Consider the following 60948-nt stretch of genomic DNA (forward strand, 5'->3'; position numbering starts at 1 on the left):
CTCCTCCAAATCCAACAAATATCCCACAAAATTCCAAAAACATCCCACAAAATCTCCTCAATATCAGAGAAAATTCTGGAAAAGCCCCACAAAATTGCAGAAAAATGCAACAGAATTCCCTAATCTTCTGGAAACATTACAAAATTCCTAAGACATCTCACAAAACCTCCACAAATTTCCAAAAAATCTAAGAAAATTCCCTCAAAATTCTTCAAGTCTCCTCCAAAGCCTGCAAAATTCTGGAAAAGCCACACACAATTCCCCAAGACTTCTAAAATTTCTACCAAATTCCTGCAACATCCCAGAAAATCTCCACGAATGTCCACAAAATTCAAGAAAAATCCCACAAAAATCACTAAATTTCCTCAATATCCCACAAAATTCCAGAACCATCTCACAAAATCTCAACAAATTTCCACAAAATTCAAGAAAACTCCCACAAAATTCTTGAAAGCCTCTCAAAATTCCAGAAAAATCCCACACAATTCCTTAAATCATATCAAAACCCAACCAAATTCCAGACGCATCTCCCAAAATCTCCACCAATTTCCACAAAATCTAAGAAAAATCCCTCACAATCCTTCAACTCTCCTCGAAATCCCACAAAAATCCCACAAAATTCCAGGAAAATCTCACAAAATTCCTTAAATTTTCTCAAAACCCAACCAAATTCCTGCAATATCCCACAAAAACTCCACAAATGTCCACAAAATTCAAGAAAAATCCCACAAAATTGACTAAATTTCCTCAATATCTCACAAAATATCAGAACCATATCAAAAAATCTCCACCAATTTCCACAAAATCCAGGAAAAATCCCATTAAATTCTTGAAAGCCTCCCAAAATTCCAGAAAAATCCCACAAAATTCCCTAAATCTTCTCAAAACATTACAAAATTCCTGCAACATCTCACAAAATCTCCACCAATTTCCACAAAATCTATGAAAATTCCCTCAAAATTCCTCAAGTCTCCACCAAATCCCAAAAAATTCTGGAAAAGCCCCACACAACTCCTTCAATCTTCTCAAAACCCAACCCAATTCCTGCAACATCTCAAAAAAATCATGCCAAATCTCCACAAAATCCAGGCAAAATCCCTCAAAATTCCTCAAGTCTCCGCCAAATCCCACAAAAATCCCACAAAATTCCAGCAACATCCCACAAAATCTCCTCAATATCACAAAAAATTCTTGAAAAGCCCCGCAAAATTCCAGAAAAATGCCACAAAATCCCCAGAATCTTCTCAAAACATTTCAAAATCTCACAGACATCTCACAAAATCTCCACAAATGGCCACAAAAGACAAGAAAAATCCCTCAAAATTCTTCAGGTCTCTACCAAATCCCAAAAAATGCTAGAGAAATGACACAAAACTGCAGAAAAATGCAACAAAATTCCCTAAACCTTCTCAAAACCCTATGAAAATCTGGAAACATCCCACAAAATGTCCACAAATGTCCACAAAATACAAGAAAAATCCCTCAAAATTTTTCAAGTCTCCTCCAAATCCCACAAAAATTCCACAAATTTCCAGCAACATCCCACAAAATCTCCTCAATATCACAAAAAATTCTGGAAAAGCCCCACAAAATTCCAGGAAAATCCAACAAAATTCCCTAAATCATCTCAAAATATTACAAAATTCCAGAGACATCTCACAAAATCTCCACCCATTTCCACAAAATCTAGGAAAAATCCCTCAAAATTCTTCAAGTCTCCTCCAAATCCCACAAAATTCTGGAAAAGCCCCACACAATTCCCCAAATCTTCTCAAATTTCTACCAAATTCCTGCAACATCTCACAAAATCTCCACGAATGTCCACAAAATTCAAGAAAAATCCCACTAAAATCACTAAATTTCCTCAATATCCCACAAAATTCCAGAACCATCTCATAAAATCTCCACACATTTCCACAAAATTCAAGAAAACTCCCACAAAATTCTTTAAAAGCCCCTCAAAATTCCAGAAATTTCCAAAAAATTCCCAGTCTTCTCAAAACATTACAAAATTCCACAGACATCTCAAAAAATCTTCACCAATTTCCACCAAATCTAGGAAAAATTCCCTCAAAATTCTTCAAGTCTCCTCCAAATTCCAAGAAATTCAAGAGAAATCCTCAAAATTCCAGGAAAATGTTACAAAATTCCTTCAATCTTCTCAAAACCCTACCAGACTCCAAACACATCCCACAAAATCTCCACAAATGTCCACAAAATTCAAGAAAAATCCCACAAAATTCATTACATTTCCTCAATATCCCACAAAATTCCATAACCATCTCCCAAAATCTCAACAAATTTCCACAAAATTCAAGAAAACTCTCCAAAAAATTCTTGAAAAGCCCCTCAAAATTCCAGAAATATCCAACAAAATTCCCACAATCTTCTCAAAACATTACAAAATTCCACAGACATCTCCCAAAATCTCCACCAATTTCCACCAAATCTAGGAAAAATTCCCTCAAAATTCTTCAAGTCTCCTCCAAATTCCAAGGAATTCAAGAGAAAATTTCAAAATTCCAGGAAAATGTTACAAAATTCCTTCAATCTTCTCAAAACCCTACCAGACTCCAAACACATCCCACAAAATCTCCACAAATGTCCACAAAATTCAAGAAAAATCCCTCAAAAATTCATTAAATTTCCTCACTATCTCACAAAATTCCAGAACCAGCTCACAAAATCTCCACACATTTCCATAAAATTCAAGAAAACTCCCACAAAATTCTTTAAAAGCCCCTCAAAATTCCAGAAATTTCCAAAAAATTCCCACAATCTTCTCAAAACATTACAAAATTCCAGAGACATCTCACAAAATCTCCAACAATTTCCAGAAAAATCTAAGAAAAATCCCTCAAAATTCTTCAAGTCTCCTCCAAATCCCATAAAATTCTGGAAAAGCCCCACACAATTCCCTAAATCTTCTCAAATTTCTACCAAATTCCTGCAACATCCCACAAAATCTCCACAAATGTCCACAACGTTCAAGAAAAATCCCTCAAAAATTTATTAAATTTCCACAATATCCCACAAAATTCCAGAACCAGCTCACAAAATCTCAACAAATTTCCACAAAATTCAAGAAAACACCCACAAAATTCTTGAAAGCCTCTCAAAATTCTAGAAAAATCCCACACAATTCGCACAATCTTCTCAAAACATTACAAAATTCCAGACATCTCAAAAAATCTCCACACATTTCCACAAAATCTACGAAAATTCCCTCAAAATTCTTCAGGTCTCCACCAATTTCCACAAAATTCAAGAAAACTGCCACAAAATTCTTCAAAAGCTCCTCAAAATTCTAAAAAATCCCACAAAATTCCCTAAACCTTCTCAAAACATTACAAAATTCCACAGACATCTCACAAAATGTCCACAGATTTCCACAAAATCTAAGAAAATTGCCTCAAAATTCTTCAAGTCTCCTCCAAATTCCAAGAAATTCAAGAGAAATCCTCAAAATTCCAGGAAAATGTTACAAAATTCCTTCAATCTTCTCAAAACCCTACCAAACTCCAGCCACATCCCACAAAATGTCCACAAATGTCCACAAAATTCAAGAAAAATCCCACAAAATACTTCATGTCTCCTCAAAATTTCTACAAACATCCCACAACATCCCACAAAATTGCAGAAAAATCTCACAAAATTCCACAAATTTACTCAAAACCCAACCATATTCCTGCAATATCCCACAAAATCTCCACAAATGTCCAGAAAATCTAAAAAAATTCCCCCATAATTCTTCAAGTCTCCTCAAAATCCCACAAACATCCCACAAAATCCCACAAAATCTCCTCAATATCCCACAAAATTCTAGAGAAATTCCACAAAATTCCAGCAACATCCCACAAAATTCCCTAAATCTTCTCAAAACCCAACCAAATTCCTGCAACATCTCACAAAATCTCCACCAATTTCCACAAAATCTAGGAAAAATCCCGCAAAATTCTTCAAGTCTCCTCCAAACCCTAGAAAAATCCCACAAAATTCCAGAAACATCCCACAAAATCTCCTCAATATCAAAGAAAATTCTAGAGAAATTCCACAAAATTGCAGAAAAATGCCACAAAATTCCCTAAATCTTCTGGAAACATTACAAAATTCCAGAGACATCTCACAAAACCTCCACAAATTTCCAAAAAATCTAAGGAAATTCCCTCAAAATTCTTCAAGTCTCCTCCAAATCCTACAAAATTCTGAAAAGCCCCTCACAATTCCCTCAATCTTCTCAAATTTCTACCATATTCCTGCAACATCTCAAAAAATCTCCACAAATGTCCACAAAATTCAAGAAAAATCCCTCAAAATTCATTAAATTTCCTCAATATCCCACAAAATTCCAGGACCATCTCACAAAATGTCCACAAATTTCCACAAACTTCAAGAAAACTCCCACAAAATTCTTGAAAACCCCTCAAAATTCCAGAAAAAAATCCCACACAATTCCCTGAATCTTCTCAAAACATTACAAAATTCCACAGACATCTCAAAAAATCTCCACACATTTCCACAGAAGCTACGAAAATTCCATCAAAATTCTCCAGGTCTCCACCAAATCCCAAAATATTCTAGAAAAGCCCCACACAATTCCCTAAATCTTCTCAAAACCCAACCAAATTCCTGCAGCATCTCACAAAATCTCCAACAATTTCCAAAAAAAACTAAGAAAAATCCCCCAAAATGCTTCAAGTCTCCACAAAATCCCACAAACTTCCCACAAAATTCCAGAAAAATCCCACAAAATTCTCTAAATCTTCTCAAAACCCTACCAAATTCCTGTAACATCCCACAAAATGTCCACAAATGTCCACAAAATTCAAGAAAAATCCCACAAAATTAACTAAATTTCCTCAATATCCCACAAAATTCCAGAAACATCTCACAAAAATCTCAACAAATTTCCACAAAATTCAAGAAAACTCCCACAAAATTCTTGAAAGCCCCTCAAAATTCTGAAAAATCCCCACAAAATTCCCTAAATCTTCTCAAAACATTACAAAATTCCAAAGACATCTCACAAAATCCCCACAAATTTCCACAAAATCTAGGAAAATTCCCTCAAAATTCTTCAAGTTTCCTCCAAATTCCAAGAAATTCAAGAGAAATCCTCAAAATTCCAGGAAAATGTTACAAAATTCCTTCAATCTTCTCAAAACCCTACCAAACTCCAGCCACATCCCACAAAATGTCCACAAATGTCCACAAAATTCAAGAAAAATCCCACAAAATTCTTCAAGTCTCCTCAAAATCCCACAAACATCCCACAAAATCCCACAAAATTGCAGAAAAATCTCACAAAATTCCCCAAATTTACTCAAAACCCAACCATATTCCTGCAATATCCCACAAAATCTCCACAAATGTCCAGAAAATCTAAAAAAATTCCCCCATAATTCTTCAAGTCTCCTCAAAATCCCACAAACATCCCACAAAATCCCACAAAATCTCCTCAATATCCCACAAAATTCTAGAGAAATTCCACAAAATTCCAGCAACATCCCACAAAATTCCCTGAATCTTCTCAAAACCCAACCAAATTCCTGCAACATCTCACAAAATCTCCACCAATTTCCAAAAAATCTAGGAAAAATCCCACAAAATTCTTCAAGTCTCCTCCAAACCCTAGAAAAATCCCACAAAATTCCAGAAACATCCCACAAAATATCCTCAATATCACAGAAAATTCCAGAGAAATTCCAGAAAATTGCAGAAAAATGCCACAAAATTCCCTCAATCTTCTCCAAACATTACAAAATTCCAGAGACGTCTCAGAAAATCTCCACCAATTTTCACATTATCAAAGAAAAATCCCACAAAATTCTGGAAAAGCCCCACACAATTCCCTAAATCTTCTGAAAACCTAACCAAATTCCTGTAACATCCCACAAAATCTCCACGAATGTCCACATAATTCAAGAAAAATCCCACAAAATTAACTAAATTTCCTCAATATCCCACAAAATTCCAGAACCATCTCACAAAATCTAAACCAATTTCCACAAAATTCAAGAAAACTCCCACAAAATTCTTGAAAGTCCCTCAAAACACTGGAAAATCCTCACAAAATTCCCTAAATCTTCTCCAAACATTACAAAATTCCAAAGACATCTCACAAAATCCCCACAAATTTCCACCAAATCTAAGAAAATTCCCTCAAAATTCTTCAAGTCTCCTCCAGATTCCAAGAAATTCAAGAGAAATCCTCAAAATTCCAGGAAAATGTTGCAAAATTCCTTCAATCTTCTCAAAATCCTACAAAACTCCAGCAACATCCCACAAAATCTCCAACAATTTCCACAAAATCTAGGAAAAATCTCTCAAAATTCTTCAAGTCTCCTCAAAATCCCACAAACATCTCACAAAATCTCCTCAATATCCCACAAAATTCTAGAGAAATTCCACAAAATTCCAGGAAAAATCCCACAAAATTCCCTCAATCTTCTCAAAACACAACCAAATTCCTGCAACATCTCACAAAATCTCCAACAATTTCCAGAAAAATCTAAGAAAAATCCCTCAAAATTCTTCAAGTCTCCTCCAAATCGCACAAAATTCTGGAAAAGCCCCACACAATTCTCTAAATCTTCTCAAATTTCTACCAAATTCCTGTAACATCCCACAAAATCTCCACGAATGTCCACAAAATTCAAGAAAAATCCCACTAAAATCACTAAATTTCCTCAATATCCCACAAAATTCCAGAACCATCTCACAAAAATCTCAACAAATTTCCACAAAATTCAAGAAAACTCCCACAAAATTCTTGAAAGCCTCTCAAAATTCCAGAAAAATCCCACACAATTCCCACAATCTTCCCAAAACATTACAAAATACCAGACACCTCAAAAAATCTCCACACATTTCCACAAAATCTACGAAAATTCCCTCAAAATTCTTCAGGTCTCCACCAATTTCCACAAAATTCAAGAAAACTGCCACAAAATTCTTGAAAAGCTCCTCAAAATTCTAAAAAAATCCCACAAAATTCCCTAAACCTTCTCCAAACATGACAAAATTCCACAGACATCTCACAAAATGTCTACAAATTTCCACAAAATCTAAGAAAATTCCCACAAAATACTTCAAGTCTCCTCAAAATCCCACAAAATTCAAGAGAAATCCTCAAAATTCCAGGAAAATGTTACAAAATTCCTTCAATCTTCTCAAAACCCTACCAAACTCCAGCCACATCCCACAAAATGTCCACAAATGTCCACAAAATTCAAGAAAAATCCCACAAAATTCTTCAAGTCTCCTCAAAATCCCACAAACATCCCACAAAATTCCACAAAATTGCAGAAAAATCTCAAAAATTCCCCAAATTTACTCAAAACCCAACCATATTCTGCAATATCCCACAAAATCTCCACAAATGTCTAGAAAATCTAAAAAAATTCCCCCATAATTCTTCAAGTCTCCTCAAAATCCCACAAACATCCCACAAAGTCCCACAAAATCTCCTCAATATCCCACAAAATTCTAGAGAAATTCCACAAAATTCCAGCAACATCCCACAAAATTCCCTGAATCTTCTCAAAACCCAACCAAATTCCTGCAACATCTCACAAAATCTCCACCAATTTCCACAAAATCTAGGAAAAATCCCACAAAATTCTTCAAGTCTCCTCCAAACCCTAGAAAAATCCCACAAAATTCCAGAAACATCCCACAAAATCTCCTCAATATCACAGAAAATTCCAGAGAAATTCCACAAAATTCCAGGAAAAATCCCACAAAATTCCCTCAATCTTCTCAAAACACAACCAATTTCCTGCAACATCTCACAAAATCTCCAACAATTTCCAGAAAAATCTAAGAAAAATCCCAAAAATTCTTCATGTCTCGTACAAATCCCACAAAAATCCCACAAAATTCCAGAAACATCCCACAATATCTCCTCAATATCGCAAAAAATTCTGAGAAAGCCCCACAAAATTGCATAAAATGCAACAAACTTCCCTAAATCTTCTCAAAACATTACAAAATTGTAGAGACCTCGCAAAAAAATCTCCACAAATTTCCACATTATCTAGGAAAAATCCCTCAAAATTCTTCAAGTCTCCTCCAAATCCCACAAAATTCTGGAAAAGCCCCACACAATTCCCTAAATCTTCTCAAAACCCAACCAAATTCCTGAAACATCCCACAAAATCTCCATCAATTCACAGAAAATCTAAGAAAATTCCCTCAAAATTCTTCAAGTTACCTCAAAATCCCAGAAAATCTCACAAAAATCCCTAACTTTTTTCAAAACCCTACCAAATTCCAGCAACATCCTACAAAATATCCTCAAATATAAAAAAAATTCATGAAAAATCCCACAAAATTCCCTAAATCTCCTCAAAACCTTAACAAATTCCAGAAACATCCCACAAAATCTATACAAAGGTCCACAAAATTCCAGAAAAATCACACGAAATTCCATAAATCTCCTCAATTTCCCACAAAATTCCATTAAAATCCCACAAAATTCCCTAAATTGTCTCAAAACTCAAAACATTTAGCAAATGCCCCAATTTCTCATCTCCTATTGAATATTTTTGTTTTGGAGGCAAATTAAATTGAGATACATTAACTTTTAAAGATATCAATGCCATTGTTCTTTGCCCTTTTCGAGCAATCTGTCGAGCTGTCCAGTCTGCTTTTCCATTTTCTTCACAAATTTTGGAGTTTCCTGATTGGTGTCCTTTGCAGTGCATAATTGCTACTTGTTCAGGTTTTTGTATTGCTTTTATCAATTGCAGGACTGCATCTTGATGTTTAATGTGTGTACCTTGAGAAGACAGCAGTCTTCTTTCTTTCTGCAGCACTCATCCCCCTCATCCAGGGCTTTTGCAATTAGTCCATAGTCCATGATCCACAGGCAGCACCACCCTGTCATCCCAAGGAAGACTCGCAGCTCATGCAGGTGCTGGGGTTCTGGAATAGCACAAATAGCTTGAATACAATTAGTACCCAGCTTACATTGCCCTGGTGAGATTTCACATCCCAGGGAAATCACACTCTGCCAGGCAATTTCTGCCTTTTCTTTAGACTCCTTATATCCTCCCATTCCCAGCTGATTTCAAATTTCAATTGTTACCTTTATGCAGGTTGTTTTCTCTTCTGTAGCTATCAGTATATCCTCAACATACTGTAGCAGCAGGTATTGTTTTCTCAGTACTTGCCCGTTCTCGGTCCAAATCTCCAGCTCCTTCCCCAGCTGGCTTCCAAATAGGGTTGGACTGTTCTTGTATCCTTGTGGGAGTCGTGTCCAAGTGAGCTGAGTTTTCCTTCTGATTTCTGGATTTTCCCATTCAAAGGTAAACAGTTTCCTACTATTTTTGTCAAGGGGTGTGCAGAAAAAGGCATCTTTTAAATCAAGTACAGTAAACCATTTCTATTTCTCTTTTATAGATGTTAACAATGTGCAAGGATTAGCTACCACTGGGTAAATATCTTTAGTTATTCCATATATTGCTCTCAAATCCTGCACTAGTCTTTATTGGTCAACACAGAAATTTGGGCTCCAGTGTTAACTACAAAAGTAAAAAGTGGATGTATAGGACCCACTATTATTGAGAAACCGCTCAGACTATTCAGCCTAGTCTTCACAGAAGTATGGAGAACATAGTTTATTTCTATTTTTAGCACACTTTTATAGGGTTTTACAGGGTCCCCGGGCTAAGCAAGTTACTCTTGGTTAATCCACACTGGTTTACATTTTTTCTCTTATACGCAAGGATGTTGTTTTGCTTCATTCTCTCTGCTTCAGGAAAGTTTCAAGGACATGAGCCTTTAATACCACGACTTATACCAAAGGCTGGTTTGTGCAGACAGGCCTTTACTAAAATATCATGCCCACCTTCTGTTCAAATATTCTCTACACACTATTGCTGTAATCAGTATGTCTCCAGTTTTGTTATTTCTAGTGAGCATTTGAAATAAAAGCAACCTCTGCCTCTCTGCTCACCCAGGAGAGGCAGAGTTCCCAGTTTCCCTGATTCTGAGGCTCTTTGGGCTCCACTCCCAGAAGCTGAGAAGGAGACGGCTTTGGCTCTGTCGTGGTTTTAAACCACTAACTAAGAAAATTATTTACTTCTTGCTGTGAGATATGGATTAGAATAAGAGCAAAACAGGCATACAACTTAAAAGGGAAAAAAAAAGAAAGTTTATTGACAAACCACAATAATAAGAACACCAGAATAAACTTCCAGAAAAACCTTTCCATCTCCTATCTACCCACTATTCTCTTGTTCACATGACAACAGAGACAAAAACTCTGGAACTCTGATGGTTAAAACAGTCCCAATTCTTGCTAGTCTTTTTACCAATCTTTATAGAGAAACAGAAGTTTCTTCCTGTTAATTTATGGAGTTTCTCACAAGAAAACTATTTTTGTTATAGTTTTCTATTGCTCTAATGTTAGCTGTCTAGAGATGCTATTATTAGAGTTCACTCCTCCCATTCTCACATCACTCTGAGGTGTGTATGGGCTATGCGTCTAGAGATAGCATTTTTAAGGATAAGTTATTCAAAGGCAAAAAAAGAAAAAAAAGTCTTTTTCATCTGTTTCTGTGAGCTTCACCAGAAAACAGTTTTTCTCATGGCCTCTCAGGGCTTCAAATCTCTCAACAGTTTTCTCATGGCCTCTCAAGGCTTTTAATCTCTCAGTACTTCACTATACTATAATTACTCTTTACTCAAATTTACACTTTGAACACTATTCCTCTCTAGATCCTATATCATGAATTAAAGGAGTTCTTTTCAGGACTTCATTGTCCATCTCCATAGTTTTAACAGGGAGATATTTCAGCTTAATTAAAGCATCTTCTTAATTCTCTACCTTTCCTGAAGCTTCTTTTCTTTCTTGTCACTGGTGGTTTATAAAGTCTCTTTTCATGTTGATCTTTCTTTCTCTCTCTCTCTGGATAAAAAGATTAATCCGCAAGTCTCATCTGGGTAATGAAAGAGTTAAAATCTTGCCCAGGCTTTTGTAGATGGTTCGAGGATCTCTGCTGAACAAGAGCTGGAGCCGTCTGCGATGGAAGGTTCCTCATGGCTGCTCTGGAGCGTGTGGTCGCTGTTCTAACCTGCTGCAAGTCCAAGGCTTCCCTCTTCCTTCACTGGGCAGTTTCTAGTGAATGTAGTTACAGCAAAACCTGCAGCCGAGCCAGAGATCGGCTCGGCCCGGCCCGGGCCCGAGGAAAACCTTCCCCAGGCCCCCCCATCTCCCGGCCGGGAGACGGGGCAGGCCCAGCCCCATCCCCGCCCGGCCGCATGGCCTGGGCAGGGACGGGAGGCCTGGAGCTCTGCCACCCTCCACAGCCAGAAACAAAGAGAGCCCAGAGAGCTCTGCTTTTACATTTTAAGGTAGGGTTCACAAGTTGATCCCACTTTTCAATGGCCTAAACTGCTGTCAATTCCCAGCAATGACTGATAATTGGTCAGGAGAAAAGACTCCAAGCACTTCCCAGCAACTCTAACTCTCTTAAAGGTAAAGTAACTCCATGACATTCCACCCCTTCAACTTGTGAACCCTTACCTAAAAAATTATCAATTATATTTAATATACAACTTAACACAATAAATTGACAGAAAAGAAGAAACAGAACATTCACTACTTTCCACCCTTAGACTTTCATTATCACTGTTATATATAAACTTAAGACAATCATGCTTTGCTCTTAATTAACCTTTTATCTCACAGAAACACTATTAATGTAGTGGTCCAGATTTGTTAATTTGTTTGCCCGCATTCTCCACCAAAAAATGTCGTGGTTTTAAACCACTAACTAAGAAAATTATTTACTTCTTGCTGTGAGATATGGATTAGAATAAGAGCAAAACAGGCATACAACTTAAAAGGGGAAAAAAAAGAAAGTTTATTGACAAACCACAATAATAAGAACACCAGAATAAACTTCCAGAAAAACCTTTCCATCTCCTATCTACCCACTATTCTCTTGTTCACATGACAACAGAGACAAAAACTCTGGAACTCTGATGGTTAAAACAGTCCCAATTCTTGCTAGTCTTTTTACCAATCTTTATAGAGAAACAGAAGTTTCTTCCTGTTAATTTATGGAGTTTCTCACAAGAAAACTATTTTTGTTATAGTTTTCTATTGCTCTAATGTTAGCTGTCTAGAGATGCTATTATTAGAGTTCACTCCTCCCATTCTCACATCACTCTGAGGTGTGTATGGGCTATGCGTCTAGAGATAGCATTTTTAAGGATAAGTTATTCAAAGGCAAAAAAAGAAAAAAAAGTCTTTTTCATCTGTTTCTGTGAGCTTCACCAGAAAACAGTTTTCTCATGGCCTCTCAGGGCTTCAAATCTCTCAACAGTTTTCTCATGGCCTCTCAAGGCTTTTAATCTCTCAGTACTTCACTATACTATAATTACTCTTTACTCAAATTTACACTTTGAACACTATTCCTCTCTAGATCCTATATCATGAATTAAAGGAGTTCTTTTCAGGACTTCATTGTCCATCTCCATAGTTTTAACAGGGAGATATTTCAGCTTAATTAAAGCATCTTCTTAATTCTCTACCTTTCCTGAAGCTTCTTTTCTTTCTTGTCACTGGTGGTTTATAAAGTCTCTTTTCATGTTGATCTTTCTTTCTCTCTCTCTCTGGATAAAAAGATTAATCCGCAAGTCTCATCTGGGTAATGAAAGAGTTAAAATCTTGCCCAGGCTTTTGTAGATGGTTCGAGGATCTCTGCTGAACAAGAGCTGGAGCCGTCTGCAATGGAAAGTTCCTCATGGCTGCTCTGGAGCGTGTGGTCGCTGTTCTAACCTGCTGCAAGTCCAAGGCTTCCCTCTTCCTTCACTGGGCAGTTTCTAGTGAATGTAGTTACAGCAAAACCTGCAGCCGAGCCAAAGATCGGCTCGGCCCGGCCCGGGCCCGAGGAAAACCTTCCCCAGGCCCCCCCATCTCCCGGCCGGGAGACGGGGCAGGCCCAGCCCCATCCCCGCCCGGCCGCATGGCCTGGGCAGGGACGGGAGGCCTGGAGCTCTGCCACCCTCCACAGCCAGAAACAAAGAGAGCCCAGAGAGCTCTGCTTTTACATTTTAAGGTAGGGTTCACAAGTTGATCCCACTTTTCAATGGCCTAAACTGCTGTCAATTCCCAGCAATGACCGATAATTGGTCAGGAGAAAAGACTCCAATCACTTCCCAGCAACTCTAACTCTCTTAAAGGTAAAGTAACTCCATGACAGGCTCACAGCCCAGAGCCTGTGGAGCTGTGCTGGGTTATCCAATGGGGCATTCCATACAATGAACTTGGGACAGTGCCAATTAGAAACAACTTCACTCAACTTTGAAGTGAGAAGCCATCTATTACCTTGCTGGGGACCCCCTTCTTTATCTCCAGTGACCACCAATACTGGCAGTGAGAGATTTCTTTTCTCTTGTCTGGGTTTTCCTTAAGAGAACCAATGCATCTAACACCTTTGCTTTCTCTGATTTTTCTTCTGCCATTTTTACAGGTCCATCATTTCTACTGGAATGAATTAGCTCTTTTGGAGGGTAAATTTGATTCAGGAGAGGGGTTTCCCCCTCTTCTTTCCTCACTTCCTTGCTTAAAGCCAGTTTTTGGAGCTGCTGTAAAACAAGCTCCCAAAACTGAGAAGAGTAGAGTTTGATTTTTTCCCAGTTTAAATTTTCTTTCACCTTGTAAAGAACACACTCTATCAATCACATTTTCCAAATTAAACCAGGAACTAAGCACCCACTTTTCCCTTCTTGGAGAAGGTCTGGCATTGTGTTTTGCTAACAGAGCATAAAATGGAGCTTTAACTTCTGCACTGCCCTTTTCAGTCATTTTTACAAAGGGAAAACCACTACAGGGAGGTATAAACTTCAATTATACACACACACACACACACCCACACACACTGCTTTTTGCTTCCCTGTGTGGGTAAAAAGACCAAATCTGCTCGGGAGGCACTCTTTCAGTTTAAAATTCTGATTGTCTCTTTGCTACACCAAGCACTCAAAATTCATACACACAACAACAACAACAAAAACATTCCCACCCTTTTGCACTAAGAGATCTTTTGTGAAATTCTGCAGACAGAGCCCTCAAGTGAGTGTGGGGTGCTTTTCACCTCGGCGTGTGCAGTTTGCGGGAAATTCGAGTCGCCCCCCTTGCTTTCTAGACACCGCTCACTCTCTTGGGAGTGTCGGGCTGGGTGCGGCTGGAGCAAAACATCTTTCCCCTAATACAGACTGCACAACAAACCTGCAGCCCCTTCTGTCTGTCACAAATCCTGTCCGTGACTCCAGTTTAAATATCACGATTCGCTAACGCCAGTGGGAGTCGCGAGAAGTTTCTTTGATCTCAGAGGGCAAAAAGGACACAAGGGATTTCAGTTTAAATCACAACAGCAATAATGTACATTTATTTTAGTGATAACAAGGGTTATGTGATAGAGGAGAGGGAGAGAGAGAGAGAGAGAGAGGAGAAAGAAAACAAAGTAAAGAAAGAGAGAGGTTATAGCTACCAACACCAACAGTGTCACAGGGGTCTTTTTCCATGGGGAGATCTCACCAAAATTAATTTAGCCTTATGTAATTCTCCCCCAAAGTGACCTTGTTTCCAGTGTGCTAATAAGCACCCCAAAGGAGAAGTACCTGCTATGAGAGCATTGCTGCCCAAAACCCCTTTAAGCTTCTCCATGTCACAACTACAATACACCACAAATGCCAAACCTGCGACGCTTTCGCAGTCGTCTGACGGACGGCGCCCAGGCAATCCCAACAGGAATTCCTTTAGCCCAACCAAGCGCAGCTTTTGCTGCGTCTTATTGGCAGGCACCCAAACCAAAGTGAAAGCACCTTACCTCTTCTCCTGGGGACGCTGTGAGCAGCGCAGACGGTCGCGGCCGATGGGCTCCCCGAGAATCCCTCGGTGCCGGCTGGAGCAGGATCGGGTCGCGAGCTCGCTCAGCAGCACTCACAAGGTCCCATCTGGGTCACCAAAATGTTAGAGTTCAGGAACACACATCATCACACAATGATTATATGCAGGTGCTTTATTGAAGAGCTCTGGGTGTCAGCGGTACACAGACCCAAATCTGACCCATCTTGCTTTTGAGTTGAACATGTTTTATACTCTATCGTTATACAACTTACATATTAATTATTAAACTTACATTGTTCTATTTTATGCATTGTTTTTACCCAAGCATGGATTTCTCGTGATCCCACCCCAGCCCCCTAACATTGTTCCTCATGTTCTTTAAACAATAATTATATCTAATCACATCTAACAATTCTATCATTTATCATATATTGATTCCACAGGTGCAGTTTCACATGATCTTTAGCAAGCACAAGGCCTAACATTTCCAGGGCCTACTTTTCCCAGGGCTTGTCAAGCCTAACTTTCTTTCTGAGTTCCCGAATTTCCTAAGATTTTAAAATGTTTTACGATCTCCTCCAGACACAAAGAATCCTGCCTGAACAGTCACAAAGCTACATCTATTTTTAGTTTTAACTTTTATAAATTTTTCCAGAGCCTGCTGGCTGTGTTCAAGGTTTTCTCCCTATTTCCTCCCTAGTGCACATTCTCCAGAAACTCTGCTTTTACATCCTTTTGTATTGATTAAAGTTACCTGCAATGACCAGTCAATCCAAACCCTTCGAAAACTCGAACTTAAATGGGTACCTAGGCAAAATATTTACCTCCCACATCTGAAGCCATGAGCTGCCAAGTACTGTCCCCACTGTCATACCCTGTCCCCTGGAGGTCTGCTGATGCCATTTCAAAGGGGTTGCCAATGAAAACAAGTTTGAATATTTTGGTAGTTTCTACTTTGGCATTAAAATCCTTGACTAGAAAAATCACAAGTCAAAATTTCTAGGATTCTTCCATACCAAAGCTGTCATTCTCACCCTGGATTTTAGAGTGTCTGAACAGTCAGACAAGGTTTTAGTTTCAGACTCTACAAAGTCCCTGCTGTTCGGCGATCCCATTCCATCAGCATATAGTCCTGATGATTCCTTTAGGCAGGAGCAGCAAAGGCAAGAAAGAGCCAAACAAGCTGTTCCTGTGTTCTCATGTCCTGCACAGCAGTAACTGGGAATTCAAGAATGGATTCAGGAGACAGTGGGTGCACAGGGAGCCACCAAGACTTTGGGATGCTGAAATGGACCAGCCTGGTGCCTGTGCCCGGGCTGCACCGCGCTGAGCTCCAACTGGACAATCTAACAATGGTTGAATGGACACACCATGGGCCATTGGAGACTCCTACTCCTAGTTCTGTGAGCTACACTATTCACCTGTCATTCACCAGATGATGTTTTCATCTTTGCTTGAAATCCAGGAGAGGAAAAGGTCAACATGGAAAAGTGTTCTCCCAATTCTAGTGACACCTGTGCCTGCACACCACCTGTGCCCATGGCAGGGTGGTTGGAGACTGGATGATGTTGATGATACTTTGCAACACCAAGTGCTCAGGGATTCTGGGATTGCCCAAGTGGAGAGCAAAACTGAGCCGTGTAAGTCCCTGGTTTTTTTCAGCACATGCTGCTTCTTCCTTTGTTCCAAGCAAGTCCAGGATTTGGTTTCATGTGTCTTTAAGGTGCCTGGACAGAAGAGAGGGAGGGCAGCTGCCCCATCAGACTCTCTCTCTCTCTCTCTCTCTCTCTCTCACTCAGGATGGTGCCAATGCCGCTGCCTTGGGACACCTGAGTGTGGAAGGCGAGCTCGCCCTCAAGCACGGCCATCCAAGTCAGTCACGGGCACAGGCTGCAGCTGAAGCTGGCAAGCGTTGCTGTGAGGCTGCAAGTGAAGAGAAAGCCATTGTGGCCAACTCTGCTGAAGCCTTTTGCCAAAGCAAAGGCAATTGTGCCCAAAGCCTCCCCCTGTTTGGCACCCGGCTGCTGCGGACGCCTCAGTGCGCAGGTGCCGACGCTGGGGCTGCTGCTGTTCCTGGGCACACTCTGCTGCTGTTTCTGTGGGCTCCAGAGTCGCTTGGGCAGCAGCCACTGGGCAGCCCTGCCGGAGGAGACATCGCCACCCTCCCCATGGTGGCAGCAGCTCTGTGGACCCCGAGCTCTGTGTCAGGGAGGCCTCGGTCACAGCAGCGTGGCCTGGGCAGCCGCGAGGGCCCGGGCTGGCCGCCAGCCCTGCCTCTGCCCACTGCCCCTTCCTGGAGGCACCCAGTGGCCGTGGCCTGGCAGCACCCCCTACCCTCCATATCCCTAGCCAGCCCAGCCTGGGCACCTCGGGCTGTCCCCACCCTCCCGCTGGGGTGGTGTCCCAGCCTCCAGGCCTTCTGCTGCAGGCCGGGGGGACATTTTGGGGACGCACCGGAGCAGCCAGGTGTCAGGGACCAGGCGGCTGCCCGGGGGCTGCTTATGGCCTCTGACACCTGATTCCTCAGGGCTTCCCACCACCCCGGCTCCTCCAGGGCCTTCTGTCCCCTTGGAACCTCCTGCCACCCACTCCCTCACACATCCCCCTCGTGCCTTCCCACTGCCTTGTCCCATCTGGGCCTCCGCAGCCCCTCATCCCTTCACGGCCTCCCAGCACCCTGTGCCCTCAGGGGCTCCCCCAGCCTGGCCCGGCAGCAGCGCCGCAGCCCCACAGGAGCTCCAGCAGCTCCTCAGCCATCACGGCAGCAACACACGGGCAGCAGGACACAGATGGCGCTTCCTGCCTGCCACAGGGCTTGTGGCTTCAGCACAACCACCAAAGGCCAAGGGGCTTCTGGCCATTTCCCCTGCACCACTGCATGCCCCGGCAGGTTGCTGAACACAAGAACCCTTTTCCCTCTCTTCCCCTATGCCCCGCACACCCTGGGCAGCAAAAGAAAGGTCTTGGGACTCTTGTAGTTTATAACATATCCTATATTATTTACATACTAGATGGAAACGAAACGAAGAAAAGAACAATCTCTATGAAACAAAAAATAACAGATGGCCCATGTGGCCCCAGAAGATAGAGCCTCTCAGCCCTAACATATCCTATATTATTTACATAGTAAAAAGAAAAAAATAGAAGAAAACAATTCTTATGAAATAAAAAATCCCGGCTGGCCCAGGTGGCCCCAGCAAACAGAACGTCCCAGATCAGCCTTGAGCACATCTCCAGCAGCGCAGCCAGCCCAGGCCTGACAGACGAGGCCGTGTCCTCCATGCCCTGAGGAATTGATCGTGCACCCTCTGGAGGATGGAATATCGGGCACTCTGGATGGCCCGGAGGACATACAGTGTTTCAAGTGCCAGGCCTGACACGGCACCGCTTCTGTCCTCCGTCAGGCGTTCGAGGGCTGCAAGAGAGACGAACAGAGCCACGGTCACACCCGAGAGCTGAGGGGGCCCAGCGAGAGCCCCCTGCCAGGGCCATGCCAGCCGGCTCTTGCCTTGGCCAGGAGGGAGCAGGGACCAAGGGGGTCAGCCCGAAGCTGCTGGCCACAAATGCCCCACGTGGCCCTGAAATCTCACTGTGCTCTGCCCACGCCGCCCCTCATCGGGACAGGGAGCAGAGCCCTCCACAACCAGGCCAGGGCTTGCAGCTGCCCCCGACAGCCACCACTGTCAGCCTGCTGCCGTGGCTCACCCCTGCACAAGACCTGGAGCTCTGCCTGCTGCCCCCTCAGCTGCTCCCCGGCCATCCCTGCGAACACAGAGCCTGTCAGGGTCCCAGCAGCACAGCTCCCTGCCAGCGGCGCTGCCAGCCCTGCGGCCACACGGCCTCCTGCCCCGGCAGGGCTCAGCCCGGGCCCTTGCCGCATCCTGACTCAGCCCAAGGGCACGGCTGCCAGAGGCCGGCAGCAGCAGCCCCGAGGGCAGCCTGGGCTCCCGGCCGCCGGGCCCGGGTGCCGCTGCCGGGGCAGCAGCCGGGGCTGGGGCCGAGCTGCGGCGGGGCGGGGAGGGAGCCCGGGCTCGAGACTCACCGATGACCCTGATGGCCGCCGCTCGCAGGGTCTCCTGTGGGTCCTGCAGGTACTGCAGGGCCCGGCGCAGGTGCTCGGCCAAGGGGATCCTGTGGTCTGCCAGCTGGAGAGAGCGGCAGGAGGGAAGGGTTGGCGCGGGCTCTGTCCCTCGGCGGGGCGCTGCAGCCTGCGGCCAGCCCCGGCCTCCCGTGCCCGGCCAGCCCTGAGGCCCGGCCAGCAGCCGCTGGCGCCGGGCTCTGGAGGGGGCAGAGGGCCGGCTGCTGCCCGGGGAGCCGCGGTGCCGGCCCGGCCCGCAGCCCCGCTGGGCCGGGGCTCCATCGGCACCCGGCTCGGGGCCACAAGGGGCTGGAGAAGAACCCGTGCGGCCCCCGGGAGCAGCAGGGGACACGGGCACAGCTGTCAGCCCCACACACTGAGCACTGGGGCCAGGGGGCTTCTCTAGCCTGAGGCTGGCACTTCCAGGCTGTCCTTACCACGAGCCAGGCAAACTTCCACAGCTTCTCCTTCCTGACAGCCAGAGAGGTCTGGCCTCTTCAGGAAGTCAGCCGCGCGAAGGAGCATTGTCCGAGAGGCCTGGGGAGCAGCAGAGAGCCGCAAATGGCCCCACAAGGCAGGACACAGGAGTGTCCCAGTGCCAAGGGCTGGAGGAGGCTGCAGCCTGCAAGCCTGCGTCAGGGCAGGAGGCAGCTGAGCCCCCTGCCAAGGCGCAGCAGCCCAGGAGTCCTCACCTCTGCCACATGCCGATTCTCATCTTGGCAGTGGAAAAAGAGTGGGTGCAGGCTCTGGTACACTCGTTCCTTCAGGGGCTTTCTTCCTTCTTCTTCTGCCGAAGACATCACTCTTCGAAGGAGAAACATGGAGAGCAGCTGCACCTGGCTATCGGGCTGTATGAAAGGAAGGAAGGAAAAATGACTTCATCATTGGCTTCTTGTGGCCCACATTGGCGCAGGCCTGCAAATGCACAGGGCACAAAGTGTCCGGGCAGCAGGCAGTGGCCGTGGCTGGGGCACAGAGCCTTACATTGTCCAGGAGTTTCAGGAGCGGCTCAGCCAGCTGCAGGGCCCTGCGCCAGGATATTGGGGTGTCTTCATCCGTGAAAATATAGCTCAGGAGAGCAATGCTCATCCTTGCCACGTCACTGTCCAAGTCCCACAGGAGGTGCACTAGTCTTCCTGTCAGGCTCTGAATTCTTTCGGCCTGTGCAGAACACAAGGGTGTGAAAGCCCGGGCAGCTGCCGCAGGGCCCAGAGGCCAAAGGGCTGTCCCAAAGCACTCGGGCAGCTGAAGCAGGAGGCAGGAGAGCTGGGAGGAGCTGCCTCAGCGCCCAAGGCAAAGGCCAGCCAAGGCCAAGTGACAGCATTGCCCAGCCTCATGCTGCCCACACGGCTTCAGCTGCTGCCCCCTTCTCACCATGGAGGGATGGTCCTTTAGCAGGAGGAGAACCCTGAGCACCTGGTGATGCATCTCTCTGGAATTGTACCACAGATACTTATACAAGATATCCATTAGGCTGTCACCACAGTCACTCAAGTCCAGGCAATCTAGGAGCTGAAAGGCACAGGGCAGTGAGAGGGGAGCCGGCCGGCAGGAGCCTGGAAGTGCGCAGGGCTGGGCCCAGGCAGCAGCACAGGGCGCGGGTGCTGTCCCAGGCAGCTGTGGCTATGCCAGGGGACAGGGCTGGCAGGGAGCTGAGCGAGGTAGTGCTGGCCATCAGGCTCACCTCCACAAGGAATGCCATGGCAGAGACATCCCAGTGTGGCAACGGTTTGCTGAGCACCTCAAGCAGGTAGCTTAAGATGCCTTTACACAAGTGGACGGATGCACGGCGCATTACCCTGGAAGGCAGAAAATGGCAGAAAGAGTCTCAGGAAGGGTGCGAAAAACCTCTCCCAGGACTGATGGACACAGTTGTCATATTGCCCCAGCACCCTATGAGGGGATTTGGGCCCTTGAGAGGTGGCTGCTCCTGGACACCCTCCTCTCACAGCCTTTTGCAGTCTCCTTGGCCATCCCTCGGTGACGAGGCCCTCAGGCCCATGGCCACGGGGACTGTGGGGGGCATCCCGGGCAGGGGGCACAAATGTCAGAGGCAGTGGGGAGAAGGGGGGCTCACCTGGCCAGCAGACCCATGGCATAGTGGTGGGTGTCAGCACAGAGCAGCGTGTCCCAGCCACACTTGCGTTCCATTGACACCACCACATGCTCCAAGTGGAGACTGCAGAGCAGGGCCTTCAGGGTCTGCACTGCAAACCTGTGTGCACAGCAAAGCCCAGGTGACGCTGGGAGCGCTGGCTCCGAGGCTGGGGAAGTGGCAGGTACAGGAGGAGTGGCATGGAGCACCTGTTGGGGCTGGTGGAGAGGCCGTGTTGCTCCTGGCATTCCTTCCAGAAGGTATGGACGTCCTCTGTCATATACAAAGTACTGAAGTACGTTTGGAAGAGGAGATGCACAAAGAGGCGGGGGAAATAGACTGTGAGGATCTGTGGGCAACAGGGCCCCTGGAGGATCTTCCACATCACCAGAGTTGCCTGCAGAGGACAAAGCAGCCCGAGACAGCGCTCAGTGCCAGGGCGTCCGTGTGGCAGGGCCTGGGCATGGCAGGGAGAGGCCGGGGCAGGCGCAGGGGGAGCAGCGGGCCTGGTGGCCCTGAAGCTGCCCCTAGGCCAGGTTTGTGGCCAGTGCCTGAAGCAGGGAGATGCAGTGGGGGAAGGAGGCAACAGAGCTGCTGGAGAGGCGGCCGGCCTTGCGGTGAGCAAAGGCCAGCTCCAGAAACTCACAGTCAGGGAAAAGACAGCCGTCTTGTCCCCATCAGAGGTGCCCAGGTTTTTCTGCGGCCAGCTCCCCACCACATTGATGAGGAGCGGTGTCACTTCCTCTGAAATCCAGGGCGAGAGCAAGATGTTCGTCCACATGGCCATAGCAGCTCTGCGGGGTCAGACACAGCACCGTGGGCTGGGCAGCAGCGGGGAGCTGAGCTGGCCGCCAGCTCTGCCTGTGCCCAGTGCCCCTGAGCGGCAGCAGCAGCCAGGCAGCCCAGCCCTGTGGGGACAGGCCCCTGAGGGGCAGGCTGGCAGCACGGCAGCAGGCTCGGGGGCCGACTTTGTAGCAGGGCTGGCAAAGGGAGCAGCCAGAGGGCCCTGCAAGTCTGTGTTGCTCACAGCCCTGGGCCGGGCTGTACAGGGTGATGGGCTGGGGAGCCCTGAGGCCTCGGGGCAGCTGGGCCCCATACCTGTCACACGTTGGGGCCACCCGCAGGAGAGTGATGGCCACATCATCGGGCTCTGCCTCGGCCACTTGCATCAGGGCCCAGTCCATCCTGTGCTCAGCAGCCTCATTGGCCATGAGCCACTGGTGGATGTACCTCACCACGCCGGGCACCTGGAGAAGGCACAGGGAGACTTGGAATGCTAGCAGAGGGAGTCAGCAACGTGCCCAGCTTCTTCCCCAGACAAGTGCTTCTCTTCCAGCACGCTGCCATGGCCTCAAAAGCTTCAAGTGAGCAGCAGGCGTGGCTTGGGAAAGCCAAGCAATTGCTGGAGGATCAAAGGCTGTCCACAGGCTGCTTACTTGCTCTGGATTGAAAAGAGCCGTCTCTACAAGCAGATCCAGCTGGGCAGCGCTGCTCTGTGCTGCCAAGACCTCTGAGGATGCCTTGACCTCAGTGTCCATAGGTCTGGTGTCTCCCTTGCCAATTCTCCTGATGAATTGGTAAAGAAACTGTAGGAGAAGGGCAGGAAGGCAGGGAAGTTGCATGGAGTGCTCTAAGTGCGGTGCTGGGCTGAGCAGTGCCAGCAGGCCCAGCGCAGGTGGGGATGGCTGCAGGTACCTGCGCTGCTCTGCGGAAGCGGCCACGGGCGGTGACCTGCTCTTGTGTGCCGTCCATGGCTGCATCTGGCAAAGAGCAGCCAGAGCTGAGGGGCTGTGGGAGAGGCCAGAGAGCACAGCCCAGCCCTGCGTTCCCCAGGCAGGGACAGTCCCGGGATGCCCCAGGGGATGCAGCACGGCCACTGCTGCGGGGGCAGCCCCAGCCCCTTTTTTGTGCTGTCCATGGGTGTGTGTCCACAGGACAGTGTGGGATGGGATGAGATGGGATGCAATGGGATGAGATGGGGCCAAGATGGCCACAGGCACCAGCCCTGTGGCCCAGCTCTGCCACTCACCCTCTTCCAGCGGCTGCAACTGCTGCACCTCTTCGGTCTCTGGTGCTGGGGCAGCTCCAGGGCCTTCTTCCTCTTCCTCCTCCTCCTCATCCACCCAGGTCAGCTTAGGCACTCTTGGGGGTCACTGCTCCATATCTTCTTCCAGACTCTCCCATCCTTTCCATAGGAACAGCACCAGGGGATGGCATGGCATGGAATGGGATGGGGCCAAGCTGGCAACAGGCACTAGCCCTAAGGCCGAGCTCTGCAACTCACTCTCCTGTGGTGCCTGGAACTCCTGCACCTCTTCAGACTCCTGTGCCAGGACAGCTCCACGGCCGCCTTCTTCCTCCTCCGCAAACCAGGCCGACTTGGGCACTCTTGGGGGTCGCTGCTCCATGGCAGTGACTGGATTTATGGCTACTTTCAGGAGAGATGGCTCGGAAAAGGTCGGAGTCAGCAAGTCCTGCAGTCGTGCCTGGAAGGCACCTGCAAGACTCAAGTCCTGGCAAGACTGCAAGACAGCAAGTCCTGCACTTGGGTCTTGAGGGCTCCTTCCACAAGGACAGGAGGCTCCTGGTCATGGATTGTGGTCTGGCCTCAGGGGCAGAGACTGCAGGGATTTTAGATGCCTCAGAGAGGAACCTCTGTGCATGAATGAAATGTTGCAGGTCCTGACACCGCTCCGGGCGCTCCAGCACCATCACGATGGCGTTGGGGAGCTCAAACCACTCCAGCAGCAGCACCACACCAGGGAAGCCTGCGGACACCTTGTCCAGCAGCACGATCTCCAGAGGTGTGCTGGTGCCGTCGGGCTGCGGGAGGAGGACGGTGCTGTCAGTGGGGCTGAGGCCGTGCCAGGGCTCGGGAAGCTCTCAGCCAGCCCGGGATGCCCTGCGCCCTCCACTGGCCCCATGCCCGCTCTCCCTCCAGGTGTCCTGGCGGCTCCCACCCTTCCAGCCCCCAGCTCATCCCCGCCTGGCACTCCCCGGCTTCTGCCGCTGGCCCCGCTCACTCACCAGCTCGCCCCATTGCCGGACGCGGTTCCGTGGCACCTTTTTGATGGCCACCTGCAAGCCAAGAGGAACAGCGGATTCAGCTCGCCGCCCACCACATCCAGCTCCATCCTACTCCTCTGCTCCCTCCTCCACGTCTGCCCTCTCCTCCTCCTCGGCCCGCCACCGGCCCCACCGCTCACCAGGAATTCGTCCGAGAGCCTCGTGGCCGTGAAAACTCTGCCGAAGCCACCGCGGCCCAGCAGCGATTCGATCCTGTAGCGCTGCTGCAGGGCCTGCTGCGCCTTCCCTGGGGAAGAGACACTGCCGTCAGCGCTCGGCCCGGGGCCAGGAACGGCCCCCGAGCGCTCCCCGACCTCCCCGGGCCGGGCATTCGCAGGCGTTCCCTCATTGGAACGCGACAGCGGCGGCTCGGGACCAGCGGCTGCACCGCTGAGCGGCGGAGCTCGAACCGGGGAAGCCGCAGCGGAGGCGGCGACAGCGGCCGCGCCGCCTGTGTTCTCCGCGGGCCCTGGGAGGAGCCGGGGCAGGGGCCCGAACCAGAACCGGAACCGGAGCCTGCATCGGGGCTGGGGCCGAGGGCAAGGCAGGCGGAGCCAAAGGGTGGCAATGCCGCCCCAGCCCCAGGCACTGATGCCCGCCCAGCACAGCCAGAGCCAGGCAAAGAGGAGACCTCCGCGGGACGGGTGGGGATGGGGACGGGGACGGGGACGGGGACAGGGCAGCCCCACCTGGGGTCAGGGGTGGGCCGGGGGCATGGCCCAGCCGGGCACGGGGAGAGGGAGGCTTGGAGAGGAGGGGGCACCGGGAAAGGGAGACCAGGAGAGGATGCGGGACTGCGGGAGAGGGAGAGGAGAGACAGAAAATTGCTAAATTCTCTTCTTGCCGCGGCTGCCGCTGCTGCCGCTGCTGCCGCTGCTGCCGCTGCAACTGAAGCACCGGGGCCGTTTGTCCCCGTGTCCGTTTGTCCGTTGCCCGCTCGGCCCCGCGCCGAGCCCCGCGCTCCCCGGGCAGCCCCTGAGCCTGGCCAAACATGGGAACTTTGCCCTGGTGAGCCAAGAGCCAGAGTCTGGACTCCTGCACAGGGACACAGCAATGCCCTTGGCTGCTGCTGTGCCTTGTCCCTGCTGAGCGTCAAACACTGTCTGAGCACATTCCCTGAATGCAGAATTTGTACCTGAGCCAAGCACTGCACTTGTGTCTCCAGCATTGCTTTCCAAGGAAAACAGGGCAAGGCAAACTGGGTATAGCTCATGGTATTTTACAGTGTCTAAAACTTGCCAAGTCTCAAATCTTAGAGGTGAGATCCATTTGGAATGAATGGGATGGAGAAACAGTGCAAGATGGAAAAGGGGAACATAAAAATAAATAGAGAAAAATAGATAAAAACACAGTGGCTGTTTGTTTTGATTTTATTTTCATTTCTTTAAAAAGCTGTTTCAATTTTCCCAGAATTTTCTCCACAGTCCCGTCTGTTCTTTCCAAAGACCTGTCCTGGAGAACGAGGCGCAGCTCCTGTCACAAGATGTGCCCCCAGCTGCAGCTTCTCTTGGCTCCCCACACTGTGAGTGCAGCACAACTCTTGCAGCAAAGCAGGACAAATGGTTGAAGAACCTGACAACTTGTTCTTTCTTTTCCTTGTGCACTGGGGAGTTGTGCCATTGCTAAGGTTTTCATCGTTACTCTTCTAGCCAAAGAAAACATGATGAGGTACCAGGAATTGTGAGGGAATACAGGCCTGGCTGAATGTGGAGAAAGAATCTCCAGAGCCTGCAGCCAGCAGTGGAGAGCTCATCATTCCAACAGCCCCATGGACATGTTGAAAGTGATCTGGAACATGAAAATGGGCTGACAGAGAGAGTTTGTTTCTGTGTTCAGTTGAGATGATTCTATATCTTTTGCAGTGGTAGAAATCTGTGGAGACTTTTGTGGCAGAATGGTTAGGCGAGAAAGGCCATGACTGTACAAACTTGCTAGAGATAAAACACCACTAGTGCAGAGGCAGTCTCAAGGACGGATTGCCCTTGAGATATGGGGAGGAGAACAAGAATGTGGTAAAAAGAACGAGAAAGAAGAACCAGGGACGGTCTGGTAATCGCAAGAATGCAGAAGCACATAGCTATGTACCGCAGTAACATAGATAGCAGAATAACCAATGATGAGCTATACTTTTGCAATATGTATGAGCTAATTAAATCATGTATTTAAACACGAGTGTAATGATCAATAAACGAGATTTGCTTGACGACCACCTGGTGTCTGCGTCTCCCTTCTCCGACAGAAATCAAGAGCACAATCAGTGGATGATAAGCACCAGAACATGATAAGCTGGACCTCTCAGTGGATGACAGAAAGACTGTGAAAAGGAGAAATGCAGGGAATGACTTGGTGAACTTTGTGTGTAAGAGGGGTCATTTTTTCCTAATAATTCCCAATTTATTCCCGTTGCTTTTATCCTTTTAACAAGACCAATTGCATCTCCGATTCCCCAGGAAATGAGAACCCTGAGCTTGTGGAACTGCCTGAAAGGTGCCCTGTTCCTTTTTCTTCTGCTGCTCAGAAGAAACAATGAAGTGAATTGGGAAGTTCTGGTTTTTCTTTCTCCTGGTGGATTTTTTCATTTTATTTGCCACTGCAGAGGCAATTTCTGTGATGGCCTCTGTCAGTTGATTCTATTTCAGCAGCAGCAGCAGCAACAGGGCTGTGTTTGAGCACTGCAAATGTGACCTGTGTGGCTTTAATTCCCCTCGACTTAGTGCTCAGGGACTTGGGAGCATTTTAATGTCTGCTGCTCATGATGCCTGAAACAAAAATCCTGAGTTCCCCATCACAAAAGCACAGTGGGTAGCATTGATTGGAAGAGGCAATTGCAGCTGTACTGCTAAAATTCAGGTGGCAAGCAGAAGAGGGGCAAGAGCAGCCAGGATCTAAAACTGCCAAGACAAATGTAGGTTAAATAATTTTGTGGGACTTTTCTCAAATTTTGTGGGATTTTTCTGAAATTTTGTGGGATATTGAGAAGATTTAAATAATTTTGTGGGATCTTTCTTTCTAAATATATTTTGTGGGAATTCTGAGGTATTTTTCTTGAATTTTGTGAGATTTTTGTGGAATTTAGTGGAAATTTGAGGAGATTTTGTGGGATGTTTCTGGAATTTGGTGGGGTTTTGAGAAGATTTAGGGAATTATGGGGGATTTTTTCATAATTTTGTGGGATATTAAAGAGACTTGAATTTTGAGGGATTTTTTAAGAATTTTTTTTGATTTTGAGGAGACAGGAAGAATTTTGAGGGATTTTTCTTAGATTTTGTGAACATTTGTGGAGATTTTGTGGGATGTTTCTGGAATTTGGTAGGGTTTTCAGAAGATTTAGGGAATAGTGTGGGATTTTTCTTCAATTTTGTGGGATATTCTGGAATTTTGTGGAAATTGGAGGAGATTTCTTGGGATGTTTCTGTAATTTTCTGGGATTTTGAGGAGACATGAAGAATTTTGAGGTATTTTCTTAGATTTTGTGGAAATTGGAAGACATTTTGTGGGATGTTTCTGGAATTTTGTGGTATTTTTATCGGATTTTGGGAGAGTTTGAAAAGATTTGAAGAATGTTGAGGGATTTTTTTCTGGAATAGTCTAAGGCTTTTCAAGAATTTTGTGGGATTTTGAGGAGATTTAGGGAATTTTGTGGGAATTTTCTGAAATTTTGTGGATTTTTGTGTAGATTTTGTGGGATGTCCCTGGAATTTGGAAAGATTTTGAGAAGATTTAGGTAATTTTTTGGGATTCTTTGGGAATTTTGTGGGATGTTTCAAGAATTTTATGAGATTTTTCTGGAATTTTATGGAAAATTGTGGAGATTTTGTGAGATGTTTCAGGAATTTTGTAGGTTAAGGAGGATATTTAGGGAATTTTAGGGCATTTTTCTTGAATTTTGTGGGCATTTGAGGACATTTAGTTGGATGTTTCTGGAATTTGGTAGGGTTTTGAGAAGATGTAGGGAATTTTGTGGGATGTTTCTGGAATTTGGCAGGGTTTTGAGGAAAAGGCATTTTGAAGGCATTGAAGAAAACAAAGAGAAACACCTAAGGAAGTTCAAACTGCTGGCGGCTGATGGGAGTTTGTCTCCTCGCCAACAGCTGGCCATTTCTAAGAATTGACAGCAGTTTTAAGCACTGCAAAGTGAGATCAAGCTGTGAACAGCACTTAAGCCCTAAGGCTGGGAATTTCTTTGTCTCTTGGTTTGCTGGCTGTGAAAGGTAACTGAGCTCCAGCTGGCTTCCCGTCCCCGGCCCAGCCCATGCGGCCCGGGCAGGGGCTGGGCTGGGCCTGCCGCGGCTCCCGGCCGGGAGATGGGGCCTGCGGGGCTTGCCCCGGGCTCTGGCCGGGCCAGGCCGCTCCCTGGCTCGGCTGCACTTTTTGCTGCGACTGAATTCACCACAGACTGCCCAGGAAAGAAAGAAAAAGCTCTTGAGCTGCGGCGGGCTGAGACAGTGACCACACTCTCCAGAGCAGCCATGAAGAATCTTCCAGCGCACACAGCTCCAGCCGCTGCTCCGGCAGAGATCACAGAACCATCTACAAAGCCTGGGCAAGATTTTAACCTTTTCATTACCCAGATGAGACTTGCAGATTAATCCTTTTACCCAGAGAGAGAAAAAGAGAGGAATCAACATGTAAAGAGACTTTATAAACTATTAGAGACAGTAAAGAAAAGAATTAAGCTTCAGAAGAGGTGGAGAATAAGGAGATGCTTTAATTAAACTGAAATATTTTTCTGTTAAAGCTATGGAGATGGACAATAGTGATCTGAAAAAAACTCCTTTAATTCAGGACAGAGTATATTGGGAGGAATGGAGTGTTCAAAGGGTGGATTTTGAGCAAGAGGTGGAGTAATTGTGATACAGTTTGGTACTGGAACAGAGGGGAGAAGCAATAGTTGAAGATTTGAGGCCTTGAGAGGCAAAGAGAAAACTTCTGTTTCCAGGGAAGCTCACAGAGACAGATGAAGAGAACTTTTGCCTTTGAATAACTCATCCTTAAAAATGACACCCCTAGACTCATTGACCCATACACACCTCAGAGTGATGTGAAATGGGAGGAGTGAACTGGTGACAGGATTTCTGGGCAGCTGGCATCAGAGAAATAGAAAGCTATAACAGAAATGGTTTTCCTGTGAAAAACTCCACAAATTAGCAGAAGAAGACTTCTGTTTCTCTACAAAGACTGATGAAAAGACTCTAGCAGGAATTAGGACATTTTAAACACCAAAGTTCCAAGGTTTTTTGTCTCTATGTTGCCATGTGAACAAGGGAACGGTTTGGTAGTGGGGGAGAAAGAGGTTTTCTGGAGGTTTATTCTGGTGTTCTTATACTTGTAGTTTGTTAATAAAATTTCTTTATTCCTTTGAAGTTTTAAGCCTGTTTTTCTCCTGCTCTAATCCATATCTCACAGCAAAAAATAAGTGAGTTTTCTAGTAATTTTTTAGTTACTGCCTCAAAAACACGACATTTATTGGATGCATTAGCCAGAAAAATGAAATTAGCAAATCTAAACCATTACAAAAGAAACTCCTCAAAATTCCAGGAAAATTCCAAAAAATTCCTTAAATCTTCTCAAAACATTACCAAATTCCAGAGACATCTCACGAAATGACCACAAACATCCACAAAATTCAAGAAAAATCCCACAAAATTCTTGAAAAGCACCACAAAATTTCTTAAATCTTTTCAAAACCCTACCAAATTCCAGAAACATCTCACAGAATCTCCACTGATTTCCCCAAAATCTAAGCAAAATTCCTCAAAATTTCCACAAATTTTCACTAAATTTTAGAGAAATTCTACCATATTCCAGAAAAATCCCAGAAAATGTTCACAAAATACAGGAAAAACCACACAAAATTCCCTAAATCATCCCAAAACCCAACCAAATACCTGAAACATCTCACAAAATCTCCACAAATTTCCAGAAAATCTAAGAAAAGTCCCTCAAAATACTTCAGGTCTCCTGCAAGTCCCACAAAATTTAGGAAAAGCTCCACAAAATTCCAGAAAAATTCCACAAAATTCCCTTAATCTTCTCAAACCCTTACCAAATTCAAGAAATATCTCACAAAATTGCCACAAATGTCCAGCAAATTCAAGAAAAATCCCACAAAATTCCCTAAATCTTCTCAAAATCCAACCAAATTCCTGAAACTTCTCACAAAATCTCCACTAATTTCCACAAAATCTAAGAAAAATTCCTCAAAACTCTTCAAGTCTCCAAATCCCACACATTCCCACAAAATTCCTGAAACATCCCGCAAAATCTTCACAATTTTTCACAAAATTCCAGAAAAACCTCACAAAATTCTGGAAAAGCCCTTCAGAATTACAGAAAAATACCATAGAATTCCCTAAAACTTCTCAAAACCCAACCAGATTCCTTCAATGTCTCACAAAATCTTCACAGATTCCCACAAAATCTTAGAAAAATCCCTCAGAATTCTTCAAATCTCCTCCAAATCCCACAAAATTCTAGAGAAATCCTCAAAATTCCAGGAAATTCCATAAAATTCCTTAAATCTTCTCAAAACCCAACCAAATTCCTGCAACATCCCACAAAATGTCCACAAGCGTCCACAAAATTCAAGACAAATCCCACAGATTCCCCTAAATCTTTACAATATTCCATATAATTCCAGAAACAACCCACAAAATTCCTTAAACTTTCCAAGACCGAACCAAATTTCTGCAGTATCTCAGAAAATCTACACAGATTTCCACAAAATTCAAGAAAAATCCCACAAAATTCTTGAAAGCCCCATGAAATTCGAGAAAAATATCACAAAATTCCCTAAATCTTCTCAAAACTCATCTAAATTCCTGCAACATCTCAAAAAAACTCGATCCATTTCCACAAAATCTAAGAAAAACTCCTCAAAATTCCTCAGGCCTCCTCCAAATCTCACAAAATTCCAGAGAAATCTTCAAAATTCCAGAAAATATCTCGCAAAATTCCCTAAATTTTTTCAAAACCTACACAATTACAGCAACATCCCTCAAAATCTCCTCAAATGTCCACAAAATTTACGAAAAGTCCCACAAATTTCCCTAAATCAACTCAATATCCCACAAAATTCCAGAACCATCTCACAAAATCTCCTCAATACCCCATAAAATTCTAGAGAAATTCCACAAAATTCCAGAAAAATGACGCAAAATTCCTTACATCTTCTCAAAACATTACAAAATTCCAGCGACATCTCACAAAATATCTACAAATGTCCACAACGTTCAAGAAAAATCCCAGATTTCCCTGAATCTCATCAATATCCCACAAAATTCTACAAAAAAAATCCACAAAATTCCAGAAATGTCCCACACAATTCCAGTAAAATCTGATGAAATTGTTAGAGATCTGGAACACACATCATCACAGAATGATTCTATGCAGGTGCTTTATTGAAGAGCTCTGGGTGTCAGGGGTACACAGACCCAAATCTGACCCATCTTGGTTTTGAGTTGAACATGTTTTATACTCTATCGTTATACAACTTAGATATTAATTATTAAACTTACATTGATCTATTGTATGCATTGTTTTTACCCAAGCATGGATTTCTCGTGATCCCACCTCAACCCCCTAACATTGTTCCTCATGTTCTTTAAACAATAATTATATCTAATCACATCTAACAATTCTATCATTTATCATATATTGATTACACAGGTACGGTTTCACATAATCTTTAGCAAGCCTAACTTTCTTCCTGAGTTCCCGAATTTCCTAAGGTTTTAAAATGTTTTACAATCACCTCCAGACACAAATAGTCCTGCCTGGACAGTCACAGAGCTACATCTATTTTTAGTTTTAATTTTTTAGATTTTTCCAGAGCCTGCTGGCTGTGTTCAAGGTTTTCTCCCTATTTCCTCCCTAGTGCACATTCTCCAGAAATTGTGCTTTTACATCCTTTTGTATTGATTAAAGTTACCTGCAATGGCGAGTCAATCCAAACCCTTCGAAAACTCGAACTTCAGGCGGTACCCAGGCAAAATATCTGCCTCCCACATCTGAAGCCATGAGCTGCCAAGTACTGTCCCCACTGTCATACCCTGTCCCCTGGAGGTCTGCTGATGCCATTTCAAAGGGGTTGCCAATGAAAACAAGTTTGAATATTTTGGTAGTTTCTACTTTGGCATTAAAATCCTTGACTAGAAAAATCACAAGTCAAGATTTCTAGGATTCTTCCATATTGTCATTCTCACCCTGGATTTTAGAGTGTCTGAACAGTCAGACAAGGTTTTAGTTTTAGACTCTACAGATAAAGTCCCTGCTGTTTGGCGATCCCATTCCATCAGCATATAGTCCTGATGATTCCTTTAGGCATGTCGCTCCGATTGGGAACGGCTTTAAGGAACGACCATGGACTCTCAAGGGAGTCACGACAGGAGAATTCCCAGTTTATTGCTTCAGCTCTGTCTCTAGACACATACGTGGAAAAGTACAGAAAGGAAACTCTTATTGGTTAACAAAGTGCTACATTACCATCATTGGTCAGGGGCACTCTGCCCCCCTTGACTCTCTCTTGCAAGGAGAAACAGCAGGTTGCAAAACAACACCTGCAAGGCTGTTTAGTATCTCTGAGAATTGTTTTAATTCCTTCTCATATTTTTCCCAGGCTATTTTCTCAGGCAGCCCGAGGAGCCAGGCGGCCTGTAATTTGTACAGGCACTGTGGCTCAGATTTAGCATCCATAATTCACCTTTTTCGCTTAGGAAAAAAAAAATAAAAATGTGCTGTGTTTGTTCCTTTTCTGAAGGGCCCAACAGAAAATTACAAACACAGCACAAGAGGTTTCTTTTACTAGAAATTGGAATAGATGCTGATTTAGAATTAATTTAGAATTTTGGTTTATGTTTTGGTATTTAGGATTTGTTCTCCTTGCAAGGACTTGATGGTTGAGTCTAATATTTCTAATTCAGTGAATTAATACACACAGTATACAAAACTATATACAACATTGTTAGTCTGTTCGAATTGACAGTCTAACATGTCAATAGAGTAGTTTGAAAGAATACTAAAGTGATAAAAACAATGCACAATGCAATTTATATGCAATTTATGCTGCATTGATCCCCTCTTCTTATCCCGCTTTTTTTTTTTTTTTTTTTTTTTTTTTCCAAGTATAATTGAGGGATTTTTGAGGGATTTATAAAGTTTTCATGGTTGCTGTTATTGTTCATCGGGTTTGAACAGTAGTTCATGAATTTCAGGAAGGTTTAGGGAATTTGAAGTTCACGGCTGTTTGTCAGTTCTGTAAACACAAAATTTAAAAGATACAAAGTGAGTTAGTTTTGGGTCCTGCAGGGACTGCAGCACTTTGGCACGGCTCAGGCCGCTGGAATTGACGGACTTCGTCGAGGCATCTCCTCGGGTCGATGTAGAAAGTCCCGGTGGAGTGGCCCGCCGTTGTCTTTCTCTCCCCCCGCCACCTTTATGGGTGCGGGGGGGCTGCAGCTAGAGTTCAGATCGGGAGCGCAGCACGGCAAGCGCTCTCTCTCCCTCCCGCGCCTCCCCGCTGGAGCGCGGGGGGAGCGAAGTGGGCGCAGGGCTAGCGCCTCCCGCGCACGCGCGGGGAGAGCGAGGCCGCCGGCCCCCCCCGCGCTTTCTCGCCGGTGTTTCGGCCGCGCGGGGGGGGCGATGCCTGCCACGGGCCTGGCCCCGGCCCCAGATTTGGGTTTGAGTTCGGGTTTTTCGGGGTTTTCGCGGCCGGCGGCGGCGGGCAGGCACAGGGGGAAGGCGAGGCTGCTGCTTTTCTTCTCCCCGCCGCTCCTCCGCCCGCGGTCGGCCGGCGGCCGGCCGGACCCCGGCTGGTGGCGGCGGGCAGGCGCAGGGGGAACGCGGTTGCTGTTTCCCCTCCCCCCGCCTCGGCGGCGGCGGCCCACCGTGTTCTGGATTTGCGCTCGGACTCCTCCGCGGCGGTGGCCCGCACACCGGGCGCGGGGGAGTTGAGCGCTGACTCTCTCCCCCTCTCCCGCCGCGCTGACGGGCCGCAGCGGGGATGTCTGCGCTTTTGTTCGCGGCACAGAAGGAAGAAGCTCGGACAGCGCGGAGGGGCTGGAGAAAGGAGGTTCTGCGGCGGCCGGCGGTGGCGCTTTTGGCGCCGGCGGAGGCTCTGCGGGTGGCACAGGCGGAGGCGGGCAGTCTCCCGTTGGCAAAGCCCGCGCGCCCAGCTCTGCGGATGGCGGCCGCTCAAACCTCTCTGGAGAGGGAGATCTTTGGGCTGCGGGTTGCTCTCGCTCGCCGCTAAAGTCCTCCGAGGGTCCGGGCAGAGCTAAAAGAGCACTATGCAGCTCATCCACGGTTTCACTGTCCTCAGACTGGCTCCATTTCAGCGTTTTAAAAAGCACTCCCCAGGTGGCTACCAGGCTACACACGCTGATATCTCCGTTTATGAATTTTGACCGTAAATGGTGCTCTATCGACAGCCAAAGTTTGAGATCAAAGGCATTGTCCATAGTTATAACAAAACCTTGCTCTTTCACCCACTGGAATAAATCACGCATGGCATCTTCAGAAACACTGAGTCTCATGCGGGGCAGGGCATCCTGCCATGCAAGGTAGGCCAGCTGTTCATCAGCTGAAGTACAGTCCTTCATTATGAGGACTTTATCTTGGCGGCTCCGCGAATGCAATTATGCACACGCTATCTGCTCGGACCCGGGATTTTGAGCTCTGCTTCGCCAAGACGGCCGTTCCAAACCCACTCACCGGCAGGCTCCACTATCCCGTTGGTTTCCAGAACCAGCTTCCTCTTGGAAAGCCCGGGAGAATTCCACTTACCCCTCTAGGGGGAAGGGCTGGCTTTTTCCCGCTCGCTGCTTACCCTCAGGGGATTAGCAGATCACGTCGGTTGCTCTCTGACCTCGGGGGTCGGCTGCAGTTTATGTCGGGTTACCGGACCTCAGGGGTCGGTGTAGCATCACGTCGGGCGGTCACCAGATGTCGTTCCAATTGGGAATGGCTTTAAAGAACGACAATGGACTCTCAAGGGAGTCACAACGCGAGAATTCCTTAGTTTATTGCTTTAGCCCTGTCTTATAGACAGATACGTGGAAAGTACAGAAAGGAAACTCTTATTGGTTAACAAAGTGCTACATCACCATCATTGGTCAGGGGCACTTTGCCCCCCCTGACTCTCTCCTGCAAGGAGAAACAACAGGCTGCAAAACAACACCTGCAAGGCTGTTTAGTATCTCTGAGAATTGTTTTAATTCCTTCTCATGAATTTCTCAGGCTAGGCTTCAGTCAGGCCTGAGAGCTATGTGGCCTGTAATAACTCCAGGCACTCTGGTTCAGATTTAGCATCCATACCTGACTGAGCAGGATGATGTCACACTAAAGACAACTGACCTCTTGAATGCAGCTCTGTTCCTGGGTACCACAACTGAAGAAGGCCCATTAGAGCATGACTGTGTAGAAGTAATAGAGGACACCTATTTGGCAAGAGAAGACCTGAAAGACATCCCACTGGAGCAAGCAGAGTGAGAGCTATTCACAGATGGAAGCAGCTTGGTGGAGAACGGGACCAGATACGCTGGATATGCGGTAACAACAGTCAGTGCAATAGTGGAGGCAAAAGCATTATCAGCAAATGCATCTGCCCAGAGGGCAGAACTGGTTGCCTTAAGCAGAGCACTAGAATTGAGTAAAGGGAAAAGGGGAAACATCTGGACTGGCTCAGAGTGTGCTTTGGAGTAGTGCATGTCCACAGAGTGCTGTGGAAAGAAAGAAGACTGCTGTCTTCTCAAGGTACACACATTAAATATCAAGATGCAGTCCTGCAATTGATAAAAGCAATACAAAACCTGAACAAGTAGCAATTATGCACTGCAAAGGACACCAATCAGGAAACTCCAAAATTTGTGAAGGGAATCGAAAGGCAGACTGGACAGCTCGACAGATTGCTTGAGAAGTGCAAAGAACAATGGCATTGATATCTTTAAAAGTTAATGTATCTCAATTTAATTTGCCTCCAAAACAAATATATTCAATAGGAGATGAGAAATTGGGGCATTTGCTAAATGTTCTGAGTTTTGAGACAATTTAGGGAATTTTGTGGGATTTTCATGGAATTTTGTGAGAAATTGAGGAGATTTAGGGAATTTTGTGTGATTTTTCTGGAATTTTGTGGACCTTTGTGTAGATTTTGTTGGATGTTTCTGGAATTTGTTAAGGTTTTGAGGAGATTTAGGGAATTTTGTGGGATTTTTCATGGTTTTTTTTTTATATTTGAGGACATTTTGTAGGATGTTGGTGGAATTTGGTAGGGTTTTGAAAAAAGTTAGGGATTTTTGTGAGATTTTCTGGGATTTTGAGGTAACTTGAAGAATTTTGAGGGATTTTTCTTAGATTTTCTGTGAATTGATGGAGATTTTGTGGGCTGTTTCAGGAATTTGGTTGGGTTTTGAGAAGATTTAGGGGATTTGTGGAATTTCTCTGGAAATTTGTGGTGCTTATCATAAATTTTCTGGGATTTTTCTTAAATTTTGTGGACATTTGTGGAGATTTTGTGAGATGGTCCTGGAATTTTGTGAGATAATGAGGAAATTTAGTTTTTTTTGAGGGATTTTTCTTGAATTTTGTGGACATTCGTGTAGATTTTGTGGGATGTTGCAGGAATTTGGTTGGATTTTGATAAGATTTAGGGAATTGTGTGGGGCTTTTCCAGAATTTTGTGGGATTTGGAGGAGACTTGAAGAATATTGAGGGATTTTTCCTAGATAATGTGGAAATTTGTGGAGGTTTTGTGAGATGTCTCTGGAATTTTGTAATGTTTCCAGAAGATTTAGGGAATTTTGTTGCATTTTTCTGCAATTTTGTGGGGCTTTTCCAGAATTTTCTATGATATTGAGGAGATTTTGTGGGATGTTTATGGAATTTTGAGGGAATTTTTGTCGGATTTGTACGAGACATGAAGAATTTTTTGGGATTTTTCTTCGATTTTTTTGGAAGTTGTCGGAGATTTTGTGAGATGTTGCAGGAATTTGGTTGGGTTTTGAGAAGATGTAGGGAATTTTGTGGGATTTTTCTGGAATTTTGTGGAATTTCTCTAGAATTTTGTGGGATATTGAGGAGATTTTTTGGGATGTTTGTGGGATGTTTGTGGGATTTTGAGGAGACTTGAAGAATTTTGTGGGATTTTTCTTGAATTTAGTGGACATTTGTGGACATTTTGTGGGATGTTGCTGGAATTTGGTCAGGCTTTGAGAAGAATCAAGGAATTTTGAAGAATTTTCCTGGAATTTTAAAGATTTCTCTTGAATTTCTTGGAATTTGGAGGAAACGAAGAATTTTGAGGGAATTTTCTTAGATTTTGTGGACATTTGTGGAGATTTTGTGAGATGTCTGTGGAATTTTGTGAGATAATGAGGAAATTTAGTTTTTTTTGAGGGATTTTTCTTGAATTTTGTGGACATTTCTGGAGATTTTGTGGGATGTTGCAGGAATTTGGTTGGGTTTTGAGAAGATGTAGGGAATTTTGTGGGATTTTTCTGGAATTTTGTGGAATTTCTCTAGAATTTTGTGGGATATTGAGGAGATTTTGTGGGATGTTTGTGGGATGTTTGTGGGATTTTGAGGAGACCTGAAGAATTTTGAGGGATTTTTCCTAGATTTTGTGGAAATTGTTGGAGATTTTGTGGGATGTTGCTGGAGTTTGGTAGGGTTTTGAGAAGATTGAAGGAATTTTGTAACATTTTCCTGGAATATTGAGGATTTCTCTTGAATTTCTTGGAATTTGGAGGAGACTTGAAGAATTTTGAGGGAATTTTCTTAGATTTTGTGGAAATTTGTGGAGATTTTGTGAGATGACTGTAGAATTTTGTAATGTTTTGAGACGATTTCGGGAATTTTGTGGGTATTTTCCAGAATTTTGAGGGGCTTCCAAAAATTTTGTGGGAGTTTTCCTGAATTTTGTGGAAATTTTTTGATATTTTGTGAGATGGTTATAGAATTTTGTGGGATATTGAGGAAATTTAGTTAATTTTGTGGGATTTTTCTTGAATTTTATGGACATCCGTGGATATTTTGTGGGATGTTACAGGAATTTGGTAAAGTTTTGAGAAGATTGAGGGAATTGTGTGAGGCTTTTCCAGAATTTTGTGGGATTTTTCTTAGATAATGTGGAAATTGGTGGACATTTTGTGGGACGTATCTGGAATTTTGTAATGTTTTGAGAAGATTGAGGGAATTTTCTGGCATTTTCCTGGAATTTTGTGGGGCTTTTCCATAATTTTCTTTGATATTGAGGAGATTTTGTGGGATGTTTCTGGAATTTTGTGGGATTTTTGTGGGATTTGGAGATGAGTTGAAGAATTTACGGGACTTTTCCTAGATTTTGTGGAAATTGGTAGAGATTTTGTGAGATGTTGCAGGAATTTGGTTGTGTTTGGGGAAGATTGAGGGAATTTTGTGGGATTTTTCTGGAATTTTGTGGAATTTCTCTAGAATTTTGTGGGATATTGAGGAGATTTTGTGGGATGTTTGTGGGATTTGGAGATGAGTTGAAGAATTTTGAGGGATTTTTCCTAGATTTTGTGGAAATTGGTGAAGATTTTGTGAAATGTTGCAGGAATTTGGTTGGGTTTTGAGAAGAGTTAGGGAATTTTGTAACATTTTCTTGGAATTTTGAGGATTTCTCTTGAATTTTGTGGGATTTGGAGGAGACTTGAAGAGTTTTGTGGGATTTTTCTTAGTTTATTTTGGAAATTGTTGGAGATTTTGTGAGATGTTGTAGGAATTTGGTTGTGTTTTGAGAAAATTTAGGGAATTGTGTGAGGCTTTTCCAGAATATTTTGGGATTTGGTGGAGACCTGAAGAATTTTGAGGGAATTTTCGTAGATTTTGTGGAAATCTGTGGAGATTTTTTGAGAAGTCTGGAATTTTGTAATGTTTTGAGAAGATTTAGGGAATTTTGTGGGATTTGGCTGGAATTTTGAGGGGCTTTCAAGAATTTTGTGGGAGTTTTCTTGAATTTTGTGGAAATTGGTGGAGATTTTGTTAGATGGTTCTGGAATTTTGTGGGATATTGAGGGAATTTAGTGATTTTTTTGGGATTTTTCTTGAATTTTGTGGACATTCGTGGAGATTTTGTGAGATGTTTTGGGAATTTGGTAGAAATTTGAGAAGATTTAGGGAATTGTGTGGGGCTTTTCCAGAATTTTGTGGGATTTGGAGGAGACTTGAAGAATTTTGAGGGAATTTTCTTAGATAATGTGGAAATTTGTGGAGGTTTTGTGAGATGTCTCTGGAATTTTGTAATGTTTCCAGAAGATTTAGGGAATTTTGTTGCATTTTTCTGCAATTTTGTGGGGCTTTTCCAGAATTTTCTATGATATTGAGGAGATTTTGTGGGATGTTTCTGGAATTTTGAGGGAATTTTTCTGGGATTTGGAGGCGAGTCGGAAAATTGTGAGGGATTTTTCCTTCATTTTGTGGAAATTGGTGGAGATTTTTGAGATGGTGCAAGAATTTGGTTGGCGTTTGAAAAAATTTAGGGAATTCTGTGGGATTTTTCTTAAATTTTGTGGGAATTTGTGGAGATTTTATCAAATGTTTCTGAAGTTTGGTTGGGTTTTGAGAAGTTTCAGGGAATTTTGTGGGATTTTTCTTCAATTTCCTGGGATTTTTCTTGAATCTTGTGGATGTTGAGAAAACGTGAAGAATTTTGTGGTGTTTCACTTGATTTTTTTCTGGAATATTTCTGGAGTTTTTTCGAATTAGAGTAGATTTTTGGGATATTTTTGGAATTTAGTGGAATTTTGTGTAATTGCATCAGGTTTTTCTGTAATTTATGGTGTTTTTGTGGAATTTTGTGAATTTTTTAGAGAATTTAGTGGGATATTTAAATGCTTTAGGGATTTTTGTGGGATATTTATATAATTTTGTGAGATATTTCTTGAATTTTCAGGATTTTGAGTCTGTTTGGTGAATTTGGTGGTATTTTTGTGGAATTTTGTGGAGTTTTTCTGGAATTTTTAGGATTTTGAGAACATTTGGGGCAAGTTTTATGAAGATTTTGATAAAAAGGTGGGAAAAAAAGTGTTAAAACTGCTGAAATTTCAATAAAGAAAGGAGAAAAGCAAAATCATCCCAAGGGACCTAAACTGCGCACTAAATCCGCATGGTTTGGCCTAACATCAGCCAAATGGGGTTAAAATCATCCCAAGGGGTCCAAAGTGCAACCACAATGGCATAAAAATGCCCAAAGCGGTGTCAAACCCACTCCAAATGGCCTAAAATCACCCTGGGGTCTCCCAAATGGGTGCAAGGTCCACCCTGAAAGTCGCTGGTTTTGCCTCAAATCACCCAAAGGGCCCCAACATCAGCCAAAGTGGCCTGAAACGCCCAAAAGGGACCTGAAATCACCCGAAAAGGGCTCGGTTCGAGCGGCACCCGGACTGGGAGCGAGACCCAGATGGAGACCGAGACTGAGGCCTAGAGCGGGCCTGAGACTGGGACTGAATCCGGCACCGGCACCGAGAGCGGCACCGCTCCGGGACCGGGACTGAGACCGGGACCGGCACCGCTGCGCCATTGAGATCGACACCGGGACCGGAATTGGCTCCGGGAGTGCCCCGGGACTGCTCCGAGACTGAGAGCGAGGCCAGCACAGGGACTGGGATCAACACCAGGAGCGCTCCCAGAGCAGAACAGGGATCTCCGAGTGTTCTCAGTGTGGGAAGAGGTTTCCCAACAGATCCATTCTCTTCCGGCACTATCGGATTCACAGGGATGAGAGGCCTTTCCGCTGCCCCGACTGCGGGAAGGGCTTCAAGCACAACAGCAACCTGGTCAAACAGCGGCGCATCCACAGCGGGGAGAGGCCCCACGAGTGTTCCCAGTGTGGGAAGAGCTTCTCACAGAGCTCTCACTTGACCCGACACCAACGGAAGGGAAGCCCTGCGAGTGCCCCGAGTGCGGGAAGAGCTTCGTGCGCTGCTGCAGCTCCATCCCCCACTGGAGGAGCCACCTTGGGAACATTCCTGGAATCCACCTTGGCAATACACCTGGCTGCTTATCCTTCTCCTTTGGCCACAGTTTGCTTCTCATCTCCATCTCTTTGCACTCCAAAAGCCAGCAGGGATCCATCTGTCACCTCAAAACAACTCAATCCCACGCAAAACAGCTCCATTTGACCCCAAAAGGGCTCAATCCCAACTCCAAAGGGCTTGTTCCACCTCAGAAAATCTCAATCCCAGGCTAAAAGAATGGATCCGAAGAAATGCACAATGTCATTTATAACCTACACAACAGTAAGTGAGTAGAAGTTTGCTCCTTGGAAGAAATGCTCCAGAGTATATAAAAATACAATATTGGGTTTCAATTACTTATGCTGAACAGCACTGGAAGAAATCCAGGTTGGAATTCTAATACCATTTCAGAGTGTCTTCATTCTTGCTCCTCTAAGAACATAAAAGCAATGATGCATTGACAGTCAAGGCAATGCAAGATAAATGCAGTCTTAGGAAAAACCTTGAGATAATCCAAGTAAATTTGGAGAGCACACATTTCTCTGTATGTTGTACAGTTCCAGACATATTGTTGTAATAAATATCTTTCCCATGGCATCAGTAATTACAGGAGCATGCAAGTAAAATGATCATTGCCCTCTCCCCCCCCAGTTTTACTCTTTAAATAGATCTTTTAGAGATCAATATCAAAAAGAGGACTGAGGGGTTATTTGATCATAGTTTCTAACTGCCTTCTCAGGGTAAAAGTACAGGATATGAAATAACTGTTTCATCTAGCAGCAAACAATACTATGGGTACAAAAGATACAAAAATTCAGGAGAAAATACTTATCAAAATTTTATTTTTTTTTTTTTTTTTTTTAATGTGGAGTGAATGGCCAGTAAATCAAAACATGAAGAAAAGAGTAGATGCCTCATAACTCAATGTCATCAAAGCCAGACTGAATGCTTCTGTGGAAAATCCCAAGCACTAGGTCTAAGTTGTGGCCTTGCAATCAAAACTAACCGATGGGACTGGCCCTAATCGCTTGTGTCTTTAAAACCAACTTCTCCCTCTAATTTGCATTTCTACCTTGCCTTGTATAATGCTGATAGTTTTCATTCACCTATTGAAATACTTCTTCAATTCAAAGCAATGGATGTATTTGACCGTGATAAATGCACAAACAAGGCTGGGAAATATTTTCATATGTATCCTCTAATTTGGACAAGTAGATACACGGATAAAAGCTGAGATGGGCCAAATAAATTTAGCAGAAGCATGTGAGGACATAATCAGCAGAGTCTGCTGGTGATGCAGAATTGTAGAGGTCAACACTAAGAAAAAAGTCAAGCTGGACACAAGTATAGGTTTGGACAGAAGTGGGGGGAGAGCAGCCCTACAGAAAAGGATCTGGGGGTGTTGGCTAAAGAGGAGTCAGCAGTGTGCCCCCAGGGAACGTCATGCTGGGGCAAATGAAACACAGCATCATTAATTGGTCAAAAGGGGGAATTACCCAGCAGTGCTGGCAGCTGGGGGAAATGAAGCTGAGCAGCAAACTCTTTGCTCTCTCCAAACACCTGAGGAAGGCAAGGTGCTGATCTCTTCTCCCCGGTATCCAGTGATAAGACAGATGGGAATGGTTCCAAACTGAGCTAGATGAGGTTTAGCAAGCATTTTTATCAATAGACATGGGTCAAACACTTCCTAACAGGCTTCCTAAAGAGATGATTGATGGTTCCAAGCCTGTCTGTTTGAGAGGTACTTGGACAATGAGCTGAATAACATTCTTAACATTTTGCTCAGCCCTGAATTGATTCAAGCAGCTGAAGGAGGCCATGGGACTGCTGGAGACCATGGATAGGATCAGAGGGCTGGAATACCTCTCCTACGATGACAAGCTGAGAGAGTTTGGTTTGTTCAGCCTGGAGAACAGAAGGCTCTGGGGCAACCTTAAAGCACCTTAAAGGGGGGCTCCAAGAAAGCTGGAGAGACTTTTAAAGGACATGTAGTGATAGGATAAGGGGAAATGGCTTGAAACCAAAAGAAAATACATTTAGATGAAATGTTAGAAATTCTTTAGGGTGAGGCTGGTGAGGCACTGGAACAGGTTGCCCAGAGAAGCCGTGGGTGCTCCGTGCCTGAAAGTGTTCAAGAGCAGGCTGGACAAGGCTTGGAGTAACCTGCTCTAGAGGAAGGTGTCCCTGCCCGTGGCAGCGTGATTGGAACTAGATGATCTTCAAAGTCCCTTCCAACCCAAGCCATTCTATGATTCTGTCATTCTATGACTGGTGTAGGACTCTTCCAACTGAAATAGTTTTTTCCACTTTTTTTTGTTGTGTGACCTTCATGACTCACTGCTCAGCTCACTGAGGCAATCTGCCTTCCCAACAGGAACAGAAATGGAAAGCCCCATGAAACACTCATCTTAGATGATTTCACACAGCTCAGTCTCCTGGGAAAATACGGCTTAGCAGCTTTTCCAGTCCGTGCACAGTTCTTCATTGACATAATGCATGAATTTGAAGCAGGGCCATCACCTCAGGGTTACTGTAAACTTCCAGACATGGGTGTCACAAGAAACATCGGACTCATATTTGTATTCCAAGTCCATCAGTCTAAGAAAACAGATCTCCTTGCAGAACCACTCTATATCTCAAATATTGAGCTGCCTGCCTTTGCAGGAATAGCTCAAATTGTTCCTGTGTGAAGAAATGCCCTCATACGTAACTTAAATATATACTTTTACAGGAACTTGATCTCAAAGTATGGCTGAGTGGAGCACTTGGTGCTTAAAATGGCAGCAAACTTGTGTTAGTGCTATTCACAGATAGATCCATCCCGAGCAATTCCTTTGATCCTTAACTCTTTCACACTCCCATCCTTGTCATCTCCCTGCTTAGCTGCCTACAGACACTCCATCTTAAAATTCAAATAGTTATGTTATTGGAGACACCTTTAATTTTCTGACACCTCTACTTCTCTGACACCTCTCAATATTTTTCTTTACTGTTTGCCACAGACCCTGGAGCACTGTCCCATTCCTGCCCCTCCATCCTCTCCTCCCCCCAATCCCAGACAAAAAAAATCCTATTTTAAGAAAAATCCTATTAAGAAAAAATCCTATTTTTTCTTACCTTCTATCCTCTTGTCTTTTTCCACCTCCATATATGCATCTAGAGACATACACACTATTTTTGTTTGGCTGTGGAAAGTTTGTCTTTTCAGTTCCTTACAAAGTATTTGAAAAGGTAGCATTTTTTTACATTTAATTAAAGGCCATAAAATATCCCAAATGATGCCTTAGAGAAAAAGGCAGCAAACACTGTTGAAAGTCCTGGCTTATGGTCACTGATGGAAATCCAGCCCCTTAGCCCAAGTGGAAGGGGCATAGCCCATGTATTTGGAATGACAGTTCTGTGTTCTCTTGGTTAGATTGTGCTCCTGTTATGGAATAAACTGATGAAGTCCTCCAAGAAAGATGAAGCTGTGGTTGGTTGTTTGGGCTTTTAAAAATGATGATTTTTAAATGACACATTGTGGCATCTCCCTATGGCCACAGACTTGCAGCCAGAAGTTACACAGAAAAAAAGGACTGTAGTCTGTCTGCTTTCAAATGTCACACCTGCACTGTGTGAAGAACTCCTGGTGACATTGAGGCCATTTAATTTTGGACCATCTATTCCTGTTATATGGCAGAGACTAATAACTTTGAACAGTAGCACAGGCCCCAGCAGGTGCCTTGTTTTCCTTGGGCAGCCTTGGCGAGGGGCAGGAGCTTGTGGGCACAGGTGGCTGGTGTGCTTTGTGTGCCTTGTGTGCCTGGCCTGGTGTGGGTTTTGTGCTTTGTGTGGCCTGTGTGCTGCTGGCTGTGGCTCCGAGTCCGCTGTGGCCATAGGCAGCCCTGGTGGCCGGGCTGTGTGCTCTGCGTGTCTGGGCTGTGTTGGTGAGGCTGCGGGGCACGGCAGGAAGGTGAGCGCTCCTGAGAGGGGAAGCAGCGCCTACGGCCAGAGCGCCCTGAGAGCGCCCGATCCCGCCTGATCTCGGAAGCTCAGCAGGGTCATGTAAATCATGTAGGACTTTTCTCCTAACATGAGTATCCTGGGGATTTCTCAGAGCTGTTTTAAAGGAAAATACAGGACAATGTCCTGGATTCCTTCTTTATGTTCCTAGAAAACCTTCTGCTAAGCTGCTTGCCTGTGTCTTCACTATCTAGCCTGAGACTTGGGTGACTAATCCTATTAATTAAGGCAGCATTATGATTAATAGCTCCATGGATCAGTCAAAGGTAGATAACATGTTGGAGTCTGAGTGTGTCCCCTTGTTTTTAATACTTAGTTCTAGGATTCAAAGAAACACTGAATTTCATATAATACGAAATTCATGAGCATGTTTTCATGGTGATACATGAAAACAAATGTTAAAGTTAGATAGGAAAAGTGTGAGTGTGTAGATTAGAAAGTTTTCTAAATCACTGGGTGAAAAAGTAGTTTAGAGAACAAGAGACAAGATGGAGGATTTAGGGTTTTTCTCTCTTGTCCTTCTTCTTTCTTCTTCATGTTCTTCTCCTAGGGGTTTTTGGGTAGTAGTAGGTGATTATACAGAAAATACCGTAGTGCAGCACACAAGTGTTGGGTCGTTGGGACACTAAGAAAAATAACTCCCTGCAAAAGCTTACTAAATCTCCACCATTTCCCACTAAATCTAAGAAAAATCCCTCAAAATTCTTCAAGTCTCCTCCAAATCCCACAAAAATCCCACACAATTCCAGAAACATCCCACAAAATCTCCTCAATATCCCACAAAATTCTGGAAAAGCCTCAAAAAATTCCAGAAAAATGCCACAACATTCCCTATAACTTCTCAAAATTCTACCAAATTCCAGCAACATCCACAACATATCCAAAAATGTCCACAAAATTTCACAAAATCCCACAAAATTCCAGTAAAATCTGATGAAATTGTTAGCGTTCAGGAACACACATCATCACAGAATGATTATATGAAGGTGCTTTATTGAAGAGCTCTGGGTGTCAGGGGTACAATGATTATATGAAGGTGCTTTATTGAAGAGCTCTGGGTGTCAGGGGTACAATGATTATATGAAGGTGCTTTATTGAAGAGCTCTGGGTGTCAGGGGTACACAGACCCAAATCTGACCCATCTTGGTTTTGAGCTGAACATGTTTTATACTCTATCGTTATATAACTTAGATATTAATTATTAAACTTACATTGATCTATTGTATGCATTGTTTTTACCCAAGCATGGATTTCTCGTGTTCCCCTCTCAACCCCCTAACATTGTTCCTCATGTTCTTTAAACAATAATTATATTTAATCACATCTAACAATTCTATCATTTATCATATATTGATTACACAGGTGCAGTTTCACATGATCTTTAGCAAGCACAAGGCCTAACATTTCCCAGGGCCTACTCATCTTGAGCTTTCCAAGCCTAATTTTCTTTCTGAGTCCCCAAATTTTCTATGATTTTAGAACCTTTTACTATCATTCCCCCCTTTGAAAGCATTTTCACTTCACTATAAGTGCAAATGTTTTCACTTGACACAGTCCTTTGTTTCTGAGTTTACACTCGATGTTCTTCGAATCCTTGATTGATGTAAACGTTGTCCTGGATGCTGTCAGGAACTGGAGAACCAGAAGATGGTGGGGGTGGATCTTGTGTCAGTGTCTTTATTATTTTCTGGTTCCAGGATGTTTTCTTCTGTATTTCTCCCTTGAAGATGCTGTAAATTAACCAAATTGCTAAGAATACAATTAGTAAGATGATCACACTCTCAATGATCATTTAATCCATGAACTCACATTCCATCCTAACCCTTGGAAGATTTTGCCTAACCAACTTGTAGTCAAATCCTTTTGCTCTTCCTGTGCTTGGTGCTCTATTTGTTGCAACTGATTGATGTCATGTTCTACATCTGCAGTCCCATTTGGGATGTGGACACAGCAATGATCAATCCATCCCTTAAAAAACCCACACACTCCATGCTCTTTCAGGAGTAATAAATTGTAATTGTACATTTAGTTCTTTAAATCTTTCCCAGCTCACTCTTGCCAATTTCTCTACCTGACCTGTAGGTTTGTACAACATTTCTTTATTCTGATACTTTGCTCTAGGACCAAGCAAAGACTCTAGGGCCCAGCCAAATTTCACTCCACAAGAGGGTTCTTGCCAAGTGACATCCTGATTCTGTTCCTATCCTAATCTTCCCTAGCTATGCCTGTGTCTAGCCACTGAGTTGTTTTTAAGCACATTTCACATTTTGACATTACTGATTTTACCATTGTTAGCATCCGTACCGAGATTAATTTTTGTTTCATCCATTTTACCAATGCCTCTGCACCCCAATGACATTTGTTATGTTTCATTTATAGAATTTTTCTCATTATCAAGGGGGTAAACACTATTTGTCTTTGTGCAGTTACATACCACTCTTCTGAATTCTTTTGTGCATTTAGCAAATGTCCCAATTTCTCATCTCCTATTGAATATTTCGGTTTTGGAGGCAAATTAAATTGAGATACATTAACTTTAAAAGATATCAATGCCATTGTTCTTTGCCCTTTTTGAGCAATCTGTCGAGCTCAAGTCTGCTTTTCCATTTTCTTCACAAATTTTGGAGTTTCCTGATTGGTGTCCTTTGCAGTGCATAATTGCTACTTGTTCAGGTTCTTGTATTGCTTTTATCAATTGCAGGACTGCATCTTGATGTTTAATGTGTGTGCCTTGAGCAGACAGCAGTCTTCTTTCTTTCCACAGCACTCTGTGGACATGCACTACTCCAAAGCATACTCTGAGCCAGTCCAGATGTTTCCCCTTTTCCCTTTACTCAATTCTAGTGCTCTGCTTAAGGCAACCAGTTCTGCCCTCTGGGCAGATGCATTTGCTGATAATGCTTTTGCCTCCACCATTGCACTGACTGTTGTTACCGCATATCCAGCGTATCTGGTCCCATTCTCCACCAAGCTGCTTCCATCTGTGAATAGCTCTCACTCTGCTTGCTCCAGTGGGATGTCTTTCAGGTCTTCTCTTGCCAAATAGGTGTCCTCTATTACTTCTACACAGTCATGCTCTAATGGGCCTTCTTCAGTTGTGGTACCCAGGAACAGAGCTGCATTCAAGAGGTCAGTTGTCTTTAGTGTGACATCATCCTGCTCAGTCAGGATTACCTGGAATTTCATCATCCTGCTTGGAGATAGCCAATGGCCCCTCTTTTGTTCTAAAACAGTGCTCACCATGTGTGGCACAGAGACATCTATGTGTCTACCCATGGTGAGTTTCCTGGCTTCTTGTGGCAGCATCACGCTGGCTGCAACTGCCCGCAGGCATGAAGGCCATCCAGCACTCCCCTTGTCAAGCTGTTTGGAAAAGCAGCCGACCGGCCTTTCCCAGCTTCCCAAACCTTGGCTCAGCACTCCCAGTGCTAGGTGTAGTCTTTCATGCACAAACAGCTGGAAATCTTTGGACAAATCTGGCAATCCGAACGCCGGAGCAGTTGTCAATGCCTCCTTCAGTTTGAGGAAGGCCTCCTTCTGTGCTCTGCCCCAGGTAAACGGCTGCGTCTTCTGGGCCTCATCCAGGGCTTTTGCAATTAGTCCATAGTCCATGATCCACAGGCAGCACCACCCTGTCATCCCAAGGAAGACTCGCAGCTCATGCACGTTCTGGGGTTCTGGAATAGCACAAATAGCTTGAATACAATTAGTACCCAGCTTACATTGCCCGTGTGAGATTTCACATCCCAGGGAAATCACACTCTGCCAGGCAATTTGTGCCTTTTCTTTAGACTCCTTATATCCTCCCATTCCCAGCTGATTTCAAATTTCAATTGTTACCTTTATGCAGGTTGTTCTCTCTTCTGTAGCTATCAGTATATCCTCAACATACTGTAACAGCAGGTATTGTTTTCTCAGTACTTGCCCGTTCTCGGTCCAAATCTCCAGCTCCTTCCCCAGCTGGCTTCCAAATAGGGGTGGACTGTTCTTGTAGCCTTGTGGGAGTCGTGTTCAGGTGAGCTGAGTTTTCCTTCTATTTTCTGGACTTTCCCACTCAAAGACAAACAGTTTCCTACTTTTTTTGTCAAGGGGTATGCAGAAAAAGGCATCTTTTAAATCAAGTACAGTAAACCATTTCTATTTCTCTTTTATAGATGTTAACAATGTGCAAGGATTAGCTACCACTGGGTAAATATCTTTAGTTATTCCATATATTGCTCTCAAATCCTGCACTAGTCTTTATTGGTCAACACAGAAATTTGGGCTCCAGTGTGAACTACAAAAGTAAAAAGTGGATGTATAGGACCCACTATTATTGAGAAACCGCTCAGACTATTCAGCCTAGTCTTCACAGAAGTATGGAGAACACCATTTATTTCTATCTTTAGCACACTTTTATAGGGTTTTACTGGGTCCCTGGACTAAGCAAGTTACTCTTGGTTAATCCACACAGGTTTACATTTTTTCTCTTATATACAAGGATGTTGTTTTTCTTCATTCTCTCTGCTTCAGGAAAGTTTCAAGGACATGAGCCTTTAATATCACAACTTATACCAAAGGCTGGTTTGTGCAGACAGGCCTTTACTAAAATATCATGCCCACCTTCTGTTCAAATATTCTCTACACACTATTGCTGTAATCAGTATGTCTCCAGTTTTGTTATCTCTAGTGAGCACTTGAAATAAAAGCAACCTCTGCCTCTCTGCTCACCCAGGAGAGGCAGAGTTCCCAGTTTCCCTGATTCTGAGGCTCTTTGGGCTCCACTCCCAGAAGCTGAGAAGGAGACGGCTTTGGCTCACAGCCCAGAGCCTGTGGAGCTGTGCTGGGTTATCCAATGGGGCATTCCATACAATGAACTTGGGACAGTGCCAATTAGAAACAACTTCACTCAACTTGGAAGTGAGAAGCCATCTATTACCTTGCTGGGGACCCCCTTCTTTATCTCCAGTGACCACCAATACTGGCAGTGAGAGATTTCTTTTCTCTTGTCTGGGTTTTCCTTAAGAGAACCAATGCATCTAACACCTTTGCTTTCTCTGATTTTTCTTCTGCCATTTTTACAGGTCCATCATTTCTACTGGAATGAATTAGCTCTTTTGGAGGGTAAATTTGATTCAGGAGAGGGGTTTCCCCCTCTTCTGTTTCTTTTAGCGAGTCAGCATTTTTGAATTTTCATCCTGGAGGGCTGCTCGCAACAGATGGATCTTACTCTTTTCTTCATTGAATTGTTTTTGCAAAATTTCAACTAGGTTTTAGAAGGAGTCTATTCTAGTTCTTTCCTCACTTCTTTGCTTAAAGCCAATTTCTAGAGCTGCTGTAAAACAAGCTCCCAAAACTGAGCAGAGTAGAGTTTGATTTTTGCCCAGTTTAAATTTTCTTTCATCTTGTAAAGAACACACTCTATCAATCACATGTTCCAAATTAAACCAGTAACTAAGCACCCACTTTTCCCCTCTTGGAGAAGGTCTGGCATTGTGTTTTGCTAGCAGAGCATAAAATGCAGCTTTAACTTCTGCACTGCCCTTTTCAGTCATTTTTACAAAGGGAAAACCACTACAGGGAGGTATAAACTTCAATTATACACACACACACACACACACACCCACACACACACCCACACCCACAGACACACACACACTGCTTTTTGCTTCCCTGTATGGGTAAAAAGACCAAATCTGCTCGGGAGGCACTCTTTCAGTTTAAAATTCTGATTGTCTCTTTGCTACACCAAGCACTCAAAATTCACACACACAACAACAACAAAAACATTCCCACCCTTTTGCACTAAGAGATCATTTGTGAAATTCTGCAGACAGAGCCCTCAAGTGAGTGTGGGGTGCTTTTCACCTCGGCGTGTGCAGTTTGTGGGAAATTCGAGTTGCCCCCCTTGCTTTCTAGACACCGCTCACTCTCTTGGGAGTGTCGGGCTGGGTGCGGCTGGAGCAAAACATCTTTCCCCTAATACAGACTGCACAACAAACCTGCAGCCCCTTCTGTCTGTCAGAAATCCTGTCCGTGACTCCAGTTTAAATGTCACGATTCGCTAACGCCAGTGGGAGTCGCGAGAAGTTTGTTTGATCTCAGAGTGCAAAAAGGACAGAAGGGATTTCAGTTTAAATCACAACAGCAATAATGTACATTTATTTTAGTGATAACGAGGACTATGTGATAGAGGAGAGGGGGAGAGAGAGAGAGAGAGAGGAGAAAGAAAACAAAGTAAAGAAAGAGAGAGGTTATAGCTACCAACAGATGAGACAGTGTCACAGGGGTCTTTTTCCATGGGGAGATCTCACCAAAATCAATTCAGCCTTATGTAATTCTTCCCCAAAGTGACCTTGTTTCCAGTGTGCTAATAAGCACCCCAAAGGAGAAGTACCTGCTATGAGAGCATTGCTGCCCAAAACCCCTTTAAGCTTCTCCATGTCACAACTACAATACACCACAAATGCCGAACCTGCAACGCTTTCGCAGTCGTCTGACGGACGGCGCCCGGGCAATCCCAACAGGAATTCCTTTAGCCCAACCAAGCGCAGCTTTTGCTGCGTCTTATTGGCAGGCACCCAAACCAAAGTGAAAGCACCTTACCTCTTCTCCTGGGGACGCTGTGAGCAGCGCAGACGGTCGCGGCCGATGGGCTCCCCGAGAATCCCTCGGTGCCGGCTGGAGCAGGATCGGGTCACCAGCTCGCTCAGCAGCACTCACAAGGTCCCATCTGGGTCACCAAAATGTTAGAGTTCAGGAACACACATCATCACACAACGATTATATGCAGGTGCTTTATTGAAGAGCTCTGGGTGTCAGGGGTACACAGACCCAAATCTGACCCGATTTGTTTTTGAGTTGAACATGTTTTATACTCTATCGTTACACAACTTAGATATTAATTATTAAACTTACATTGCTCTATTGTATGCATTGTTTTTACCCAAGCATGGATTTCTCGTGATCCCACCCCAGCCCCCTAACATTGTTCCTCATGTTCTTTAAACAATAATTATATCTAATCACATCTAACAATTCTATCATTTATCATATATTGATTACACAGGTGCAGTTTCACATGATCTTTAGCAAGCACAAGGCCTAACATTTCCAGGGCCTACTTTTCCCAGGGCTTGTCAAGCCTAACTTTCTTTCTGAGATCCCGAATTTCCTAAGATTTTAAAATGTTTTACGATCACCTCCAGACACAAAGAGACCTGTCTGAACAGTCACAGTGCTACATCTATTTTTAATTTTAACTTTTATAAATTTTTCCAGAGCCTGCTGGCTGTGTTCAAGGTTTTCTCCCTATTTCCTCCCTAGTGCACATTCTCCAGAAACTCTGCTTTTACATCCTTTTGCATTGATTAAAGTTACCTGCAATGACGAGTCAATCCAAACCCTGGGAAAACTTGAACTTAAATGTGTACCTAGGCAAAATATTTACCTCCCACATCTGAAGCCATGAGCTGCCAAGTACTGTCCCCACTGTCATACCCTGTCCCCTGGAGGTGTGCTGATGCCATTTCAAAGGGGTTGCCAATGAAAACAAGTTTGAATATTTTGGTAGTTTCCACATTGGCATTCAAATCCTTGACTAGAAAAATCACAAGTCAAGATTTCTAGGATTCTTCCATACCAAAGCTGTCATTCTCACCCTGGATTTTAGAGTGTCTGAACAGTCAGACAAGGTTTTAGTTTTAGACTCTAGAGACAAAGTCCCTGCTGTTTGGCGATCCCATTCCACCAGCATATAGTCCTGATGATTCCTTTAGGCAGGAGCAGCAAAAGGCAAGAATGAGCAAAACAAGCTGCTCCTGTGTTCTCATGTCCAGCACAGCAGTAACTGGGAGTTCAAGAATGGATTCAGGAGACAATGGGTGCACAGGGAGACACCAAGACTTTGGGATGCTGAAATGGACCAGCCTGGTGCCTGTGCCCGGGCTGCACCGCGCTGAGCTCCAACTGGACAATCTAACAATGGTTGAATGGACACACCATGGGCCACTGGAGACTCCTACTCCTAGTTCTGTGAGCTACACTATTCACCTGTCATTCACCAGATGATTTTTTCATCTTTGCTTGAAATCCAGGAGAGGAAAAGGTCAACATGGAAAAGTGTTCTCCCAGTTCTAGTGACAGCTGTGCCTGCACACCACCTGTGCCCATGGCAGGGTGCTTGGAGACTGCATGATGTTGATGATACTTTGCAACACCAAGTGCTCAGGGATTCTGGGATTGCCCAAGTGGAGAGCAAAACTGAGCCGTGTAAGTCCCTGCTTTTTTTCAGCGCATGCTGCTTCTTCCTTTGTTCCAAGCAAGTCCAGGATTTGGTTTCATGAGTCTTTAAGGTGCCTGGACAGATGAGAGGGAGGGCAGCTGCAGCATAGGGCTCCTGCCCCGTCAGACTCACTCTCTCTCTCTCTCTCTCTCTTTCTCAGGATGGTGCCAGTGCCGCTGCCTTGGGACACCTGAGTGTGGAAGGCAAGCTCGCCCTCAAGCACGGCCATCCAAGTCAGTCACGGGCACAGGCTACAGTTGAAGCTGGCAAGCGTTGCTGTGAGGCTGCAAGTGAAGAGAAAGCCATTGTGGCCAACTCTGCTGAAGCCTTTTGCCAAAGCAAAGGCAATTGTGCCCACAGCCTCCCCCTGTTTGGCACCCGGCTGCTGCGGACGCCTCAGTGCGCAGGTGCCGACGTTGGGGCTGCTGCTGTTCCTGGGCACACTCTGCTGCTGTTTCTGTGGGCTCCAGAGCCGCTTGGGCAGCAGCCACTGGGCAGCCCTGCCGGAGGAGACATCGCCACCCTCCCCATGGTGGCAGCAGCTCTGTGGGCCCCGAGCTCTGTGTCAGGGAGGCCTCGGTCACAGCAGCGTGGCCTGGGCAGCCGCGAGGGCCCGGGCTGGCCGTTAGCACTGCCTCTGCCCACTGCCCCTTCCTGGAGGCACCCAGTGGCCGTGGCCTGGCAGCACCCCCTGCCCTCCATGTCCCCAGCCAGCCCAGCCTGGGCACCTCGGGCTGTCCCCACCCTCCTGCTGGGGTGGTGTCCCAGCCTCCAGGCCTTCTGCTGCAGGCCTGGGGGACATTTTGGGGCAGCACCGGAGCAGCCTCGTGTCAGGGACCAGGCGGCTGTCCGGGGGCTGCTTATGGCCTCTGACACCCAATTCCTCAGGGCTTCCCACCACCCCGGCTCCTCCAGGGCCTTCTGTCCCCTTGGAACATCCTGCCACCCACTCCCTCACACATCCCCCTCGTGCCTTCCCACTGCCTTGTCCCGTCTGGGCCTCCACAGCCCCTCATCCCTTCACGGCCTCCCAGCACCCCGTGCCCTCAGGGGCTCCCCCAGCCTGGCCCAGCAGCAGCGCTGCAGCCCCACAGGAGCTCCAGCAGCTCCTCAGCCATCACGGCACCAACACACGGGCAGCAGGACACAGATGGCGCTTCCTGCCTGCCACAGGGCTTGTGGCTTCAGCACAACCACCAAAGGCCAAGGGGCTTCTGGCCATTTCCCCTGCACCACTGCACGCCCCGGCAGGTTGCTGAACACAAGAACCCTTTTCCCTCTCTTCCCCTATGCCCCGCACACCCTGGGCAGCAAAAGAAAGGTCTTGGAAATCTTGTGGTTTATAACATATCCTATATTATTTACATACTAGATGGAAACGAAACGAAGAAAAAAACAATCTCTATGAAACAAAAACTAACAGATGGCCCATGTGGCCCCAGAAGACAGAGCCTCTCAGCCCTAACATATCCTACATTATTTACATAGTAAAAAGAAGAGAAAAAAGGAAAAGAACAACCCTTATGAAATAAAAAATCCTGGCTGGCCCATGTGGCCCCAGAAGACAGAGCCTCTCAGGTCAGCTCTGAGTACACCTCCAGCAGCGCAGCCAGCCCAGGCCTGACAGACGAGGCCGTGTCCTCCATGCCCTGAGGATTTGGTTTTCCATCCTCTGGAGAATGGAGTAACGGGCACTCTGGATGGCCCGGAGGACATACAGCGTCTCAAGTGCCAGGTCTGACACGGCACCGCTTCTGTCCTCTGTCAGGCGTTCGAGGGCTGCAAGAGAGACGAACAGAGCCACGGTCAGATCCCAGAGCTGCGGGGGCCCAGCGAGAGCCCCCTGCCAGGGCCATGCCAGCCGGCTCTTGCCTTGGCCAGGAGGGAGCAGGGACCAAGGGGGTCAGCCCGAAGCTGCTGGCCACAAATGCCCCACGTGGCCCTGAAATCTCACTGTGCTCTGCCCACGCCGCCCCTCACCGGCACAGGGAGCAGAGCCCTCCACAGCCTGGCCAGGGCTTGCAGCTGCCCCCGACAGCCAACACTGTCAGCCCACTGCCGTGGCTCACCTCTGCACAAGACCTGGAGCTCTGCGTGCTGCCCCCTCAGCTGCTCCCCGGCCATCCCTGAGAACACAGAGCCTGTCAGGGTCCCAGCAGCACAGCTCCCTGCCAGCGGCGCTGACAGCCTTGTGGCCGCACGGCCTCCTGCCCCGGCATGGCTCAGCCCGGGCCCTTGCCGCACCCTGACTCAGCCCAAGGGCACGGCTGCCAGAGTCCGGCAGCAGCAGCCCCGAGGACAGCCGGGGCTCCAGGGCGCCGGGCCCGGGTGCCGCTGCCGGGGCAGCAGCCGGGGCTGGGGCCGAGCTGCGGCGGGGCGGGGAGGGAGCCCGGGCTCGGGACTCACCGATGACCCTGATGGCCGCCGCTCGCAGGGTCTCCTGTGGGTCCTGCAGGTACTGCAGGGCCCGGCGCAGGTGCTCGGCCAAGGGGATCCTGTGGTCGGCCAGCTGGAGAGAGCGGCAGGAGGGAAGGGTTGGTGCGCGCTCTGCCCCTCGGCCGGGCGCTGCTGCCTGCGGCCAGCCCCGGCCTCCCGTGCCCGGCCAGCCCTGAGAAGCCGTGCGGCCCCCGGGTGCAGCAGTGGGCAGGGGCACAGCTGCCAGCCCCACACACTGAGCACCGGGGCCAGGGGGCTTCTCTAGCCTTTGGATGGCACTTGCAGGCCGCCCTTACCACGAGCCTGGCAAACTTCCACAGTTTCTCCTTCCTCACAGCTTTTTCTAGGTCTCGCCTCTTCAGGAAGTCAGCCGCGCGAAGGAGCGTTGTCCGAGAGGCCTGGGGAGCAGCAGAGAGCCGCAAATGGCCCCACAAGCCAGGGCACAGGAGTGTCCCAGTGCCAGGGGCTGGAGGAGGCTGCAGCCTGCAAGCCTGCGTCAGGGCAGGAGGCAGCTGAGCCCCCTGCCAAGGCGCAGCAGCAGCCCAGGAGTCCTCACCTCTGCCACATGCCGATTCTCATCTTGGCAGTGGAAAAAGAGTGGGAGCAGGCTCTGGTACACTCGTTCCTTCAGGGGCTTTCTTCCTTCTTCTTCTGCTGAAGACATAACTCTTCGAAGGAGAGACATGGAGAGCAGCTGCACCTGGCTATCGGGCTGTATGAAAGGAAGGAAGGAAAAATGACCTCATCATTGGCTTCTTGTGGCCCACATTGGCGCAGGCCTGCAAATGCACAGGGCACAAAGTGTCCAGGCAGCAGGCAGTGGCCGTGGCTGGGGCACAGAGCCTTACATTGTCCAGGAGTTTCAGGAGCGGCTCAGCCAGCTGCAGGGCCCTGCGCCAGGATATTGGGGTGTCTTCATCCAGGAAAATATGGCTCAGGAGAGCAATGCTCATCCTGGCCACGTCACTGTCCAAGTCCCACAGGAGGTGCACTAGTCTTCCTGTCAGGCTCTGAATTCTTTCGGCCTGTGCAGAACACAAGGGTGTGAAAGCCCGGGCAGCTGCCGCAGGGCCCAGAGGCCAAAGGGCTGTCCCAAAGCACTCGGGCAGCTGAAGCAGGAGGCAGGAGAGCTGCGAGGAGCTGCCTCAGCGCCCAAGGCAAAGGCCAGCCAAGACCAAGTGACAGCATTGCCCAGCCTCATGCTGCCCACACGGCTTCAGCTGCTGCCCCCTTCTCACCATGGAGGGACGGTCCCTTAGCAGGAGGAGAGCCCTGAGAACCTGGTGATGCATCTCTGTGGAGTTGTACCACAGGTACTTATACAAGATGTCCATTAGGCTGTCACCACAGTCACTCAAGTCCAGGCAATCTAGGAGCTGAAAGGCACAGGGCAGTGAGAGGGGAGCTGGCCGGCAGGAGCCTGGAAGTGCGCAGGGCTGGGCCCAGGCAGCAGCACAGGGCGCAGGTGCCGTCCCAGGCAGCTGTGGCTATGCCAGGGGACAGGGCTGGCAGGGGGCTGAGCGAGGTAGTGCTGGCCATCAGACTCACCTCCACAAGGAATGCCATGGCAGAGACATCCCAGTGTGGCAACGGTTTGCTGAGCACCTCAAGCAGGTAGCTTAAGATGCTTTTGCACAAGTGGCCGGATGCACGGCGCATTACCCTGGAAGGCGGAAAATAGCAGAAAGAGTCTCAGCAAGGGTGCGAAAAACTTCTCCCAGGACTGACTGACACAGTTGTCCTATTGCCCCAGCACTCTGTGAGGGGATGTGGGCCCGTGAGATGTGGCTGCTCCTGGACACGCTCCTCTCACAGCCTTTTGCAGTCTCCTTGGCCATCCCTCGCTGACGAGGCCCTCGGTGACGAGGCCCTCAGGCCCATGGCCACGGGGACTGTGGGGGGGCATCCCAGGCAGGGGGCACAAATGTCAGAGGCAGTGGGGAGAAGGGGGGCTCACCTGGCCAGCAGACCCACGGCATAGTGGTGGGTGTCAGCACAGAGCAGCGTGTCCCAGCCACGCTTGCGTTCCATTGCCACCACCACATGCTCCAAGTGGAGACTGCAGAGCAGGGCCTTCAGGGTCTGCACTGCAAACCTGTGTGCACAGCAAAGCCCAGGTGATGCTGGGAGCGCTGGCTCTGAGGCTGGGGAAGTGGCAGGGACAGGAGGAGTGGCATGGAGCACCTGTTGGGGCTGGTGGAGAGGCCGTGTTGCTCCTGGCATTCCTTCCAGAAGGTATGGACGTCCTCTGTCATATACAAAGTACTGAAGTACGTTTGGAAGAGCAGATGCACAAAGAGGCGGGGGAAATAGACTGTGAGGATCTGTGGGCAACAGGGCCCCTGGAGGATCTTCCACATCACCAGAGTTGCCTGCAGAGGACAAAGCAGCCCGAGACAGCGCTCAGTGCCGGGGCGTCCGTGTGGCAGGGCCTGAGCGTGGCAGGGAGAGGCCGGGGCAGACACAGGGGGAGCAGCGGGCCTGGTGGCCCTGAAGCTGCCCCTAGGCCAGGTTTGTGGCCAGTGCCTGAAGCAGGGAGATGCAGTGGGGGAAGGAGGCAACAGAGCTGCTGGAGAGGCGGCCAGCCTTGCGGTGAGCAAAGGCCAGCTCCAGAAACTCACAGTCAGGGAAAAGACAGCCGTCTTGTCCCCATCAGAGGTGCCCAGGTTTTTCTGCGGCCAGCTCCCCACCACATTGATGAGGAGCGGTGTCACTTCCTCTGAAATCCAGGGCGAGAGCAAGATGGTCGTCCACATGGCCATAGCAGCTCTGCGGGGTCAGACACAGCACCGTGGGCTGGGCAGCAGCGGGGAGCTGAGCTGGCCGCCAGCTCTGCCTGTGCCCACTGGCCCTGAGCGGCAGTAGCAGCCAGGCAGCCCAGCCCTATGGGGACAGGCCCCTGAGGGGCAGGCTGGCAGCACGGCAGCAGGCTCGGGGGCCGACTTTGCAGCAGGGCTGGCAAAGGGAGCAGCCAGAGGGCCCTGGAAGTCTGTGTTGCTCACAGCCCTGGGCCGGGCTGTACAGGGTGATGGGCTGGGGAGCCCTGAGGCCTCGGGGCAGCTGGGCCCCATACCTGTCACACGTTGGGGCCACCCGCAGGAGAGTGATGGCCACATCATCGGGCTCTGCCTCGGCCACTTGCATCAGGGCCCAGTCCATCCTGTGCTCAGCAGCCTCATTGGCCATGAGCCACTGGTGGATGTACCTCACCACGCCGGGCACCTGGAGAAGGCACAGGGAGACTTGGAATGCTAGCAGAGGGAGTCAGCAATGTGCCCAGCTTCTTCCCCAGACAAGTGCTTCTCTTCCAGCCCGCTGCCATGGCCTCAAAAGCTTCAAGTGAGCAGCAGGCGTGGCTTGGGAAAGCCAAGCAATTGCTGGAGGATCAAAGGCTGGCCACAGGCTGCTTACTTGCTCTGGATTGAAAAGAGCCGTCTCTACAAGCAGATCCAGCTGGGCAGCGCTGCTCTGTTCTACCAAGACCTCTGAGGATGTCTTGACCTCAGTGTCCATAGGTCTGGTGTCTTCCTTGCCAATTCTCTTGATGTATTGGTAAAGAAACTGTAGGAGAAGAGCAGGAAGGCAGGGAAGTTGCATGGAGTGCTCCAAGTGCAGTGCTGGGCTGAGCAGTGCCAGCAGGCCCAGCCCAGGTGGGGATGGCTGCAGGTACCTGCGCTGCTCTGCGGAAGCGGCCACGGGCGGTGTCCTGCTCTTGTGTGCCGTCCATGGCTGCATCTGGCAAAGAGCAGCCAGAGCTGAGGGGCTGCGGGAGAGGCCGGAGAGCACAGCCCAGCCCTGCGTTCCCCAGGCAGGGACACTCTAGGGATGCCCCAGGGGATGCAGCACGGCCACTGCTGCGGGGGCAGCCCCAGCCCCTTTTTTGTGCTGTCCATGGGTGTGTCTCCACAGGACAGTGTGGGATGGGATGAGATGGGATGCAATGGGATGGGATGGGGCCAAGATGGCCGCAGGCACCAGCCCTGTGGCCCAGCTCTGCCACTCACCCTCCTCCAGTGGCTGCAACTGCTGCACCTCTTCGGTCTCTGGTGCTGGGGCAGCTCCAGGGCCTTCTTCCTCGACCTCCTCCTCCTCCTCCTCCTCCTCCTCCACCCAGGCCAGCTTGGGCACTCTTGGGGGTCGCTGCTCCCTATCTTCTTTCGGACTCTCCCATCCTTTCCATAGGAACAGCACCAGGGGATGGCATGGCATGGAATGGGATGGGGCCAAGCTGGCAACAGACACTAGCCCTAATGCCGAGCTCTGCAACTCACCCTCCTGTGGTGCCTGGAACTCCTGCACCTCTTCAGACTCCTGTGCCAGGACAGCTCCAGAGCCTTCTTCTTCCTCCTCCTCAAGCCAGGCCAACTTGGGCACTCTTGGGGGTCGCTGCTCCATGGCAGTGACTGGATTTATGGCTGCTTGCAGGAGAGATGGCTCGGAAAAGCTCAGAGTCAGCAAGTCCTGCAGTCGTGCCTGGAAGGCACCTGCAAGACTCAAGTCCTGGCAAGATTGCAAGACAGCGAGTCCTGCACTTGGGTCTTGAGGGCTCCTGCCAGAAGGACAGGAGGCTCCTCAACAGGGACTGTGGTCTGGTCTCAAGGGCAGAGACTGCAGGGATGGGCGACACGTCGGCAAAGCTCCGGGTCACCAAGTCCCACGGTCTGCCCTCAAGAGAACCTTAAGAAGGAAGGCTCAGCAAGGCCACAGGTCAGCAAGACCTGTGGTCTGGCCTCGAGGTCACCTGTAGTAATAGTGCTTCAGAAAAGCTCCAGGTCCGACACAAAGGAGTGCGCTGTGCGGGGGCTCCTCACAGCACCGCTCTGGCGCGTCCTGACCCGTCGCGTGCACCGAGCACTGTGGCGTGGCCCTGTCACCGCCAGCTCCTATGTCAGCACGTGTCACAAAGGGCCCTTTGACATCTGCTCCCGTTGCCACCATCCCACGGTGACCGTGCTGCAGCGTGTCACAAAGGGCCCTTGCACACCCTGCCCTCCGCCCTGGGGCCGCCCCCATCCCCCCCCCAAGTGGCCCAGCTTGGAAGGAATCCCTTGCCCAAAGTGTCTAAGACAGCCTGACGGAATCTTTAGGAACAGCTTGTTAGAAATGAAATGGAGGCAAATTTATCAATAAGAATTTTATTGAAAACTTTGTAAAATTTACTCATGGAAATGT

General features: G+C 46.8%; 1 protein-coding gene across 1 annotated transcript; it reads right to left on the reverse strand.

The window, feature by feature from the left end:
* Positions 1 to 33431: 33431 nt before the first annotated feature.
* On the reverse strand, positions 33432 to 60634 carry LOC147646570 (maestro heat-like repeat-containing protein family member 7). The gene is made up of 15 exons (XM_086873242.1): positions 59447 to 60634; positions 59188 to 59337; positions 58850 to 58998; positions 58398 to 58545; positions 57961 to 58148; positions 57734 to 57871; positions 57325 to 57439; positions 57015 to 57152; positions 56625 to 56801; positions 56333 to 56488; positions 56073 to 56174; positions 55747 to 55849; positions 55410 to 55466; positions 33987 to 34216; positions 33432 to 33533 (listed from the first exon to the last, which is right to left on the reverse strand). The coding sequence occupies exons 1-15, from the start codon at positions 59501 to 59503 to the stop codon at positions 33432 to 33434; spliced, it is 2010 nt and encodes a 669-aa protein (XP_086729368.1). The 5' UTR covers positions 59504 to 60634.
* Between the last annotated feature and the right edge of the window lie 314 nt (positions 60635 to 60948).

The sequence above is a fragment of the Cyanistes caeruleus genome, unplaced genomic scaffold (genome assembly GCF_971803275.1).
Source record: "Cyanistes caeruleus unplaced genomic scaffold, bCyaCae1.hap1.1 HAP1_SCAFFOLD_91, whole genome shotgun sequence".
Lineage (NCBI taxonomy): Eukaryota > Metazoa > Chordata > Aves > Passeriformes > Paridae > Cyanistes > Cyanistes caeruleus.

What these genes read in the sequence shown, in the direction of transcription:
- LOC147646570 (XM_086873242.1), bottom strand. Translation starts at nt 59,503, where the DNA reads ATGGACGGCACACAAGAGCAGGACACCGCCCGTGGCCGCTTCCGCAGA. An exon ending in CCATGGCATTCCTTGTGGAG is followed by an intron (nt 57,153 to 57,324) that starts GTGAGTCTGATG and finishes TGTGCCTTTCAG; the next exon opens with CTCCTAGATTGCCTGGACTT. An exon ending in GGAAGTTTGCCAGGCTCGTG is followed by an intron (nt 55,850 to 56,072) that starts GTAAGGGCGGCC and finishes CGCTCTCTCCAG; the next exon opens with CTGGCCGACCACAGGATCCC.